Below are 72,089 nucleotides of genomic sequence, written 5' to 3' on the forward strand. Positions count from 1 at the left end.
CAATGCCTATCCTTTTTTTGGATCACCTAGCAGGGCTGCTACAGAATATATTTGATTAAAAGACTGCCAGTGCCTATGCCAAATTCCAATGTGTTGCTAGCATTAAAGAAGAGAGACAATTTTATATCTACCACCATGCTTGGATTTGAAGAGTTAACTACTAACCATTGCAGCAAGGAGTGATGATATTTTGAGTGACTGTGAGTGATGATTAATTATGTATGTGGTGTCAGACAGTGAGGGAGGCAGTTCAAAACATTTGTAAACTTGATTTCAATGATTTGCAATGTTTGGGGGCTGATGGGTCACCATTTTTTCCTGAACGTGATTGGCCTTTCAAACGTAGTGAAGTTTACCTGCCGGGTCCACTCCTTTTTCTGGTTCTTCAGAGACCAGGCCAGGCACTTTAGTCAACAACTACAAGTCTACACAAAATACTCTAAAACTTTTTCTCTATTTGGTCTTCAACAGCAGTGCACTACACAGGTCTACCTCGCTCGGTTTGGGACTAGGATGGAGTTACTCAGAGTCAGGAAGAGGAAGATGGAAGGACTCAAGGTGGGACCATGATGATGATGTTGACTCTGAGGCCTAGTACTCACTCAGCTCTGTGGACTGGAGAGAGGTGCGTTGATTTGGGAAATGCTGCTGAGTGTGTGTTTGCTGCATTGCTAGCTCAAATGTGAAACTCCTCATTATGTTCTTGCTCTGCCTCTGAGTCTTCTTGGTAGACTCCTGACTCCTCATGAAGCTTACCTTGCTTCCTTCTGTCCTTCTCCTTTACTCTATAATACAGCTACTGCATTTCAATACATAGGCCTGCTCCTAGTCCTCTCCTGCACAAACAAAACTTAGTGAAAGCTCAACACTCCAGCTTACCTACAGGGTCAGCCAGGCACCAGAGTGATAGACATTCCAAGAACAATGGAGATGCACTGACCAATTTGGCAATACAGTGTCATTTTCCTTTTAACAATCAGAATTTTTCGAACTGGGTTGGGTAACTTCAATCCTACATAATTTGAATTTTTTCAAACCTGGAAGACAGAACATTTTGAGAGGTATGCTATCTAGGGACTGACTGAGGCTGAAGGATGGTTTGTAATGCATTTATTTGAACTGTGTCATACTAATGCCTTCATTTCTTCCAACAAGAGATTGATGATGGTGTGCTGCTCAGCGCCCCAATGAATATTGTTGTTTCTTTTGTGTAGAGCTTGTCTTTGTCACACCTTTCCCCAAATGCCCTTTCCCATTCATTGATCAAGTTCCTAACCATCTTCCCCCAGGCAGTGTGATTTTCTATTGAGGCGTAACTTAATTTTACACCATAAATGGGTCAAACACTTGCTGGGGCAGATGTGATGAAAGCAACACCATCTCACTGCATGACCTTCTATCACATGAGCAATATTCCACTCCGGCCCCATCAACATCATCATTCAGGCCTTGTGTTGTGTGTTGCACAAAAGCTTAACCTTGTCCCCCTACTCATGCATCTAAGCCTACTTCTCCTGACTTGAGGATTTCATTTACTAAGTTAGGTTTTCATTAAAAACTAGCTTCCCATTGCTCTGAAGAAGTAGATATTGGTAGTTTTAATTATCATATCAGGCCTTCTTTGTTTTGTGCAACTCACAACACAAGGCCTGAAGGTAGTCTGGTCTCAGTCTTTCTTAAGTTAAGATATGACATAACCCACTAACTCTCTGTTTTCTTTTAATCTATTTGACAGTGATGGATAACCTTTGGTTAATCCAACAGTTGGAGTTCGCATAGGTGGGAATGGCACCTTGTGTATTCACTGCAGATTAGCCTGCAGAAACTTCTGGCAGGGTAGAGGTAACTTTCTAAATGTTACTTTTAGTTAATATGTAGTAAACTAAAAATAGTTGTTTAATTATTTTTCTAGTCCCATTCCTAAGATATGGTATTAGGGCCCGATTCACAAATGGGAAAGTTACACTAAAAGTCTAACTTTACGGCTTTCAGGACTCACAAAGGGACTTACGAGTTGTATCTTTACTACTGGGGAGGTTCCGCATGAGAGGTGGAATCTCTTCACTCAGGACAGAACCACTGCACTTGGGGTGGAACACAAAACATCTAGTTGAACAACAAACATAGCACAAAATACATCACTGAAAATATAAAATAGCTACATGTATGCACTGGGCAGTCAATATGTGCATGTGTAGGGTGTCTATTGCAGTGGTACATGTTCTGGTAAAACACACTACTACTAGAGTGTAGGAAAACATCACAAGGTGTAAAAAACATCTCTTCTACAGTTGCACATTTAACCCTTAGTCTTGGGTCATGTAATGTCATACACAAATAGAAAAATTGTGAAAGTAATTTACAACTCTAAATCTATGAACAAGCACCAGATTTCTAAGTTTCTCCTAAATACACCACACACATCTGTGTCAGTGCTTTCCACCCCCCACCCAACTACAGTTAAAAGTTGTTAGCCAATGCCAGCCTGGCAACATACATAAATTCAGGGCTGCCACACACAAACTCTTTGTTGGGTTGCCTGTTGTAATGAGACAGAATGATGTGAGAAGAAGGAGGAGGCGGAGAAGAGCAGGGAGGAGCTTCAGAATTTTTTTTTTAACTTCTTTGGGATGTTGAGCCACGATGCCAGCTCCAGATTTTGTTTTCCCCCTTATGGCATCTTGGAGGTGGTTTTTGAGTGGGACCAGGATCTTGACTCTGTGACCTGCTACTCCCACGCCATTTCAGGTTATGTCAAGATCCCAGCAGATCCATTGCTACTGGGACATCCAGATGGTGGCCAGTGACATGGTGGCCATTTCTTAAGCAAGCTAGTCTGCATGCTAGTGTCACGTTCTGAGCTGCATAAATATGAAAGTGCTTCTTTACATATGTAAGGCAAATACACTGAAAGAAAGGCAAAGTGTAGGAAGCTGGTCCTTTATGTGGTATGGAAATACCATGTAAAGGGTGCAGGGGTTCCCCAGTGAGGGGAAAGGGCTTGCTGGGCAATCCCAAAGTGCTGTATTTAGGGATAGTGTGATCGAGCAGCTTTAGGCTTAACTTAGAGGAGAGCAAGACATCTACAAATACAAACAATAGTTAATAAATGAGACACACAACTCAAGAAGGAGATCCACAATAATTTAACAATATAGCATGTATCTTTATATATGTTTAGGCATCCGAGAAAAATCATTCAGGTAAGTACATTTTTAAATCAAAATTCTTTTTACTTTAAAAAGTGGACACGGTGCAATTTCTAAGTTCTTCAACGTTATCCTATTGGAGGAAAAACAAGTTCTGCCAACAGGTAGAATACAGTGACTTTCAAGACCAATCTCCTGGGGTTAAGGTAAGTAGTGAGCAAGGTCCAAGGCAGCACTCACAGTACACCCTCAGTATCACAGGGCGGTCGTGTATAAAGGGTTCTTGAACTGTCGAGTGTCCATCATTGGTGGCAGTTAAGATGGAGGGGGGCCCACAGAACAGACTGCAGGTGTGGACTGGGGAATCAGTGTTGTTGTATGAACAAGTAGCCTCAAGTCTCAAAAGCCTGGGGGATGCAGATACACCAGTGGCCTTCTTCTCTTTCGTCCCAGGTGTCCAGGTGTAGAGGTGCAGTGGACCGTCAAGGTTGCTGTCACCGGAGGCGGTCGTGGTTAAAGGGGGTCTGCACAAAGAGACCACAGGCTTCAGAATGAAGGTCGTAGGGGGGAAACCCACAATGGACTTTGTCTCTGGAGAGGCTGGAGACCAGATTGGCACCATTGGCCCACTTTAACATGGGCTGGGAGGCTTGGTGCAGTGGTTCTATCCGATGGCGGTTTTGGTGGTCCGGAGTCCTCTTCAGCAGTTCTTAGGTGCCTACAAGGATGCAGGGGAGCAGCTGCACTACTCCACAGGAGTTTCTGGTGCTGGGATGGAGGCTGGCAGTCTTCCCAGACTTTTGGAAGTTTCCGCAGCTGAAGGATGAGGCATCTTTCTCGCAGTTACCAAAGTCCAAAGACCGGCTGGCAGGATTGGTGCTGAGTCCATCATGGTTCTTCAGTTCTAGACTTTTGCTTCTCTTGAGTGTCCTTCTTCTTCATGTCACCAGGGATCTGCTTCTCTGGTGCCAGGGGCTCCCCTAAATACTGAATTTAGGGGCATTAGGGGCGGGTTTAAGGTAGTAGCCAATGGGCTAGCATCCCTTCAGGTCATTAAGCCCCCTATATGACCACTTCCTGTGGGAAGTGGGCGTAAACCAGTCCCAGAATTCTTAGGTGTGCCACCACAAAGAAGGCTACTTCTGAACAATCATGTCTACCTTGCAGTAGCCCACCTTAGGGGTGGTACTAGCCTGGGGGTGGCATGTCTACCAGACTAGCTAATTTCCCCACCTATCTAGGTGCCAAATGGGCTCTGAACAGGAGGGGTGGCATCTTCTCCTGTGAGGGGAGCCATCTTTGCATTTAAAGGGCGCCATATCTTTGAGGCTTGCTGCCTTAGGAAGGCTATTCAAAAGGTCATCCTGTGAAGGGGGTGTTAAACCCACTTCCCGGACAGGCTTTTGTTCTGGACTTCTTGAGAGCAGAGGGCTCTCACCCTAGGGGTCCAGAAGGGGGTCTCTGGTGGCAGCCTGCCAGGAACCCATCAGCGAACACACCAGAGCCTGGTACGGTTTCAGGGGGCACCTCTAAGGTACCCTATGGGTGCATGTATTGGTAAATCCAACACTGGCATCATTGTGGGTTGATCAATGTGAAATATTTGATACCAACATCCCTATCTTCAGCGAAGCCATCATGCAGCTGGGAAACTCGTACTGATCAGTGTCCAGCGCATGTATTTAAAATGGCTTCCTGGCCATTTACTATGTCTGAGAATCGACAAAGACATAGTAAAGGCAAATCTGCTTGTGCAGATATATCCACATATGTAATATAATGCACCCTGCCTTAGGGCTGTAAGGCCTGCTAGAGGGGTGGTTTACATATATTGCATGCAGTGTTATGGGACATGGTATACAGGCTGTGTGCCATGTTGTGTTTTCATTTTGTCTGCATCAAGACACGCAACTTTCAATGGCAGCCTGTCATGCGCTTAGTGAGGTGTCTCTTGGGGTGGAACAATTTATGCTGCCACCCTTAGGGACCCTCTTTAGTACCCCATGGCCCCCCACCAGGGGTACATTTTACTAGGACTTACAGAGGGTGGTATAGTTTTTGCCAATTGGGGAAACAACTGTGCAGTTTGGGAAAGAGATCTGGCCCTGGGGACCTTGTTAGCAGGAACCCAGTCCACTTTCAGTCAAAACCACATCAGATACATCAGATACCAAGCAAAAAGCAGCTGGGGTTACCATGTAAAAGAGAGGCACTTTCCTACACAGAGAGTTTCCAGGGATTTCTACATCTTTTTCTGCTCCCCACATGTGGTTGGTGTAATTGATTGCATTTATGTGGCGCTTCAGCTACCTCACCACAATGCACACATCTGCCATTGTACCACACAGAGGGCAGGGTATGCAGGTGTGGGACCAGCTGTTTGACACTTTTTTCTCTGAAGCTACCAGTTATGTTACAGCCTTTATCTGTTGTCAATGATGATTGGTGGACATTTAACACTCTGTACAGAAAATTTATCCTGAGACTACTCTGTAAACCATATATAATGATTATTAACAAACAGAGGTTTTCAAAAGTCAGCATTTAGGCCATGATATAGATTTCTTGTCCATGTCAGTGATTAGTGTTGACAAAGTCTCAAAGGACTGCATAGTCTTAGGGGGGTACATGCCACTGCATTTGTGAAGTCTTCCTGGACAGTGCTCACAATTGATGCCTATGCATAGAGTCAGTGAGGCTTGACACTGTGTACAAGAATGAAGCCTACAAGTATAGGTGAAACAGAAAATGTTAAAATTAGGTGTCAACCTTAGATGTTTGGCATACCCATACTCCAAACAAGCACACCTTCTCCATTGATTATATGAGGCTTGCTTTGTAGCACACTGTACTTTGGACAATGGACCTTACATACATATATGGCATGAGGCTGACTGGAAGTGTTGGAAACTTAATGATCTATTCACTCAGGGCGAAGGTTATAAAAACTAGCCAGAAAATGAACTTTTGATACAGAAAATGACAAATAGGAAATAACCAGCAGTAAGTTCAAAACAGGACGTTGCTGGCATCCATATTATGGTCATTCATACCTATCCTCAGCTCCAAGCAAGATCCTTTGCCATCCTGCTGCTCTGTTTACCTAACCTTCCCCGTGAGGGACTTGAGGACAAGGCACCCCCTTTCAGTGAGACCAAATTGAACATTCTAACCGAGGGGGTGCTTGATAAGTACCCTCAGCTTTTTGGGTCCCAGAGAAACAACTGAGTACTGCAGCACACAACAGATCCTGGCAAGACATTGTAGTGCATTGCAGTTCAGTAGGTGTTTAACATCAGTGAGCCTGGATGTGGCACAAGCGCTAGGAGGACCTCAACACTGGGCCCAAATTAAGGCCCAGTCTTTCTCCTAGCTCCACTTACAGAGGCCCTGCCTTAGCCCACTGTACAGGAGGGTCCTGAAGACTCTCCATACTCAGCTGGAGGAGTTTGAGCAGCAGAGATCAGGTAAACACATGAACTGCATAATGTGTTTGGTAGTATGATATGGGTGATGAAGGAGATGTGACATAATGTTTCTTATGTCACCTTTCACCCTATCTGCCTAATAGCTAGAGTACTTATAACCAGTGGCAGCTGCTGCAAATCTCAAGGTGAGGGGTGGGTTGGGGGAGGTATGGGAGAATTAAAAAAATTAAAAATTAAAAATTACCTTTTGCCATTGCCACCGCCTCCTTCCGGGTTGCTCCTCTTCCTTCCCTCGATGTGCTATGCCAGCATTCACTGGGACACCAGCACAGGCTCCCCACCAAGCCTGACGCTGCTCTCATGCTAAACCTAGCATGAAAGCAGCATCAGTATTGGTCTGAGTAGCTTTGATTGCTGCTCAGACACAACCCTGGGGTCATTGCAGTTTCTCCAGCCAGGCTGTTCAACACAGCTGACCTGGAGAAACCTAAGTGCGCATGTGTGTTTGGGTGGCCTGAGATGGCCAGCCAAACACATATGTGCACATAGGTGCACTCTCTCCTCCTCCCTCCGCCCACCCCTCCCTTCACATGCTGCTGGCTTACCCAGCAGCTGAAAGATAAAACAATAATGAAATATCATTTTATCTTTCATCAGCTCCTGGATTAGCTGGGGGGAGACGCTGGCCATTGCGAAGGAGCCGCCCCTGCTTATAACTTCTATGCTCCCTTGGAGCAATTAGAATGCTGTTTTCTGAGGGCATTCTGGAACTTGTAGTGTTCTAAGCATACCTGGGATAAATTTCCATCACAGTGCATGTTAAGGATTAATTGCACTTACAACATTATGGCCCTCATTCTGACCTTGGCGGGCGGCGGAGGCCGCACGCCAAAGTCCCGCCGTCAGGTTACCGTTCCGCGGTCGAAAGACCGCGGCGGTAATTCTGACTTTCCCGCTGGGCTGGCGGGCGGTCGCCTTCAGACCGCCAGCCAGCCCAGCGGGAAAGAGGCTTCCACGATGAAGCCGGCTCGGAATCGAGCCGGCGGAGTGGAAGCTGTGCGACGGGTGCAGTTGCACCCGTCGCGTATTTCACTGTCTGCGCAGCAGACAGTGAAATACATGTAGGGGCCCTCTTACGGGGGCCCCTGCAATGCCCATGCCAGTGGCATGGGCACTGCAGGGGCCCCCAGGGGCCCCGCGACCCCCCCTACCGCCATCCGGATCTCGGCGGTCCGACCGCCGGGATCTGGATGGCGGTAGGGGGGGTCGGAATCCCCACGGCGGTGCAGCAAGCTGCGCCGCCGCGGAGGATTCAATGGGGCCGCGGTACACTGGCGGGACCCCGCCAGTGGTGCCGGTCCGACCGCGGCTTTACCGCCGCGGTCGGAATCCCCATTGGAGCACCGCCGGCCTGTCGGCGCTGCTCCCGCGGTCCTCCGCCCTGGCGGTCAAAGACCGCCAGGGTCAGAATGACCACCTATGTCAAGTCAACTAAGAGCCTTCTAACTGTTGTATCCAATGGTGAAGGAATGGCTTGCACAAGTGTTGGTACGTGAGGGGTTTGGGTGTTGGATGCTGTATCATGCATGCTTTTAGTGGAAAATCTTTCCTGGATGAAAATTATATATTTTTAACATAAAGCAAAGGCAGACTTTGTGATACTTGCTTCACTCACATTGATAAAGATATCCAAGGGGTTACAAAATACACATCTTCCCAACAATGACACAAATCTAATTTCTAATATCTATGTAGATGTCCTAAATCTGCATATGTGATAACCAGTGTACAGTGCAAACAAAGTGCTAAATGTGGCATTTGCCATGTAGAGTGTGTGATGTTGTCAAGGTTTAATCCAATATTTTAACTTACATCTTTGCAAAAGTCATATCCAGGGCCTTATTTCTATTTACATATGTGTTATGTTTCAGTATGCTACATAGGAGATTATATTTGATAGTATGTGTAAGACTCATGAGATTGCACATTACAGGATAACCCTAGAACCAATTTAAGGTGTGGATATCTCCATCCAGACGGTGTCTCATCTCTATTTGTAAACTTACATTGGAAGATAACTATGATTCAATGTCAGGAAACTCACATTGCACTAATGCTGAAGGTGAGGTTTAGGATATACTGAATAGTATACTGACCAAACTTGAGAATTTATTGTGTATTGTTACTCCAGTGGCTGCATCCCAGGAAGTGATGATGGCATCTGAGTTTGAGCAGAATGTATCCTCTTGGATATTGCAGAGTACAAAGTCAGATCTTGCCTCATGTTTTTTTGAGCTTTGTTATGAATTGTACACTAACTCCATAATTGTTTGCCTTTTTTTTCAGATGACCCGGCTGGCCAAGGAGCATCCAGACAGGACAACGGGCAGACCAGTGGAACCTCAGTTCCTCTGTAGGCATGTCTTCTGTTTAAAACCAACGAGGAGGAGAAGGAAGACCAAGAAGCAGGCCGGGGTCATGCATTCACTGAGACCAAGCCAACACCACCAACATCATCAGCGTGGGTAGAGGCTGAAGACACTGAAGGGAGGGCACTGAGAGGGACACCACCAGCTGATTGGGAGAAGAAAGTGTGTCTCCCCTGGCCCACAAGACCTTGCATTTGAGGTGGTGTCTCCAGGGCAGGCCACATCAGCATCTGTGCGTGTCATCAACCCCTCCCTAACTCCTAAGGCCCCCTTTCCATAGAGACCTCTAGCTCCACCCCTTGCCAGTACTACCTCTTGAAGTGCCTGTACAGAAGAGCTGAGGGAGACATCTGCCCCAACACCCTACAACCCTCATGTTCAACCCAAGCCCTCATGTATTGTTACTCCTGTGACTGCATATATATTTTGTGAAGCAACATCTCCGTCTTGTGTTATTCATTATATATGTGGATTAAAAGTATGAAAGTCTACATTATAAGCATTTAGCTACGCTTTCAACATGATAACTTGGCACACAGCTTGTCCTACAAATCTACATGTTTTACTCACACACATTTATCATCACATATATGGCCTACAACCAGAGTAACCACTTGACCATCATCAACTATTACTCAACTCAGTATTAAAATGTGAAAAATATATTTTTATTTGCAAATAATTGTGGGGAATCTATTTTACAGTGATCATGGTGGATCTCTCATGCAATGTCGCATAGTGGTGGTGAGGATCTCTGTAAGTGTATTTACTGTGTCAGTGCTGATGTTTGGTGACTGTGGGACATCTGCCTGTACAGGTGAGGGGGTTCCTGTACAGGGGGTGAGGGTGCCTGTACAGGTGGGGGAGGTACCTGTACATGGGGTGAGGGTACCTCTACAGGTGGGGGAGGTGCCTGTACACAGGTGAGGTTCCCTCTACAGGTGATGGAGGTGCTTGTACAGGAGGTGAGGATGTCTGTACAGGTGTGTGAGGTGCCTGTACAGGGGATGAGGATGCCTGTACAGGTGAGGGACCTGACTGGGCAGGGGGGATGTGACTGTGTGGGGGGGCATGGGCAGTGGGTGGTGTCTGTACCTAGGTGGGGTTATTGTGCATGTTATGATACAGGTGACCAGGTTGGGTGTGGTGCAGATAGGTGTGTTGTGTCTCCTCCATGTTTTGACCGTAAAGGAAGACTTTGAAACATACCCTCCATCATCTTTATGACTAAGGCACAATGGTGGTCATTACAACCCTGGCGGACGGTATTAAAGCGGCGGTAAGACCGCCAACAGGCCGGCGGTAAAAGATTTGGAATTACGACAGTGGCGGAAACCGCCAACAAAGACAGCCACTTTAACATTCTGACCCGCCACGGCGGTACAAACAAACAGCTCGGCGGTCACCGCCAACAGACAGGTGGAGGACAATATACCGCCCACACTATTATGACAGGCCAATCCGCCACCTTTTCCGGGGCGGATTCACCGCGGATAAAAACACGGCAGAAACAGGCATTTCGATGGGAAAACGCTCACCTCTACACACTCCACGAGGAACGACGACACCATGGAGCCGGAACTCCATATTCTTCCTGCGCTAGTCTTCCTGCTCCTGTACCAGGAGCACCAATGCCGGCGGCGAAGACCACAGTGAGTACTGCACCTACGACATAGGGGAGGGGGAGGCAAAAAACAGGGACACACACACGCAACACCCCAACCCCCACCCCCACCCTCACCCACTACAACACACACACCAATGCATATCCAAACATTACAGTAACACCCCCTAACCCCCCTGGAAGAATGCAAAGACAAAAGGAAATTAGAATAACCATTGTAATATATCAAAATTCAGTAAGCAAATATATACATATACACACTATTAACAAAATATACACCACGATTAGTAGTCCAGGTATTGCACCATTCATAGTCCGTGGATCACTGGGCCCAAAATGCATGGGCGAGGCCAACACAAGATACCCAAACATGACGGAGAGAACACTGCTGGGGCATCAGATAGAAATACAACAGGCACCTCAGGGGGAAGGGAAGAGGGGGACACCTCAGCCTGATGAGTGCACGATGACAGATCCACGAGGGGGCTCCATGCCCATTGATGTATCCTGGGGAGTGCAAAGCCACAGTCTCTCAAGTCTCTACAGTGGGTAGTTTGCCCACTGTTCAATCCTGGGGAGTGCAAAGCCACAGTCTCTCAAGTCCCTACAGTGGGTGGTTTGCCCACTGTACCATCCTGGGGAATGCAAAGACACAGGGGGTCATTCCGACCCTGGCGGTCCATGACCGCCAGGGCCGGGGACCACGGAAGCACCGCCAACAGGCTGGCAGTGCTTCCAGGGCCATTCTGACAAAAAGGGGAACCGGCGGTTTCCCCCCGGTTTTCCCGGCGGTTTTCCCCTGGCCCAGGGAATCCTCCATGGCGGCGCTGCTTGCAGCGCCGCCATGGGGATTCCGACCCCCTTCCTGCCACCCTGTTTCTGGCGGTTCTTACCGCCAGGAACAGGATGGCGGGAACGGGTGTCGTGGGGCCCCTGGGGGCCCCTGCACTGCCCATGCCACTGGCATGGGAAGTGCAGGGGCCCCCTAACAGGGCCCCATGAAGATTTTCACTGTCTGCTTTGCAGAAAGTGAAAATCGCGACAGGTGCAACTGCACCCGTCGCACCCCTGCAACTCCGCCGGCTCCATTCGGAACCGGCTTCCTCGTAGCAGGGCCTTTCCCGCTGGGCCGGCGGGCGCCCTTTTGGCGGTCGCCCGCCAGCCCAGCAGGAAAGCCAGAATGGCATCCGCGGTCTCATGACCGCGGAGCGGCCATTTGGCGGTGACCGCATGGCGGGCGGCGACTGCCGCCCGCCGCGGTCAGAATGACCGCCACAGTCTCTCAAGTCTCTCCAGTGGGTGGTTTGCCCACTGTTCAATCCTGGGGAGTGCAAAGCCACAGTCTCTCAAGTCTCTACAGTGGGTGGTTTGCCCACTGTACCATCCTGGGGAGTGCAAAGCCACAGTCTCTCAAGTGGATAACAGTGTCCACTGGTTCCGGAGTGTTAGGGTTTGTGCACAGCAAAGAGCATGTCCCCTCTCACTGCACTAGTGGGTTCTGTAATAGCTCCCTTTTAAACTTACTATTCAAACCCTTTCTTGTTATCTCACCTTCCCCCCCCCTTAGGCTTCTGTGTATGTTGTTTAATGTGCTGTTTTGTTTACACATTGGGCCTTGCTTTTACCAAGGCTTCTTTAAAACACTCCTCCTTAGGCCATGTGTTAATTCAACTCATTTGCATAATAACTGAAACTCTGCACACCTTTCAAGAACATGTGCAGCATGTGAGGACCACACCCAGCCCTTCAAACCACACCCAGCTCTTCGAACCACACCCAGCCCTGTCTATAAAAGGCAGCCCCCGAGCCTCACCCAGTGCTTGTGCTCGTCTACCTCCCGCTTACCTGAGAACAGATCCCTCGGCGCTGGCACTCCTGCTCTCTACAGACTTTCATTGGCTTCAATGCGCGCAGCTGCTGGCTCTTCCTTCTTCTGGTTTCCGGTTCCTCCTTGCCTCAGCCTCTCTCCTACAAACAACCTGCAAAAGAGAAAGAAGACAAGGTTAGACTGATCAGTATCTCTTGCCAGCAACAAGTAAGTGCAAAACTTTTTATTACCTGAAGGAACTTTGACAACAATTTCTGGATTCGTGTGTGGACGGTTTGAAGCAAGATACCTTCCACGAACATTGTGATTCAGGCTCTTTGTTGCAAGAATACCTTGCGGAGCTTTGTGAAACAAACATTGTTTTTTTTTTATGGAACTTTTAAGAATCGAACAGTGGAAACCATTAACAGCAAGGCAAACAGTAAATCAAGGACTTGCACAAATTACATGCTGTATTTTGATGTAAAAGTACAGTATTTGTTTTCCAAAAGATTCTGGAGATATGGGAAAAGTGAGTCTGCTATTGGGAATTTAGGCTTTAGTTATATTAAGATGAATGTTTGATATTGGTAATTCTGATAACGGTATTTGTTTAATGTTTTAGAAGCTTTACAGTAATAGAAAGCACATCCCAGAGCAGTAACACATTCCAAACCTGGAAACTCGAGACCAGGATCCAAGAGGTACTTTTAGAAGAGAATTTCTAATAAATAAAGGGATAGTCAGGAACCCATTTAGGAATAGGTTGCACTTATCTGTTCTTTGTTTATGTTTCATTAGGCACCAGTTTCTACGGAAGTCAGAAAGGGCCGCAGATTTGTGCAGCACTTCAACAGTGGAAACGCAAGAACAGTGTTGTCTCTCTTTTTTTATTTTAACCACTTCCCCCCTACCCTTGAGCTTCTGTTCTTAGTGCACTGTGTTAAAAACTAGTGTGCTGGAACAAGCAGTTTCAGGGTGGGGTCGGATTGTCTTCAACCTCCATCAGAACTGAACAAGAACTCAGGTGAGCTGGGCTTTGACAGAAGCACAAGCCTTAAAAAAATTCAGTTCTGGTGGACGATGAATACCGGGGAAGAAATAGAGGGCATTGACGTCACGGATATGGCGCAGGCCCTAAATGAGGACTTGGCTCATAATGAATCAGTGTCTGGCATCTTACAACATATGCAAGAGGAAATAGAGAGATTAAAGATGGAGAATACCTCTTTAAAACAGGATTTAAGCAGGTATAAATTTAGGGGATCTCAGTGGAACACAGCTTTTACGCCTTTGTTTAAAACCACCTCAGAGACAGGGGCGCCATCAAAACATACAACTTTGCCTCCCCCAGTTGAGGTTACTGTTAATGTTCCTAATGCTGTGCCCTTAGCAGCACCTGAACGTTTTCATGGAGATAGTAACAAATTCCATGTTTTTATCCATCAATGTCAATTACACTTCGTTTGTAAGCCACAACAGTTCCCTACTGATGCTACGAAAGTGGCATTCGTCTTGTCTTATTTGGGTGGCACAGCAGCCAATTGGTCAATTCCTTTCGTGGATAGAGATGATCCCATCCTCCATAATTGGAATCAATTTAAACGTACCATGACCAGCCTTTTTGCAAAACACACTTTCATGCAGGCAAGTGATAATGAGCTTTTAAATCTTAAACAAGGTAACAAGGATTTATTGACCTATCTCACTAGTTTTAATCGTTTACTCACCGAGACACAGTGGCCAGAAGGAAAGCGTGTCTCCCTTTTTTATAAAGGTTTGAGAGACGAGTTAAAAGACGCGCTGGCTCATATCGTTGATTTGCCAGAAGACTATTCGGACTTTGTAGATTTAGTTGTGAAATTAGAACATAGACTAGGAGAAAGAAAGGGAGATAAATACAAACTGGAATCACGGTTAACTTTTATTAAACACGAGAAGAAAGACACAGATAATAAACTCCCTGAACCTGAGCCTATGCAAATAGGGACACTCAGAGGTCCACTCACATCAGAGGAAAAAGAAAGAAGGAGAAAACTTCAATTATGTTTATATTGTGGCAGGGCAGGTCACTTTGCCAGAGAATGTCCAGTAAAGCCTAAAACTCCACAAAAGGGTGCTGTTTCCTCCACCTCCTCAACTGAATCGGGAAACGATTAAGCTCGACAAGGGGAGAGGTTACTTGTTCGAGAAAACATCTTAATCAAACCTCTAATGCTGCAGCCTTCATGGTACCGCACATTCCTAGACATTTCATAATTCAGGTCGTTTTAATTGTTACTACCCAAGTGAGGCATTCTCTCCCTGTCCTACTGGACTCAGGCGCGACAGGAAATTTTGTGGATAATAAGTTAGCTGAAAACTTAGGACTTCCTATGTGCCTAAAGCCTTGTCCAGAAGCAGTATGTGCAGTGGATGGGTCAGAATTGACCTCTGGATTAATCACAAAACAAACAAGTCCACTTGTTATGGTCTGTCAGAACGGGCACACAGAGGTGATTAGCTTTGATCTGATAGATACTCCTAATTTTGGTTTGATTCTCGGGGTACCCTGGTTAACAACTCATAACCCAAAAATTGACTGGGTGAATAGAACTGTTACTTTGGATTCCTCTTTCTGTAGAACCAATTGCTATCAAGAAGCAGGTACAGAACAGAGCACAGTATTACACTGTGCTAGTGTTACACAAGATGAACCAAGTCTCCCTCCTGAATATTCTGACTTTAAAGACGTCTTTGATCCAGTAAAGGCTAGTGTGCTGCCCCCACATCGGTCTTATGACTGCCGTATAGATCTTATCCCAGGGGCCCCTTTACCTAATAACAGAGTATATGCTTTGACTGACGAAGAAACCAAATACTTAAGAACCTACCTAGATGACCTACTACAGTCTGGGTTCATCCGTCATTCCACATCTCCGGTATCATCTCCACTCTTTTTTATCCCGAAGCCGGATAAATCCCTGCGCGCGTGTATCGATTATAGAGGACTAAATAAGGCTACAATAAAGAATAAATATCCTCTTCCTCTAATACCTGTGTTGTTGGATCAATTAAGACATTCTACTGTATACACTAAACTAGATCTGCGGGGAGCTTACCACCTGGTCCGAGTAAAAGAGGGGGATGAGTGGAAGACAGCTTTCAAGACAAAGTTTGGTTTATTTGAGTACACAGTAATGCCCTTTGGGTTATGTAATGCCCCTGCGGCCTTTCAGTTCTTTATAAATGAGGTCCTACACGAATTCCTGGACGTTTGTGTCATAGTATACATAGACGACATCCTCATTTACTCTAAGAACTCAGAAGAACATACCCAACATGTTCGTGCAGTATTATCAAAGTTAAAAGAAAATCATCTTTTTGCTAAGTTAGAAAAGTGTACTTTTAATGTCAGCAAGGTGGACTTTTTAGGATACTGCCTGTCACCTCAAGGAATAACTATGGATGTAAAGAAAATCAGTGCTATTGCTGATTGGCCAGAACCATCCTCTGTAAAAGATATTCAGAAATTTCTGGGTTTCGCCAATTTTTATAGGAGGTTTATTGCACATTTTGCAGACATTGCGGCCCCAATAACTACCTTGTTGCGGAAAGGGCAACGATTTCTTTGGACTGATGAGGCGGCACACGCCTTTCAACTCCTAAAACAAAAGTTCACTTCAGCCCCAATTCTGAAACATCCTGATCCTGACTTGCCCTTTTTTGTTGAAGCGGATGCTTCACAAGTAGCTTTAGGAGGAGTTCTCTCTCAACGAGATATAGTAGATGGCCAGTTACATCCTATAGCCTTCTATTCCAAAAAGTTATTACCAGCTGAACAAAATTACACTGTGGCTGAAAGGGAACTACTAGCTATCAAAGTAGCCTTTTCAGAATGGAGGCATCATTTAATGGGAGCCAAGTACCCAGTTACAATCTTTTCTGACCATAAGAACCTACAGTTTTTTGGATCACTTAAAGCACTAACACCACGTCAGATGCGCTGGTTAAATTTTTTTAGCACATTTGACTTTGTTATAACCTATAGACCAGGTGCACAACAAATTCAATCTGATGTGTTATCTAGATACGGACATACCTCAGACATGAAACAAGATAAAATAGGAGAACCCATTATTCCTCCCCAAAAGTTTTTGGCACCAGTACAACAGAAGGATTTCATCACAGATCTATATAATGCACACATGCAAATAGCACCTCAGGATTGGTTAAAGGATTCCCATAACACAATACAACGAGGTTTATTGTATCACGACAACATGCTGTTAGTGCCCACCTCTGAATTACAAACACAGGTGATAATTTGGCATCACGCCTCACCATTGGCAGGTCATCCTGGTTGGGTAAAAACCCTGGAAAATGTGCAAAAACACTTTTGGTGGGACACTATAAGAAAGGACATTAAGCAATTTGTCACTACCTGTCCAATTTGTGCAAGACATAAATCTTCTCATAAGGCCCCTGACGGCTTGTTAATACCAATGCCAACACCCAAGCAACCTTGGCACACTGTGAGCGTAGACTTTATTGTAGGCTTACCACCTGTAAAATCCTTCACAACAGTGTTGGTTATAGTGGATTTTTTATCTAAAATGGCACATTTTGTACCATTACGGAAATTACCCACGGCGGCAGAATTTGCCGATATTTTTATAAGGGAAATTGTGCGTTTACATGGTTTGCCAAGCAAAGTGGTGTCAGATCGAGGGAGCCAGTTCAACTCTAGATTTTGGAAAAAATTATGTGAAAAACTGAAAATAGATGTGGCATTATCCACTGCTTTCCACCCAGAGACAGATGGACAGACTGAACGACTGAACCAAACCTTACTTCAAACGCTACGTTGTTTATTGGCTGATTATTCTAGTGAATGGTTGGAAGCTCTCCCTGTAGCGGAGTTTGTTTATAATAATACTGAGCATTCAGCTCTACTTTGCTCACCATTCTATTTCTTGCAGGGGTATCATCCAAGAGCTATACCCATTTTGTTAGAAGAGTCCCTGTTGCCTACAGTAACGGATAGACTAACGAGGTTAGGTGACATACAAGACAAAGCCAGGAAACATTTATTAAAGTACAAGGAAAGCATGAAAAGACAAGCAGACAAACACAGATCTGAGGCCCCAATGTATAAAATTGGTGACAAGGTATGGCTCTCCACAAAGAACCTAAACATAGAGGGATCCCGAAAGCTGCAACCACGTTTCATTGGACCCTTTAGTATAACTGCCATAGTAAACCCGGTAACAGTAAAATTAGATTTACCAAAAGAATATCCAGTACATACTACATTCCATGTGTCCTTGCTTAAGCCGTACAACCCAAAAACCCGACCTGAACCACCACCTCCACCCATACCAATTAAGGGAAATCTAGAATATGAAGTGAAAAGCATAAAAGACTCAAAAAGAATTAGTGGACGTCTGTTTTATTTAGTAGAATGGAAAGGATATGATGAATCTGAGAATTCATGGGAACCAGCATCATATGTACATGCCCCACAGCTGATTAGACGGTTTTATTTAAAAAACCCAGGAAAACCCCGTCCTGTAGGAGGGCCTTTGAGGGGGGCAACTGTTAGGGTTTGTGCACAGCAAAGAGCATGTCCCCTCTCACTGCACTAGTGGGTTCTGTAATAGCTCCCTTTTAAACTTACTATTCAAACCCTTTCTTGTTATCTCACCTTCCCCCCCCCTTAGGCTTCTGTGTATGTTGTTTAATGTGCTGTTTTGTTTACACATTGGGCCTTGCTTTTACCAAGGCTTCTTTAAAACACTCCTCCTTAGGCCATGTGTTAATTCAACTCATTTGCATAATAACTGAAACTCTGCACACCTTTCAAGAACATGTGCAGCATGTGAGGACCACACCCAGCCCTTCAAACCACACCCAGCTCTTCGAACCACACCCAGCCCTGTCTATAAAAGGCAGCCCCCGAGCCTCACCCAGTGCTTGTGCTCGTCTACCTCCCGCTTACCTGAGAACAGATCCCTCGGCGCTGGCACTCCTGCTCTCTACAGACTTTCATTGGCTTCAATGCGCGCAGCTGCTGGCTCTTCCTTCTTCTGGTTTCCGGTTCCTCCTTGCCTCAGCCTCTCTCCTACAAACAACCTGCAAAAGAGAAAGAAGACAAGGTTAGACTGATCAGTATCTCTTGCCAGCAACAAGTAAGTGCAAAACTTTTTATTACCTGAAGGAACTTTGACAACAATTTCTGGATTCGTGTGTGGACGGTTTGAAGCAAGATACCTTCCACGAACATTGTGATTCAGGCTCTTTGTTGCAAGAATACCTTGCGGAGCTTTGTGAAACAAACATTGTTTTTTTTTTATGGAACTTTTAAGAATCGAACAGTGGAAACCATTAACAGCAAGGCAAACAGTAAATCAAGGACTTGCACAAATTACATGCTGTATTTTGATGTAAAAGTACAGTATTTGTTTTCCAAAAGATTCTGGAGATATGGGAAAAGTGAGTCTGCTATTGGGAATTTAGGCTTTAGTTATATTAAGATGAATGTTTGATATTGGTAATTCTGATAACGGTATTTGTTTAATGTTTTAGAAGCTTTACAGTAATAGAAAGCACATCCCAGAGCAGTAACACATTCCAAACCTGGAAACTCGAGACCAGGATCCAAGAGGTACTTTTAGAAGAGAATTTCTAATAAATAAAGGGATAGTCAGGAACCCATTTAGGAATAGGTTGCACTTATCTGTTCTTTGTTTATGTTTCATTAGGCACCAGTTTCTACGGAAGTCAGAAAGGGCCGCAGATTTGTGCAGCACTTCAACAGTGGAAACGCAAGAACAGTGTTGTCTCTCTTTTTTTATTTTAACCACTTCCCCCCTACCCTTGAGTTTCTGTTCTTAGTGCACTGTGTTAAAAACTAGTGTGCTGGAACAAGCAGTTTCAGGGTGGGGTCGGATTGTCTTCAACCTCCATCAGAACTGAACAAGAACTCAGGTGAGCTGGGCTTTGACACGGAGGGGGACTGGTGCCCAGAGTGCTTCATCCTGTGCAGGACAGACGGAGTGGATGCATGTCTCCAGAAGGACAGACGGAGTGGATGCATGTCTCCACTGGTTCTGGAGGGGGACTGGTGCCCAGAGTCCTTCATCCTGTGCAGGACAGACGGAGTGGATGCATGTCTCCACTGGTTCTGGAGGGGGACTGGTGCCCAGAGTGCTTCATCCTGTGCAGGACAGATGGAGTGGATGCATGTCTCCACTGGTTCTGAGGGGGACTGGTGCCCAGAGTGCTTCATCCTGTGCAGGACAGACGGAGTGGATGCATGTCTCCACTGGTTTTGGAGGGGGACTGGTGCCCAGAGTGCATCACTCACCCGTGATGGTCCCAGTTGCGTCACTGCCCCTGCCACTCATGGACTAGCGGTGCTTGAGTTGGCGGTCCTTGCCCTGTTCGGCGGTGCTTGCACTGTTCAGCGGTGCTTGACTTGGCGGTCCTTGCCCTGTTCAGCGGTGCTTGCCCTGTTCAGCGGTTCTTGACTTGGCGGTCCTTGCCCTGTTCAGCGGTGCTTGCCCTGTTCAGCGGTGCTTGACTTGGCGGTCCTTGCCCTGTTCAGCGGTGCTTGCCCTGTTCAGCGGTGCTTGACTTGGCGGTCCTTGACCTGTTCAGCGGTGCTTGCCCTGTTCAGCGGTGCTTGACTTAGCGGTCCTTGCCCTGTTCAGCGGTGCTTGCCCTGTTCAGCGGTGTTTGACTTGGCGGTCCTTGCCCTGTTCAGCGGTCCTTGCCCTGTTCAGCGGTGCTTGACTTGGCGGTCCTTCATTGCCCAGCTGGGCTGGGGCTGGCGCTCCTTCATTGGTCAGATGGGCTGTGGCTGGCTGGGTCCTCCTGGGCAGCTGGGCTGTGGCTGGCGGGGCCCTCCTGGGCAGCTGGGCTGTGGCTGGCGGGGTCCTCCTGGGCAGCTGGGCTGTGGCTGGCGGGGCCCTCCTGGGTAGCTGGGCTGTGGCTGGCAGGGTCCTCCTGGACAGCGACGATGGGTCTGTTGGTGGCGTCCTGGGCAGCGACGATGGGGCTGGCGGGGCCCTCATGGGCAGCAACGATGGGGCTGGTGGTGGCCTCCTGGCCAGCGGGGATGATGGCGGTCTTCTCCGCCGTGCTGCTCCTCCCAGACTTTGCGGGTTTCTTCTGCCCCTTCCCCACCTTGGGAGGAGTCACAGCTGAGTCCACACTCCCCCCGGGACCCCTGTGAGTGGCTTGGGTGGCTGGAGTCTTCTCCCTCTCCCGCCGGGCACTGGCCAACGTCTGCTGCTTCACAGGGGGGGGGACTGGCTGTGCTCTGGCTCCGTGATACACTGGCTGGCCTGGTGGCCGGTGCACTCCACATACCTGTGACAACAGGCACCACTGGTCCCGGAGATTTTGTGGCTGAGGTGCTAGTACGGGACCTATGAGTTGGACAGGGGGTGGTGGGAAATAGGTTAAGGGTTGACAGGAAAAGTTGTTTGGAGACACTTGGATGGGTAGCTGGAGGGGGTTTGGGAGTGGAGGAAGAGGTGATGGTTGTAGGAGGTGTAACTTTTGTTGCTTTGGGTGCAGGTGCATGGGCTGGAGGCTTTTGTGAAGTGGATGTATGTTGGGTGGGTGTGTGCCTGCGTTTGTGTATCTTGGGAGGGGGCGTCACAGACACACTGGGAGAGGACACAGGGGATGTGTGAATAGTAGTGGGGGTGGTGACTGCACGTGAGCGGGGTGTGGTGGTGGGTGTACAGGTGCGGGACGTAGTGGCTGTAGTGGTAGTGCATGCAGGTGTGAGTGTAGATGAGACTGGGAGGGAGGAGGGAGACGATGTGGAGGGGGACACAGTGGAGGCAGTGGATGTTGGTGTGTCTGTATGTGTGTGATGCTTGCGTGAGTGCCTGTGGGATGTGTGGTGCTTGTGTTTGCCTGAGCTTCCCTTGTGTGGTGAGGTGTGTGCAGGCTGGTCTGATGGTGTGCTTGGGATAGGCAGAGGTACAGGGGATTGGGTCTGGGTGGAGGAAGTTGAAGGGGGGAGGCTAGGCACAGGGACAATGGCTGCCATCAGTACTGAGGCCAGAGTTTGAAAGGTTCGATGAAGGGCAGCCTGACCAGAATGAATGCCCTCCAGGAATGCATTGGTTCGTTGCAACTCCCTTTCTAAACCCTGGACGGCATTCAAAATGGTAGACTGCCCAACAGTGAGGGACCTGAGGGGCTGGGGCTGGGGTGCCTGGGGCGAAGGTGATGCCCACCCTCCTGGGTGAGCGGGCACGGGGCACACGCTGAGGGGCTGCTGGGAGGGCGGTGCTGGTAGGGGGGGTGGCGGCTGTACCTGTAGTAGTGGGGGGCACAGATGTTGCAGCCACCACAAGGGAGTTCCCATCGGAGGACGAGTCCATGTCGCTGGTTTCAGCTCCTGTCACCGCCGTGGTGCTCCCCTCGCCCTCCGTCCCACTGGTGTATTCAGAGTCCGTAGTGTGGCCCTCCATGGCCATGTGGGACGCAGCTCCCTCATGCTCCAGTGCCACTGCTCCTCCGCCTGGTGATGCTAATGCACACAAGAACAGGGAGACCACAAAAGGGGGGGGAACAGAAGAAAGACATGTTGAGTGCATGGCTTACCGCTACCGTTGGCGGACAAGACAGACACAGCAGCCCCCTGCACTACGTCGCGCTGTTGGGCTCTACAGTGCAATTCCTGGGAAATGGCCTACAAGGCTATGGACGGCATCTGCACACAGAGATAACACAGGTGCATGAATACCTGTACTTGGCACTCTACAGAGGTGGGGCGGAGGGCCACAGGGCCTGCCTTACAGAGGGACTTTGCCTACTAAAATCGCCCTGGGCTAGGGAAACCCACCTCCCCCACCCAGACACCTCCACTGCGTGCTAAGTCAGCAGAATGAGAGTGTACTCACCCCCTTGTGTCTGCTGTGATGCCCTCAAGCGCCCATCCAACTCCGGGTACGCCACCGCCAGGATCCGGAACATCAGGGGGGTCATGGTTCGACGGGCACCCCTCCCACGTTGGGAGGCCATCCCCAGCTGAGCCTCCGCTGTCTTCGTGCTCCAGCTAAATGTCCTCCCATCTCTTCCGGCAGTGGGTGTTCCGTCTGTGGTAGACCCCCAGGGTCCGGACATCCTTGGCGATGGCACGCCAAATATCCTTTTTCTGGTGGGCGCTGACCTACATGAAATGTACAGGGTACGAAGAGAAGTCATTACCAACTGCGCCGTCAAAGTGAGTGGCCCCCATCCCTGCCCTTGCCATGTGGCACATGCACCCACTGTCTTTCATGCACTCAGAACTCTGCCCCCTTCCTTCTTACAACAAGCCATCTCCACACAGGCATAGCCCATACAACATGCCCCCTGTGTACTTACCTGTTGGTCTGGAGGACCGTAGAGTAGCGTGTACTGGGGGAGGATCCCGTCGACGAGCATCTCCAACTCCTGCGCAGTGAAGGCAGGGGCCCTTTTCCCAGACGCACGAGCCATTGTCTCTTCCAGACCGAGGTCACAGCAGCACTTGCAGTGTAGGTCCTCTCCTGTCGAAGATCAGGTATCGAGTGATTCAACAGCTAGAAAATGGCGGTCATGTCCGCGGCGGTGCGTACCATCACCGCCGGCGTACATCGTCATTGGCTCCTGGGACCCATAGAGTCCAATGTTAACCAATGCAGCATTGCGCCGCGGTCTTCGACCGCCTACCGCGACGGTGTACAACGCCAGCGCAGTTACCTCACATCCCATTGTCCCACTTTGGAGGTCAGGCAGCCGCCATTTCAGGGGCCCACACGGCCTAATTACCAACTGCGTCACACATACCTAGGCCTACTCTCAACACACATACAGGCCTGATTTTGTGTATGAATCGTGTTCTGTGTAGACTGTGGGTACATACTTCGGACTTGTTTGACTCTCTGGTCGCTGTTGTCCTTCATAGGCATCGTCTGCTGGGACATGTGAGGAGATGGCGGAATCCTCCGGTGTACCGACCGCAGGTGGACCTGTCGACAATGGAGGAAAGAAATTTGATAATCACTTACAGGTTTGACCGTGCCACAATCCAGGAACTGTGTACCCAGTTGGAGCCAGACCTGATGTCAGCAATCCACCATTACACAGGAATCCCCCCTCAAGTGCAGGTGCTATCAGTGCTCCATTTCCTTGCAAGTGGGTCTTTTCAAACAACTGTGGCCATGGCATCAGGGATGTCCCAGCCTATGTTTTCCAACGTATTGTCCAGAGTGTTGTCTGCCCTGCTGAAACACATGCGGAGCTACATCGTTTTTCCTCAGGTGGAGGACTTGCCTACAGTGAAAGGTGACTTCTATGCCCTTGGACATATCCCCAACATCATAGGTGCCATTGATGGGACCCATGTGGCTTTGGTCCCCCCCACAGGAGTGAACAGGTGTACTGGAACCGGAAGAGTTATCTTTCCATGAATGTACAGATGGTATGTTTGGCCGACCAGTACATCTCCCATGTGAATGCCATGTTCCCTTGCTCAGTGCATGACGCCTACATCATGCGGAATAGCAGCATCCCTTATGTGATGGGTCAACTCCAGAGGCACTGTGTGTGGCTTTTAGGTGACTCTGGTTACCCCAACCTGTCATGGCTACTGACCCCAGTGAGGAATCCCAGGACCAGGGCAGAGGAACGCTACAATGAGGCCCATGGGCGTACTAGGAGGGTGATCGAGCGGACCTTCGGCCTCCTGAAGGCCAGGTTCCGGTGCCTCCATATGATAGGTGGATCCCTATTCTACTCACCAAAGAAGGTGTGCCAGATCATCGTGGCCTGCTGTGTGCTTCACAACTTGGCTTTGCGACGACAGGTGCCTTTTCTGCAGGAGGATGGTCCAGATGGCGGTGTTGTGGCAGCTGTGGAGCCTGTGGACAGTGATGAGGAGGAAGCAGAGGAAGAAGACATTGACCACAGGGACTCAGTCATACAGCAATATTTCCAGTGAAACACAGGTGAGAATACATTCCTGCCTACTACAAGTACTTTTACACTTCTACCTCTATCCTGTCTGTCGATTTCACCCAGTGTATGGTCACTGAGTTGTCACTTTCCCTTACGGTTTCACAGGTGTGGGTTCCAACGTGTGTCATCTGCTTAGATTCCTCAGGGACTAGAGCTGTGTGACATAGGTATGTTGACATTACTATTTCCTGAAAATTTTGTCACTGTAATTGCAAATACACTATTTCAAAATCACAGACAGACTCCAGATATTTTGGTGCTTTAGGTGTGTTTATTTACATACAAAATATTGGAGGGGGAAGTTAAATGGTGAGGGGTGATGGCAGAGGAGTGTCCATGTCAGAGTCCAGTCTATTTGTATCATAGGTGCATTGCCCATATGGGCATAGGAAGTGGAGCTGGGGCAGTTTCAATATGGACAGGGTGACAAAGTGGGACAGTGGGTTGACAATCAGGGTGGTCTCATTTCTTGGCGGGGGTCTTGGCATCGTGCTCTGTCTTGTTCCTGGATCTCAGGGACCGTTTGCGGGGTGGTTCTCCATCTGCAGGGGGTGGGGTGCTTGTGTGGTGGTCCTGTGGTGGTGCCTCCTGTCCACTAGCGCTGGCGGAGGTGGTGGGAAGTTCATCGTCCATGCTAATGTCAGGGGCCCCTTGTAGTGCCACAGTGTCCCTCCTGGCGTTGAGTAGTTCCTTCAGCACCCCTACGATGGTGCCCAGGGCGGAGCTGATGGTTCTGAGTTCCTCCCTGAATCCCAAATACTGTTCCTCCTGTATGCGCTGGGTCTCCTGAAACTTGGCCAGGACCGTTGCCATCGTCTCCTGGGAGTGGTGGTATGCTCCCATGATGGAGGAGAGGGCCTCGTGGTGAGTAGGTTCCCTTGGCCTGTCCGCCCCCTGTCGCACAGCAGCCCACCCAGTTCCCCTGTGTTCCTGGGCCTCCGTCCCCTGGACCGTGTGCCCACTGCCACTGCCCCCAGGTCCCTGTTGTTGTTGGGGTGGTGGGTTATCCTGGGTTCCCTGTAGTGGTGGACACACAGCTGATTGACGTGTCCTGGGGACGAAGGTATGGGCCCGCTGGGTGGGTGCTGTGCTGGTTTTACCAGAGGGGGGAAGGTCTGTGGTGGCCTGTGCCTGTGTGAGGGGAACCGACTGTCCCGAGGCCCACGATGGTCCGGGCTGGTCATCTAGATCCAGTTGGACAGAGCTGTTGTCATCACTGTGGGCCTCTTCTGTGGGTGGGGTGGAGATGTCTGGACCCTCCTGTCTGGTGACATTGGGTAGTGGTCCTGCAGGGGTGGAAAAGCATGATTATTGCATCTATGTGTGTCATTGTGTGCAATGGGTGGGTGACCGTGTACCCCAGTGCTGGCATTCCTGTGTGGGGGCTTGTGTGATAATGGTTTAGGGGGGTGTATGGGTATGTGCAGTGGGCATGCATTAGTGATGGGTGTCCATGCGTTGGTGTTGCATGCAGGGCTTGGTGTTGGGATGGGTGGTTTGTGATAATGGTACATTTGTGAGGAGTTGGAGTGATAGGAGTGGGGGCGAGGGTGGGGGTATGTGATAGCATGCAGGTAGGGTGGGGGATATGGTAGTTAAAGGTTTGACTTACCAGAGTCCATTCCTCCACCGACTCCTGTGAGGCCCTCAGGATGCAGAATCACCAAGACCTGCTCCTCCCATGTGTTTAGTTGTGGGTGAGGAGGTGGGGGTCCGCCGCCAGTCCGCTGAACCGCCTGGTGGTGTCTTGAGACCACGGAACGCACCTTCCCCCGTAGGTCGTTCCACCTCTTCCTGATGTCGTCTTGATTTCTTGGGTGTTGTCCCACTGCGTTGACCCTGTCGACTATTCTTCGGCATAGCTCCATCTTCCTTGCAATTGAGGTGTGCTGCACCTGTGCTCCAAATAGCTGTGGCTCTACCCAGACGATTTCCTCCACCATGACCCTGAGCTCCTCCTCCGAGAACCTGGGGTGTCTTTGCCGTGCCATGGGGTGGTGTAGGTGATGTGTGGGGTGGTGTGTTTGGTGATAAGTGTGGTGATATGTAGTGGTGTGTGGTGTTTTGTGCGTGGAAGTTGTGTGGGTGATGGTGTTGTGTGCCTGTGGCTGCTAGTTTGTGGATGGTGGTGTCTCTCTCTGACCTTCTCTCTGTAATAGTGGTCGTAGGGGTTTGTGATTGATGTGGGTGTGTGTTTTATATTGTATTGGGTGTGTAGGAGTGGTGTGGCTATGTGTATCAGGTGTGTGTATTTCGAATTATCCAATGTGGCGGTGTTTTGTAGAAGTGTGTGTATTTTGAGCGCGGCGGTGTGTACCGCCAATGGAATACCGCGGTTGAAAGACCGCCACGTGGATTCGTGTGTCGTGATAGTGTGGGCGTATTTCTGTTGGCGTGACGGTGGAGGTTTTGTTTTTGCCAGTTTATCACTGACCTTTGGTGTGGCGGACTTGTGTGGGTGTCTGAATTTTGTCGGATTTCGAGATGTGGGTCATAATAGCTGTGGCAGAATTCCGCGGCCGCTGCGGTGTGTTGGCGGTCTTCTGCACGGCGGTAAGCGGCTTTTACCACCAATGTTGTAATGGCCCCCAATGTCTTGCACATTCCTTCCTACAGATTGGTATGATGTCATTTTGTCTCCTTGATATGTCTTGACAAGATTTATCAATCCTGTCAAAGACACAGGTCTATCTGTCAATAATCGGAAGGAGTAGCCCCTATCCAATTGATTTACTGTAGCAAATCTGACATCTTAGACAGAGTAGCCCCTATGGCACAAATGTCCTCTCTCACATCAGCCAGTTTTGGGGAAAATGAATCCCCCACTGGCCACCCCTGCTCCTCACCAGGGATGCTTGAGAGAAGGCCAGGGATGCATTGGCATGGGAAAAGTGTGTAGGAGAAGCAGCACATCTAGCTTGGATGTGAGAGCTGTGAGGAGGTGATGGTTGTGTTAGGGTAGGTGAATGGTGTGTAGTTTTCTGACTAATAGAAATGGTCAACTCTCAGAGGTGAAGTAGGAGGCACAATTCTGGCTGGACATGATGTTGCTGTCAGTGTTTTGCCCAGTGGGCCAACAATGTCCTCCTGATAATACAGGTCATCCTCCACGACCAGCATATCATCATCTTCTTCCTCCTCATCCTCTTCTTTTTGGGCACTGCTGGTCCCTGACACTGCTGTGTGGAAAAGGATTGGATTCTCTCCTAGGATTGCCTGCTACCCTCCACTGTGGATGGTTCAACTTCATCAACCAATTCATTATCCCCAGCACCTGCACGCCCAAGGTTGCAACATATAAACTATTTGCCATAATATGTCATATGCTGCAACACAACTGTTTGAATAATTTTTATTTGCATCTATCTGAAGTTCCACGTGTAATCTGGTTTGTGTAAACCTATATGCGACAGATCATACTGTATTGAGTTATTCAGTGAAGATGGGCATTGCAAAATCACACTCACCAGCTCCAGCCACTGATCTATGTGGTATTGAGATCCCTTGTGATGTCAGCTGCTTAACCTGGCTCCTTCAGTGTGTGGTGAAAGAGGTGGTCCTCAATCCAGCAGCTTCAGAAGGGAGTGAGACTGTAATTAATGTTCTGCATGAACTATGTAAAAGTAACACAGACATCACTGATTATGTTAGGAACATACCACACACCAATATCAGATGCCTCAAAGAAGTGGCAATACCTGCTAATATCTTTTCACAAGGAATTGGTTATCCTGCATTATTTGAGAATCATTAGTTTACAAACATTATGTGGCAGATGTACCTGATGGATAGATGATAGTGGGTCTGACTGCAGCAGTCTGAGTGTATCCCAAATCCCTGGATGAGGTACTTTGGGTGACAACAGCTGTAAGGTACCATACATATCCATATTTCAATATAAAGGATGGTGTGAATCATTTTACATGTATATGTCACATGTATACACTTTCAACCCACTTGTTGCTAAATATAAGCAATTTGGTACATACTGTAAATGTTACAAATAAAAGTAGAGTCATCCTTTCATTAGCCAATATGTTATAAAATTGTATATTATGATGAGCCATTTCTGAGCATATGAACATAAGTGACAACAGAAATGTTAGACATACACCACTTACTACTGACACATCATTCAATATTTAACACTATGAGATTTTAATAAAATAATTTTTAAGTGTACTTACAAGGGTCTATCACCTGCTCAGTGTATGGTGCCTGACCATATGTCATACCTATAAGTCGAGCAGTGATCACTGTAGTAGATGTTTTTATGTCTAACATCACAGGGCCTCAAATGATATGAATTATTTAGTTTACGTTCTAGTGGACACATGTAATGAACAACATATCCAACTTCAGTTCACATGTTTGTGGCTATTGATGGATTCTATGTAAAGAATCTATGGGTTGCCTTATTACACTGTAGTAAATGGGACCCTCTTCTGGCAATATTGATATACCCATTTGCGCAGGTGGTTTGGGTTGATGTGCCCTATGACGTTGCCTCCGTGCAGGGACTTCTGCTCCAGTGGCTCAATCTCTTCTTGCTGTATGTGGCAGTAAAAAGAAGTCAACAAACAATACCAACACATGATGATTATGCACAACTTTTCTCATATTTACTCAGTTGCATTGCTAAGACAATTGTAAGGGTTACTAAATCAGGCACATTTTCGAGGGCCACATACCAGTGTAAAATCAACTCACCAGCAGTGAATGGCCACTGTTTGTGAATGAAAAACTGGAAGTTAAGATTTCTAACACAAATAGTGCAATAGACAAAATAAGACACAATGAGACAAATTGAGATATGGAAGTTAACAGTTCCATCACAAAGGATTCTGGAACTTGTAATGTAATAGACAAAATGAGACACAATGTGAGTTTACATTACAATTAATATTTGCACAAACTTGAAGTGGCTTACATAGTCACATTTGCCGTGTATTGTGCGCATTTATAACTGTAATTCATTGGTTAAACCATCACATATTATCGGGTACTACATTAGGGTCATCATTAACAGGCAGCCCAAGCAGCAGCTGGGGGTACATGGTGGAGAGGACATTCTTCTCAAGTGGGGTGAGTGGGTCCCACAGGGAGAGCTCTGGTCCCCTCTGTCCTCTTGAACTTCTATTTCATTCGCCTCTTCTCATCCAGCCACTTCTTTTTGTTTTCTGTGACAGACCAGACATCCTCCCCCAATTTACTGACTACAGTGCCAACTGCTGCCCTAGGGCTGCCTTCTGTGTTGTACTGCTGAGGTATGGGGGAAAACCTTGCAGTTTTTTGCAGTTCCTTACTACAAAGGTCACAAGCATATTGGTCTCCTCCTCCATGTAGTTTTTCTTCTTCCTCACATGTAGCATGGTGATGGCAAAGCACATGTACAGGCAGGTGACGTTTGGGTGCTCAAAAGCCAGAGCTTTGGATATATGCTGCTTTTATGTGCTTTATAGTACATGGGTAGCAAGTGACATTAATTGTCTGCAGGTGCATAAAATTACATTTACTCAACCAAGAGTGCAGAGTTTCTATCCCGAGTGCAGAGGCTCCACCCCGAGTGTGGAGGTACCGCACCAAGTGGCGAACACTTTCAGTCATTTATTACGACTTTGTGAATACTGAAAGTGGTAAAGTTCGACTTTTGTGAATAGGGCCCTTGGTATTTAATATTGCATCCCAGCCAGCCTTGCTAGAGTGAAAATAGCTTTTATGCCCTTTTTACTGTAAGGACGTGTAACATTAAACTTTTACATGTCCTACTTTTTCAAAACATGCACCCTGTCTTATGGGCAAAAAGCCCCCCTTACGAGTAACTTCAACTTTTACATGCCCTAATTTCAAATAACATGCACTGTGCCATATCGGCAATAGAACCCTCCTAGGGGTGATTTAAATATCTAAAAGGAAAGATTTGACCTGTGAAAAAGGGTTATATGACTAACTGAATTTGCAGTTAAAAACTACAAATAGTAGGCCTGCAGTCTTGTTTGCACAGGGACTGTAGTGGAGGGCACAATGGGTGCTGCGATCCATTAGTGACATTTAACTTACAGGCCCTGGGTACACTGTTTTACCATATATCAGGGACTTATAGATAAGTTAAATATGGCAATTAGGAGTATCCCACTTTCCCATGTTGAAAGGAAGAGCACAAGCACTTCATCACTGGTTAGCAGGAATAAAGTACACAGAGTTATACAGCCAGCAACAATTGAAGGTCCAGCAAAAGATTAAAATTCCAGAGAGACCACAAAGAAAGGGCAGTTTTCTCACACTATGATCACCTAACATTATTACTTATATCAATTCACAATTTTGCCTACTGTAAAAAATACTTTTGTCATCAATAATGACAGGCATTGTTAAATTACACAATATATGAATAAATAAAAACTACTCAGCATTGGAGTTATTATTGCTAAAACATACAATGTCACAGGTATTTTACATTTTTGTCCTGACACTGAAAAGGAGTTCTGTAATTCATTGCTAGGACTGTATACTTCCCTAGCTTACATTCATCTCTCCAAAGTACGTTAAGCAGATTACATGTTTAACACTGTTATACATTATGTTCGAAAAAAGAAAAATAAGTTCACTCCATTTCTAAGTATTCTAATCACACAGTCTATAAGGTGATTTAAAACAAAGATCATTGTAGCCCAAATAAAGATGGGAGAGGCTTGATATTTGCATAAACATTTCCATAAATGAGACAATAAATACAATTCATAGCTTTATAACAGGCAAGAAGATCAGCAAGTCTCATCTGACAATCTATATAACTCTTGATTTAAGGTGTACTGGTGAAACGAGCAAGGCACCAAACTTCCATTGCCAAGAGGAAAGGGAAAAGAGTCAAGCACAGTTCAAGTTGTGTTAGATCATCCACAATGAAGATGGTCCAAAATGCTGAAGTAAAGAAGGCAACAATATCAATAGATGTTACGCTAAGCAAGTCAAGAGAGGAAAGAGAATAATTCCAAAGGAAGAATCTAATTTGCTAAGACAAATCAGTTACTGAAATCTATAGTAAGGAGGCGAAGAGCACAACAAAACAAATCAGAGAACGAATGAATCGCAAAACCTCTTGCCTTTTCAAATACTGACTTTTCTATATGTCTAAACAGAGACAATATAGGAAAACATAGGAAGGGACTCTGTGACATCCTGAATTACATAGTTCCAATAATTCCCAATGCAGTGTCCACCTTTTTGGAGCGAGTATTTTAGATGATTAAACTCCACACAAAAAATTATAGAAATCCAATAATTTGACCATTAAATAGAACAGTTTGCACTTCTTCTTTGTTTGTATACTCAGTCTGTAGTTTATTTATCTTCACTAGAAGTCTTAATCTTCCATGTGTAAATTCTTGTATTCCAAGTATATCACAGCCATGTTACAAGTATAAGTCCTATCCTTCTTGGTGTGAAACGTTGCATTACAAAACCACCAACAGCCAACACATGTTTTGTCTAGGGTAATAACCCAACAACTTCTTCAGAGCTAGAATTATATTGAAATAGTCTCTGAATAGATAAAGAAAATGTATTTCTTTACCACCACTAAACACATAAGCCCTCCACCATACTGAATTCAGAATGGGGACCAATATGTTTACAGTCTTACAAATAGTACACCAATGAAAATCCCTTAAATCAAAATTTAAAACTCAGTAAAATATCCAGGTGCATACAGATTAATACTGGAACATAATAGTTTGTGCATCCACAACATGTGGAACCCAAAGTTACTCAAGTATATTTGTGTAATGGCCCATGCACGCACAAGTGTAACAGAACTCAATGTTAGCACAAATAGATTGGCATAAAAATTGTTCATAAGAGAGGTTCTGACTCTATACAGTGGCAAATATATATACTGATGACTGTCTTATGATTTGGACGGTAAGTGCTGCACAATTAATATGCTTTTGCGATTTTCTCAATTCTAATGAAGTAAATATAAGATTTACCTACCAATATAGTTCTAAGATTATTGAATTTTTTGATGTGGAACTATTTACTGAAGGAAACAAAATACATAGTATACTCTTTCGGAAATTAACTGCCTGTAACTCAATTTTACATGCATCTAGTTCTCACTCCAGATATCAAATTGCATCAATACCATATGGAGAGATGGGGTATGTTATCTCAGGATAATACTCTAAAAGATTTTAAATCAAACAGACCAGAAATTACATACTGTCAGGGCAGATCTCTCAGAAACATTCTTAGCTCTAGTTTTCCGATACTCAGATCAAGGGGGGATTGGCTGTCCAACCATAGGAACGGTTTTTACAAATGTGGTCAATGTGGAATGTGTAGATGGGCCTGTCATGGTAATAAGGAATTCGCCAGTATTATCAATCAAACCTATAAGATAGAATCAGCCATGAATTGTAATACGACATTTGTTATATACATCATAATATGTAACTGTGAAAGTATTTATGTCAGAAGCACTATCCGTCCCCTTGGGAGTAGGATTAGTGAACATATGAGAGCACTTATACACGATGATGAATGATATCCAATAGTAGCACATATCAGAGTATGCCAGACGTAAAGGACAAACAAGTCATTTCAATTTTTCGGCATCGAACATATACCGAGAGACCTTAGGGGTGGTAACAGGGAACTTTCCCTAAGAAGGAAGGAAGCACTGTGGATAATGCGCCTTAGAGCAGTGGAGAACTGTCTCAACATGGATCATGAACTTTAATACTTTTTGGGCGACTAATATTACTATATATTCTGTTTATAAAGTAAGATGTAAGAGTTTTACCTCATGAATCCCGCTTGATTATTTTGTAAGCAAAAGCACGTTAATCCATTAACCTGTTAGCTGCTGGTGTTTCTCCCCTCCAAGTGCTGGGCCATTTTTTGGCTACTTGGGGTAGTTCACACTTAGGCTTGCATAACTTTTTGTCCACATAAGCTATCCACAGCAAATTTGTGTCCTTTTTTCCCAACATCTAGGGATTGTAAAGGTACTCAGAGTCTGTGGTTTATCCTGGAGTAGACCAAGAAAGTAGCCAAAATACAGCAAAAATGTAGCTTTTTAAAAAAAAAATGGGAAATAAGGGCTGCTGAAGAAGGCTTGTGTTTTTTTTTCCCTGACAATGGTATCAACAAAGGGTTTGTGGTGCTAAAATCACCAGCTTCCCAGTTTTCAGTAACAGGCAGAATCAGAATCAGAAAACCACATTTTTCAACACAATTTTGGCATTTTACTGAGAAATACCCCATTTTTTCAATTTTTTGTGCTTTCAGCCTCCTTCTAGTTAGTGACAGAAATGGGTGTGAAACTAATGCTGGATCCCAGAAAGCTAAATATTTTTGAAAAATAAACAAAATTCTGAATTCAACAAGAGGTCATTTGAGGAGGTCCTACAAGGTTTTCCTATAGAAAATAACAGCTGAAATAAAAAAAATATTGACATTGAGGTGAAAAAACCTGACATTTTTCTCCATATTTTACTCTGTAACTTTTTCCCACGATGTCATATTTTTGAAAGCTATATACTGTTACATCTGCTGGACTCTTCTGGTCGCGGGGATATATATCGGGCTTGTAGGTTCATCAAGAACCCTAGGTACCCAGAGCCAATAAAGGAGCTGCACCTTGCAATAGGTTTTCATTTTATACCGGGTATACAGCAATTAATTTGCTGGAATATAAAGAGTGAAAAATAGGTATCAAGAAAACCTTTGTATTTCCAAAATGGGCACAAGATAAGGTGTTGAGAAGCAGTGGTTATTTGCACATCTGTGAATTCCGGGGTGCCCATACTAGCATGTGAATTACAGGGCATTTCTCAAATAGACATCTTTTTTTACACACTGTTTTACATTTGGAAGGAAAAAATGTAGAGAAAAACAAGGGGCAATAACACTTGTTTTGCTATTCTGTGTTTCCCAAAGACTCCTGATAAAAATGGTACCTCACTAGTGTGGCTAGGCCTAGTGCCCGCGACAGGAAATGCCCCAAAACACAACGTGGACACATCACATTTTCCCAAAGAAATCAGAGCTGTTTTTTACAAAGTGGCTAGTTGTGGATTTTGGCCTCTTGCTCAGCCGCCACAGAGGGAAACCTACCAAACCTGTGCATTTTCTTAAACTAGACACCTAGGGGAATCCAACATGGGGTGACTTGTGGGGCTCGCACCAGGTTCTGTTACCCAGAATCCTTTGCAAACCTCAAAATTTGGCAAAAAAAACACTTTTTCCTCACATTTCGGTGGCAGAAAGTTCTAGAATCGGAGAGCAGCCACAAATTTCCTCCTACCCAGCGTTCCCCCAAGTCTCCCGATAACAATGGTACCTCACTTGTGTGGGTAGGCCTAGTGCCCATGACAAGAAATGCCCCAAAACACAACGTGGACACATCATATTTTCTCAAAGAAATCAGAGCTGTTTTTTACAAAGTGTCTAGCTGTGGATTTTGGCCTGTAGCTCAGCCACCACCTAGGGAAACCTACCAAACCGTTGCATTTTTTAAAACTAGACACGTAGGGGAATCCAACATGGGGTGACTTGTGGGGCTCTCATCAGGTTCTGTTACCCAGAGTCCTTTGCAAACCTCAAAATTTGGCAAAAAAAAACACTTTTTCCTCATATTTCGGTGACAGAAAGTTCTGGATTCTGAGAGGAACCACAAATTTCCTCCTATCCAACGTTCCCCTAAGTCTCCTGATACAATTGGTACCTCACTTGTGTGGGTAAGACTAGTGCCCCTAACAGGAAATGCCCCAAAACAGAATGTGGACACATCACATTTTCCCAAAGAAATCAGAGCTGTTTTTTACAAAATGTCTAGCTGTGGATTTTGGCCTCTAGCTCAGTTGCCACCTAGGGGAACCTACCAAACCTGTGCATTTTTGAAAAATAGACACCTAGGGGAATCCACCATGGGGTGACTTGTGGGGCTCTCACCAGGTTCTGTTCCCTAGAGTCCTTTACAAACCTCAAAAGTTGGCAAAAAAACACATTTTGGTGACAGAAAGTTCTGGAAGCTGAGAGGAGCCACCAATTTCCTCCTACCCAGCATTCCCCCAAGTCTCTCGATAAAAATGGTACCTCACTTGTGTGGGTAGGCCTCGTTCCCGCGACAGAAAATGCCCCAAAACACAACGTTGACACATCACATTTTCCCAAAGAAATCAGAGCTGTTTTTTACAAAGTGTCTAGCTGTGGATTGTTTCCTCTAGCTCAGCCACCACCTAGGGAAACCTACCAAACCTGTGCATTTTTTAAAACTAGACACCTAGGGGAATCCAACATGGGGTGACTTGTGGGGCTCTCTCCAGGTTCTATTACCCAGAATCCTTTGCAAACCTCAAAATTTGGCAAAAAATAACACCTTTTCCTAATATTTCGGTGGCAGAAAGTTCTGGAATCTGAGAGGAGCCACAAATTTCCTCCTACCCAGCGTTCCCCAAAGTCGCCTGATAGAAAAAGGTACCTCACTTGTGTGGGTAGGACTAGTGCCCGTGACAGGAAATGTCCCAAAACAGAATATGGACACATCACATTTTCCCAAAGAAATCACTGCTGTTTTTTACAAAGTGTCTAGCTGTGGATTTTGGCCTCTAGCTCAGCCGCCACCTAGGGAAACCTACCAAACCGCTGCACTTTTTAAAACTAGACACCTAAGGGAATCCAACATGGGCTGACTTGTGGGGCTCTCACCAGGTTCTGTTACCCAGAATCCTTTGCAAAACTCAAAATTTGTAAAATAAAAACACTTTTTCCTCACATTTTGGTGACAGAAAGTTCTGGAATCTGAGAGGAGCCACAACTTTCCTCCTACGCAGTGCTCCCCAAGTCTCCCAATAAAAATGGAACCTCACTTGTGTGGTTAGGCCTAGTGCCTGCGACATGAAATGTCCCAAAACACAACGTGAACACATCACATTTTCCCAAAGAAATCAGAGCTGTTTTTTACAAAGTGCCTAGCTGTGGATTTTGGCCTGTAGCTCAGCCACCACCTAGGGAAACCTACCAAACCTGTGAATTTTTTAAAACTAGACACCTAGGGGAATCGAAGGTGGGGTGACTTGTAGGGCTCTCACCAGGTTGTGTTACCCAGAATCCTTTGCAAACCTCAAAATGTGGCCAAAAAAACACGTTTTCCTCATATTTCGGTGACAGAATGTTCTGGAATCTGAGAGAAGCCACAAATTCCCTCCTACCCAGCGTTCCCCCAAGTCTCCTGATAAAAATGGTACCTCACTTGTGTGGGTAGGCCTAGTGCCCAAAACAGAAATGGATCACACAAGGGTCCATGGTAGTACTTGCATGAGGGCTACTGTTAACCCTGGAGTGATCCATTCCTGATGCAGGCACCAGGCGCAGGCACACAAGTGGAGTTGTGTTTTTATCAGGACAAGTGGAGAAACACTGGGTGGTAGGAATTTTGGGGATCCCTGTACATTCCTATTGTTTCTGTGATAAAAAAAGAAAAGAGAAACAGTGGTTTTAATCAAGGTTTCCCTTTTGTAGGGTATTCTGGGTAAAAACAACTTTGTAAAATCCAAACATGCCACACTTACATGGACTGCCTGGGTGTCTAGTTTTCAGAAATGTCTGGGTTTGGTAGGTTTCCCTATGTGGCTGCCGAGCCCAGGACCAAATACTTAGGTGACTGTCTTAAGAAACAAGGCTGTTTTGTGGTAGGTAATTTTGATGTCTCCACAATCCGTTTTGGGTACTTTCCTGTTGTGGTCACTTGCCCACTCACTAAAGTGAGGCAGTTTTTCACTGGGGACTTAGTGGAACACTGAGTGGTAAAAGATTTGTGGCTGCCTGCAGATCCCTGGATTTCTGCTTATTGAACTGCAATGCAAATGTGTTTTTAAGCACATTTTGTAATTTCAAGGGGATTCTGGGTGAAGGAAAACTGGTGAGAGCCACGCAAGTCCTGCACCCTTGGACTGCCCTGGTACTAGTTTGTTAAAGTTATCCCGCCCCTCACACTGGTTGGTTTTAGCACCTCCAGAAACTATGGTTTCAAAGCATGAATACTTATCAAAGTATCTGAATATTGAAACCAAGCTTTCTGGAGGTGGGCCATAAAGCTGCATCCAGGCACCAACCTGTTTATGGTCCATTGACATGCCATTCACGAACAATGAATAACCCTTTCATACCGCCGGCCACGGGCCCAATCCAACCAATCCCTGGACTCACATTAACTTACCGCTGCCAGACAAGGACCCATCACATTCACACGCCACAGAACGGAATAGGTTTGACTACATTTTACCACCTGTCAAGTAACTGCCTCCTTCTTACTTAACATTTCCAAATGCATGCCTAATGAACCTTTACTAATGACTCCTGTGACAGCCACCTGAGGCTCAGGAAGACATTTTTTTCATGCGCCTTGAATGCACTCACTGTGCTAAATCTAACTCCTTCCAGTTTGTGGATGCAAGTTCAGGTGTCCGAGTATGCCGTTCAAAGCGATTCCTCGAACTGAGTGAGCATATCTACCTTTGAAACTAAGGGAGACATGCTGGGGATTTCTCATGATATTGCCTAAAGAGAAGGTCATAGGCTATGAAAAAGGGTAGTGTTTGGCACACAGGGGAGTCCATGAGAACGTAGCATATGTCCCAGCCAACATTATGTGCAGTGCTGTGACTGTAATGCACTTATGCAGCAAACTGAACATCTACTAAGTTCTGATGGAGGATGAATATGAAAAGAAGGTCAAACACTGACCTATACATGTCATTCTCCTTCAGTGCTGGGATGGCACCAATGGGTTCGAATATAGATGATGTACATCTGTACTACCTTTACTATCTGCCTTCTACCTGTCCAATATCCCTGTGAAGGCACACCTACCATAAGCTTTCCTTACCCATCCATGTCTCTGTTCTCATCAGAGTCCTGACTAATCCTGTATAATTGCCAAGTGAACCTATACTAGTTTGTGGATGCAAGTTGGGGGTGTCCAAGTATGCCGTACAAAGCGATTCCTCGAACTGAGTGAGCATATCTACAGTTGAAACTAAGGCAGAAATGCTGGTGAAGAAAGGGTACTCCTTGACAATATGGCATATGTTCTGTCCACTAGTATATGCAGTAGGGGGAATATATTGCACGTTAATTGAACAGAACACCTACCACGTTCTGATGGTGGATTTGGGCCTCAAGCAGTCCATGAGGAAGTCCATGATGCAGTAGATGAAGTAAAATTCTGTGGCTCCTTGCCTAATGAAGCCCCACTGAAAGGATTACCCAACCGCAGCTCAACATCAGTCGAGTTCCCAGAACTTTGCTTTAGTATGATATAACGTAAAGCAAGTAGGGATACAGAGGCCTGGTTATGATGGACACTGGGGACAGTAATACCGACTCTCCTTCCGCTTTCCATGCTTCGAGCACACTTTACAGCGACGACATGGATGATCCTTTTTGGGTTGTTTAGGAATGCGATCAGCAAAGTGTCGCCCCTGCAGCCTTGCCACATCCTCCAGAACATATGAGGTGGAGGCTGCTGCTGCTTCTGTAACAGCAGTGAGGCTTTCAATTACAGACAACTGGAAGTCAAGGAAAGTCATGAGTCTTCCTGTGGTTATCTGACGGTAAACAACATACGCATTGTATGTTGCCATCTGAATCAGGTGGGTAAACAGTTTCTTGTACCAAGTGCAAGTTTTACGACACGCTTTGTATGATTGAAGAACCTGGTCATGTACTTATTGTAATCAAATATACAGATGGGCTTGTGGACTTTGGCCATCTGACCCCAAACCGTGATGGGGGAAGTGCTCTCATCATGAATTGTAGTGAGCACGTATACATCACACCTATCCAAGAACTTGACTGCGAGCACTTCGCTAGAACGCAATGCAGTACTCTGGGATTTCTGGAGCTTCTTGCAAACAAGCTCCTGCGGGAATCCTTTGCGGTTACAACGAACTGTACTGCAGGCCACAGTGCCAGCTTTGTAGAGCTCACTGAACAGCTCTACTCCTGTATAGAAATTGTCCACATAAAGGTTATAACCTTTGTGAAGAAGTGGCTAGACAAGTTCCCATACAATCTTACCTGTGACACCTAATGCAGGAGGGCAACCTACAGGGTTTTGGGGTGGAATCCTTCCCTGTATACACTCTCAAGCTGTACACATAGCCAGAAGAGCTCTCACACAGCATGTACAGCTTTATGCCATAGCGAGCTCTTTTGTACTGTCTGAAAAGCAGCCGTCCTTTGTACAGGATCAAGGCCTCATCAACTGCTATGTTCTTTCCAGGAGTATAGATATCTGGAAACCTGGCAGACAAATGTTCCATGACAGGCCGAATTTTGAACAACCTGTCATGGTCTGGATGGTCCCGGGGCAATGCAGCAGAATTGTAATTGAAATGCAGCATGCGCTGCAGTAGCAAAAAACGATCTCTGCTCATGTATGGTGCAAAGATGGGGGTTACCCAAGCCGTGCGAGTCATCCAGTAGGACTGCAAGGTGGGTTTCTGCACTAATCCCATTTTGAGCATATGGCCCAAAAATATCTTCAACTCCGCCAGCGAAGTGGGAGTACACTGGCGTGCCCTAGAACAGGGCCCTAGAGTGCCTCCACGCTCCCTCAGAAATTGGTCTGCACACAAATTAGTTTGCTGCACAATTTCCTGAAGGAAGTCAACATCCAAAATAGATGGATGTAGATGACTGGCAAAAAGCTAGCTGTTTCGACTTTACATCCAGCATCACCAGTAAAAGGTGGAATTTGGGGCTGAACTAATCAGGGGGCTGCCAAGAGAGCACTCTCTCTGTGCTTGTGGTTGCATGCACTTGCTCTCTGGGTTCAGCTAACCCAATGTTGTCCCGCGGCACAGATTGTGCTTGTGAAGGGACAGCACGGCTGTAGTCATCTTCTCCTTCAGAATCACTGGAAGCGGTGTCATTGGATGGGACTCCACCGACTGAAAAATCACTCCCAGATTTTGCCCCATTGTCCTCTCCCTCAGATACTGTCTCAGTATCTGCTGTCTCAGTCTCTGATCCTACATCAGAACTGTCCTCCATAAATCGAGTTAGGGTTTGAGCAGCAGTCATCCAACGAGATGCCATCTCTGCTACTGGCTAAACTGTCCCTCTAAATTACTAGTCTAAGTAAAAGGCAGATAGTCACAAAATTGCTCGTGGGTATGTTTGATGTGTCCAATAGAAAATTTCCTTACCTTACCTTCGCTTCTTCTCCGATTCGGCAGATTCTCTGAAGACACTGAAAAAAACAAAAAAGGCAGTATTACTTCACCTTACCACATACCCATCATCACAGCCTTTAGCGCTAGTGGCACCCAGTGTGACAGTCATTTTTGGTGCTCTGCCTCCCATTACCTTCTCTTCTAATTCCCTCAGTACCACCTAGCAAAAGTGCCTCTCATATCTCCATAGTCCCCCTCACACATAATTTCTTTTAAAGCGCAGGTCATGCTTGCCTTTACTAATCCACTCAGCTAATGACACATAAATGTATATCCTTTGCAGCAGGACAATAAATCATCTGCACTACTTTATGGCATCAAACTGCCACTAGACAATAAATATATATATATATATATATATATATATATATATATATATATATATATATCACTTTTATATATGTGTGGTTTCCCTGGGTGACCAATTGTGGCTCCCGGAAAACAACACATGAAAGATATGTATATCTATATATATATACACACATATCTATAAAGATTTGTCATATATATATATACATATATATATATATATATATATATATATATAGAGAGAGAGAGAGAGAGAGAGACTAAGGGCTTGATTACAACTTTGGAGGAAGGTGTTAATCCGTTCCAAATGTGACGGATATACCATCAGCCGTATTACGAGTCCATTATATCCCATGGAACTTGTAATACCGCTGGTGGTATATCCGTCACATTTGGGACAGATTAACACCTCCTCCAAAGGATGAATGGGTAACAACCTAAAGGCAGATTGTATGTCACATTTTGCCATTTCCGCCTTATGCCCGCACCTCAAAACTAACCTCACGGCATCATCCACCGAGGCATAGACCACTTTGGTGTCCTCGTGCGCAATAAAATCATTGACAGACGCTCCCCCAGGCCATGACAAATGGTGAATCAACCGGAACTCGCCCGGTGCTTTTTTGGGCACGACTCTCAAGGGGGATATCATCAAATGATCTCTTGGCCAGTCATAAAATGGCCCTGATATTCTCCCCAGCAGCACCTCCCTTGCCAATTTGTCACGTACTACCTGAGGCTGTTCCTTTGCAGACCGCAAATTGTCTGCCCACCTCCTATTTCGGGGACCCTGGTAGCCCACCCGGAAACCTTCACGAAACCCCCACTCCAACTGACAAGCCTTATCCGAATCTGGATAGATGCATAACCAAGGCAGCAGAGTCTCCAGCCTGACTGGCGTAGGACCCCTTTGGCGCAGTAGCGCCCTGCGTTCCCCGTCCTCTGGACGCCCTCCATTGCTCCGCTGGGCTGGAGAGGGAAAAACATTGAGTGACTGGATGACGGCCCCCGCACTTGGAGCAGTCATGTTTGAACCTACACTGCTGTCGTGAACAGAAACCTTTGTTGAAATTCCAACAAGCCCCTGTGGTGGGCACCGGGTTCTTGTTAGACGCGCCCGCCCCACCCTGGGCGGGACGGGACTGAAAAGGCTTGTAAACTACTGGCAGCCCACTCGCCGTATGCGTGGACGCCGAGGATTGAGCTGATGCCATCCATTGCATCAATAATTCTGGGTCTACATCCCACCATGGCTTCTCCGGATTTACGCTCACCCGAGCCCTAAACTCTTCCTCATAGCTCAGCCATGCAAAGCCCCCAAAATGCATCTGTGCCTTCCTTATGATGTCCATGTATTTGAAAAGCGCTATAGCCCTGTCCGGATATTTCTCACAATATATACTGGCGAATATCAGGAAAGCAGAGTCCAATTTTGCATTGTGGTAGGAACCCTGGGCCTGCGCGCTAATTCCCATTCCTCCTCCTTGGATCCCTCCTTGGCCTTTATATCCCTATGTAAAAGCTTAAAAATGGCTACATACTCATGCCTCCAGATTCTCGCTTTTGTTTTGTCAGCCACATGTGACCCCAGAGGCATGGCCAGTCCCATGTACATGAGCCGCTTCCTATGACTTCCCTCCTCCTTGTCCTCTGTACCCATGTCTTCCCCTGTCTTCTGACTGCCTGGTTCTGCAACTGATGCGGAAGTGGCCTCCTTGTCCTTGTTCACGTCTCCCTTCTGTCCTGAACCAATCCCGGTTGTCTCCAACACTGACCCGTCCCCCACACCAATGGACTTGCGTGTGTATGAAACCTTGGTGCCCCCCCCATCGCCCCAAACTGACCACCATCTCCCCTTACCTCTGTCCATTGCCCCCAAATTGCGTGGCATTTTCTTCAATAATCGACCACGTGACGTCATTTGCCGTACTCCTGATGGCCCTTCAGCCAACCCAGCGTCCTATAAAACAAAAGCAGAGGAAGAGGTTGTGCCGCACTTGCGCCCTCGCCCCCCCTTCGTGACACCTCTCACCTCCTTATCCGAATCTCTCCATCTTCCCAATCATCCCTGTCTTCCTCATAAACCTCCTCATCGCCTTCCCACTCACACCTGTTTTTGACATACCCCGTGGCTTCACTGGCATTGCATCTGTTGTTTCCTGTCCCACATGGCGCAAACCATCAGTGTGGTACCCACGATCCTGTGGTGTAGAGAAGGCCGCCGCAGACCCCTCTAGTGTTTCAGACCAACGTGTTAGGGCCGTGTTGCGCCCCGTTGGCATCACCTTTCTTCTACCAACCTCAGCTGCTGACATTGACCTGCTTCTCCCCATGTGGCCGTGTGCGCCACTAGGGCTTCCAGCACCGACCAGCCCTTCGGCCGCACTAGCCTCCTGCCCCCCCCCCTCGGCCTGTGGCACCCAGACTCAACTCCCTGCCCCCGAACTAGATGGCTGTGGCCCCCTGGCATCTGGGACCTCTCTTACCCTCTTGCTTGCCTCACCCCGGGCTCCTAACTCCTACCGGTCCTTAAACAACTGTGCCCATCTGGCCTCGGTTTCCGCAATGACCCTGCGTTGCTCCCAGATCCTGGCTTCCAGGTCCCATGCCTCCGCCTGGTCCCAGCCTCCCTGCATAAATGGGCCTGAGGACCCCGGATCCCCCACCTCCCCACCTGCCCTGGACTTTGCTAGTCCGGCCTGTCTCGGTGCTGTCTTGGGTTTAGCTTGGCTTTCCCAGTATATTTCCCTTGTTTTTTTGCTGGGGCCCACATGTTAGAAGGCCCCCCTGGGGAGGACAAATCTAAAGGGGCCCACCCTCCACTGGGCCCGGGCATGGGCTGTCCCCCCTTCTCCACCTGCACTTCAGGGGACCTGCCCCTCACCATGTCCCCCTTTGCCCCTGGGGGCCCCTCCAGTGCTGGGCCTGTGTCAATCTCCCCGTTGCCCCCTCTCCTGCCACTTGTGTGCAAGGGTCCTCACCAATCATGTTTTGGGGGCTAGGAGCGCTCCGCGCCCTCTCCCCCACATTTTTCTCCTGTTCTTGTGCCCCCCGTCACCATCTGAATCTAATGAGTCACAAGCGGCAATAGCAGCCGCTACCCGGCTCGACCCGGCCCGCGTCGGCCGTGTCATTCCGACCTAGGCCTGGTCCAAAACCCCAGGCCTGAGCAAGTCGGAATGGCCGGCTTCGCCCAAAACGCGAAGCGCGGCCTTTACCGCTTCATCGTCATGGCTGGTTGTCATGGTGCTGAGCGGTCGGAGCGGCAAAGCCGCGTGTATAAATAAAGCAGTGGGCCCACCGGGCCTCGCGCTCAATCAAATCCTCCGGGCTCACCCACCGACTAGCGCGCAAAAGGCCGCCGAGCCTCGCGCTTATACCAGTTTTGAAAAAAGGCCCCTCTCTAACTATCGCAAGAGCCGCAAAGCCTCGTGGCCTAAATTTAACTATTAAAACCCCCTCACTCGCCTGCTAGCTCAGATGGACCTCAAATTTCCGCTCCTTCCTAAAATGGTCAGTGCAGAAAGGGGCCGACCCTACCTCCTACCCCCCTTATAAACCCTCAACTAAAAACCTACCCCCACTTACCTGCAGCCAATCCAGCTCCCCTGCGCCACTTCCTGTCCTCCCGAGCGTGCCCGTGGGGAGACTAGAGCGAGTCTCTCTCTCCGCGGGCCCCTCCAATCCGACTCCCATGAGTCAGAATTTTTCGGGTGCAATAAATGCTACCCAATTAGTGTTTTTGCAGAATAACATGCAGAGTTTGATGCTTACAGCACCAAAATCCATCTGTACCTGAAAATACCAGCAGGTTTGACTTTCCTATATTTAACACTACCATCATAATTGTAACAAATGAGTTATGCAACATTTACCTCTTTGAAGAACGCAACATCACAACCCGGCTTCCTCTCCTATTACTCTCTCATTTACCAGTGTTTCACTACAACTTGGCTAGGTTTGCACTATAGAAACAAATAATATATGTGTGTGTGTCTATATATACATATATGTATATACATACATATATGACCTACTGGCGGTTGCCACTAGACAGTTATAGTTAGGACAATTTTTTCCATAGAACAAGCGTTTTGTTTTTTTGCCAATAACTTTGGCACCACTGGACGAATGTTCACGAAATTTTCACAACTTATACTTTGGTCAGTTCAGCTGTTGTCTTAAAAGTTTCGGGGTGATCTGTGATGCAGGAGCAGAAACAAAGGGGGGTCCCAAAACACTTTTTCTCCATTCTGTGTCTATGGGGATTTTCAATTCTTTAGACACACCTCCAACCCGAACCGCTGAACAGAATTACATCCAATTTGGCACAAAGCTAGATTCTGTTTTGCAGATCGCAGATTTTTTTGCTTGGTGTAAATCCATTTTGGTAGTTTTGGAGTAATTTAAGGCCAAAAGAATAGATATTTAGTGCAGTCGATTCTCCATGGATTTTCATGGATTGATCAGCAGATTCATGCGCCACAGGGAGGATTTGATTGGTTGGCTGCAACCTCAAAGGAATGTTGCAGCCGCCATTTTATTTCATCGTGAAATGGTCCCAAGGGCTGAAATCTTGGCTGAATGCAGATGATGGGGTTAGGGTTGAGGTTCCCTGACCCCAGGGGTGTTATATACTTGTGGTAAATAAGTAAAAATGGTCTTTAAGTGCCTTAAAACATATTTTTTGACAGTTTCTGAAATCTGCAGATCCATCCGAGGGGCTCAGTTCGGCCCATATATAAATCAGCAGATGGATCTGCTGATTTCACAAACCGTAAAAAAAAGAAATAGATATAAATTCATACTCCTATTCAAACACCCAGAGAAACACCCTAAAAAACACTCTCCCCCACACAGACACTGTCACATCCACTCTCTCACACCCAGACAGAGACTCTCACACTCAGTGTCACACCCAGTGAGACATTGTGACACGTAGACTCACACTCAGCGACACACTCTGACACTCAGTCTGACACCCACTCTCACACTTACAGAGGCAGTCTTACACTGCACACCAAGACAGATACTCACACCCACTCTCACACCCATGCAGATACCGTCACACTCTTATGCTCAGAGAGAGATACTCTTACACCTACTCTCTCATTGAGATGGATACTGCCACACTCCCTCTCACACCAAGACCAAGACTCTCACACCCACTCTCACACCCATGCAGATACTCCCATACTCACTCTTACACTCAGAGATACACTGTCACACCCATTCTCAAATCCAAACTCAGACTGTTACACTAACTCTCACATCCAGGCTCTCTCCCACTGACTCTCAAACTCCTAGAGATGTTCCTTATGCTTTGTCTCACATACACAGACACACTCTGACATTCAGTCTGACATTCATACAGAGATTGTCAGATGCACTCTCACAGCAAGACATCACTGTCGGATTCACTCTCACACCCAGACAGACACTCTCACACTCCTGCAGACACTCTTACGCTCACTGTCACACTCAGAGATAGATACTCTTACACCCACTCTCAGATTGAGACAGAGACTGTCACACTCTCTCTCACACCAAGACCGAGATTGTCACACTTACCCTCACACCTAGACAAACACTCTTGCACGTAGTCTCACACCGAGGAACACACTCTAACACTCACTGTCACACCCACACACACACTCTCATGCTCACTCTCACACTTTGAGAGACACTCTTGCACCTACTCACACATCCAGGGAGACACTGTCACACTCCCTCGCACACCCAGAGAGTCTCATATTCAGTCTCACAGTAATATAGAGATTGTGACACATAGGGGGTCATTCCGACCTTGGCGGGCGGCTACCGCCAGTGGCATGGGCAGTGCAGGGGCCCCCAGGGGCCCCAGGACACCCCTTACCGCCAGCCTCTTCCTGGCGGTGCAAACCGCCAGAAACAGGCTGGCGGTAAGGGGGTCATAATCCCCAGGGCAGCGCTGCTTGCAGTGCTGCCCTGGGGGATTATCACCACCGGGGCATAAACGTCGGGAAACCGCCGGCCCCGGCGGTACCGCGGCGGTCGGAATAGGGAAGAAAGCACCATCAGCCTGTTGGCGGTGCTTTAGTCATTTTTGCCCTGGCGGTCTCGGACCGCCAGGGTCAGAATGACCCCCATAGTCTCACACCCAGAGACACACTCTGACACTCACCCTAACATGGAGACATACACTATCACATCCGCTCTCACAGCAGGAGAGACACTAGCTAGAGAGATGCTGTAAAATCCAGTGTCCAGACAGAATGGTAGTAGAAGAGGGCCCTGGGGCCAACATGTGGGCACTGATGTGTATAAATGAGTTAGGGTAAGAGTACTATTAGTAAATACATTTAAATTAATATGGCACATTGAAACAAATGCACAGGATGTTAGAAAGTGTTTTTTTGGGGGGGGATTTGTGGTGAATCTGCGGATACGTATGACATAAAAAAAATACTTCTTTAAAAAAATATTAATGTATGGTTAATGTATTTGAGTTTATGATGTGTAGGTGTCTGCTATGGATGACAGAAGATGCAGTCTCTCACGTTATGCAGGAACACCTTGTTGCCTTTGTCTGTTAGGTAACTCCATAATTTCTGTATATACCCTCCATGTCAAATCATAAGTTGTTGTGATATAAATAGATCCCATGTTATGGTCCCTGAGGAATGCAGATACAGTTTTATTAGCATGTTTCATGGATTTGTCTGTTTGTGGGCAAAACTGAGTTGACCAGTTCCACTTCTGTCTTTGGCAAATGTTTGAAAATATAAAGACAGTGTGTGGGAAAAGTGTCATTAATGTTCCAGAGGTATCCTTTACTAGGATTTGCCATCCAACCTCTTCAACTGTGACCAGGCCATTGCTACCACAGTGCACAATCATAAGGTCCGGATGTTGGCAATCCTTAATGGTTTCAACCAAAGAGAGTAATTGATGCCACTTTAACCCTCTCTGGCCAACCCAAGATAAATCCACATTAGACAAACCCAGGTCCCTATCAATACCACTTCTTGTTGCACTCTCTCTGGCCCACAACACAAAGCTGTGTCCCACCATCCACACTCTGAGCATCTTGGAGGTAATCTAGAGAAGCACACAGGAGATGGCTGCAGGTGAATGAGGCTGGTATGAAATGAAATTCTGTTAAAATAGAGAGTAGAAGGTAGGATCTGGATAAACAAATTGAATTGGCTCTTGAAGATATGTTTGTTGGTGGATTTGGTAGAGAGGTTATGTATATTATAAGTAAATGTTGGATTGGGTTTACAAAAATTGGAAAACAGTATTACTGCCTGTGAAATGTTTACTGTGAAAGCTTCAACCACACCTGCTAAAAATTGTTTAAAAGTAAGTGTGCTCCAGTCAGAAACTGTTATGAACTTGTGATCTGCTGCAGTAGAATGTTGCAATCTGGGTAACCATGGTAACACAGCTACAGGAGCATGAGGAGTAAGGATTTACAAAAAAAGACTAGTCTGTGACTTCATCATTGCAAATGTAGAAACAATAATGATTTGCAGTATTTATTTTGTGTTCAGATCTGCTTTTTTTTTTATAGAAGACAGTCATGAGTGGTAAAACATAAGTTTCAGATGAAAGGGAGATTGTGACAATTTTCAGTGAGAAGAAATTCTAACTGATACTACAAGGCAATACACACTGCAACAAGCACACTTATCAGGTATGTGTGGTAAAATGGACTTTATGTTAGAAAGTATTAGTAAAGGAATGAATTGTTGGTGAATGCATCTCAGTAGTTTGGTACCAAAATGTCATAAAAAATATAGATAGTAGGTTTGTAATTGATATAGAGAAATTATACAAACCAGCAAATACATGGCTAAAAGGATTTGGTGGAAATTAAAAGAAGTGTTTAATCGGCATTTTTAAGTTGTTTCTGTATACTTAGCTGACCCCTGAGCTATTTTGAAGCTAGTATACAGAACGCAGTGATTACTTCTTAAAACATTACAAATGTTGTACTTAGTATTAAAAAGAGAAATGCCTATGCCTTACTAATATAGATATTTATAAAAGCAATGGAGAACTCATAGAGCGTTACATATATATTGAGAAATGACAGAGGTTGCTTCACTAGCAGAGAGACATAAGTCAGCCATCCTACTTATAAGTGTAACTGTGAATGTTTACTGTATTTTCAGTTAGCATTTAAAAAAGCTGCTTACAAAGCCTTAAAATGTTTTTTATGTAATGATGACCATAGATACATAGTTTTATGTTTAAGTAGACTTGGTACTACTGTACACAATGTTTTTAAGAAGCTTTGTACAGCACATTTAATACAGATGACTGAACCTTTAAGTGAGATATAAATAGCTGACAAAAGTGAATGTTTTCTTATTAAATCATGAAATAATTTTCTGAGTTTAAGTAAGATATTAGCTTTTACACTACTATACCAAGTTATATACACACTATAGGAAAGACACAATACTTATGTAACAAAATAGAGAATGGAGCTAGTAACACGAGCAGCCAATTGATGGATACACTGATATGACTATGCCAACACTGATATATACATTAACAGACCCAGGCAACTATTGATGAGTACAGTAACAGATCTCAATAGAAAGTAATTCATACACTGACACCTAGGCACACACTGACACATCCAGCCTCGTACTGATTCATAGTCTGACACACCCAGGTGCACACTAATGTATAAAATATAACATGATGGCTTAGATAGATACATATAGTAACACATGTAGGGACATACTGATGCATACACTACCACAGCCAGACACGCACTACACTGATACACTCAAGCACACACTAAAGCATAGATATATACACATAGGCAGATGCTGAGGCATACACTGACACACCCAGGCAAACACTGTTGCATAGATTGAGATTGTTAGATTGACACTGATGCACACACTGACACACCTATTCACACACTCATGCATATACTGACTGACACACCTAGGGACACGATGATGCATTAAGTGACATAACCAGGGAGATTCTGATGGATACACTAACACATCCAGCCAACACTGATGGATATAGTTATATACTTAGGTACACACTCATACATTCACTGACACACCCAGGCACATACTAGCATAAAAATTGTTACATCTAGGGACACATTGCTGCATACACTAAGACAGGTAGGCACTCACTGATGCATACACTGATACTCCCATGGACAAACTGATACACATACTGACACATCCAGGCACACACTGATGCACACACTGACTTACCCAATTACAGACAAATGCATAGTGTAATATACCCAGATGCATAGTAATGAGTGAGATACACAGGTATATACAGCTGCATGCAGTGGCATTCAGAGGGGACAGTGATACATACATTATCACGCGCAGGAACATGCTGATGCATATAGTGTCACATAGCGGTACACACTCGTGCATACACTGACATATGCAGAGAGACAGTCATATATACACTCATAAACCCAGGACAAAGTGACAGATAGTCTGATGCACTGAGGCACCCATTGACCCTGCTTCTGCAGGTAGGTCGCTCCCCGCTCCGCATCCCGCGCCACCTCCATTCCGCATTTTGTTGTCTCCTGTTCTCCCCGCCGCTGCGTCCCCTCCCACCTCCCCCCTCCTTCTCACCGCTCCTTTCTGACTCCGTTTTTCCCACCGCTGCGTCCCCTGCGGCCCCTCCCCCAGCCCTCTCATTTGCCAGGCCCTCCCGCCTCCCAGCTGCCACTCCCACCCTCCCCTCCTCTTATGACAGCCGCGGCACGCCAAGGGTGCGCCAAAGGCAAGCCTGTTTGTGCCCGTCCGTGCCTGGACCGCGCCCAGACCCAGAACCCCTGGCCCCAGCAACAGCCACCCCGCCAGCATTCGCTACAACGCTGACACCCTCCGCGCACTCAACACCAGCCGAGACACCACCTGCTTCCAGGCCTCTCCAAAGAGCACGCACGGACCCTTCTCCTGCCACAACTGCAGCTTCACCTGCAACAGAGCCCACATACCTCCAAGGATCAAGACCAACCACCTCCATTGCATACTGCTCAACACCCGCTCAGCACGCAAGCACGCCATCGAAGTCTGGGACCTGCTCGACTTCACCTCCCCAGACTTAGCCCTTCTAACTAAAACTTGGTGGAACGACTCCTCAGCATCCGACATCGCCATAGCCATCCCGAACGGATACAAAGTTGCACGCCGAGACCGCACGAACAGAACTGGAGGAGGCATAGCCATCGTCCACAAAGCCACCCTCGAAGTCAAAACCACCCTGGACGACTCCTTCAGCGCCGCCAAACTCCTTCACTTCCAAGTCCGCACCGACCCCAACACCACACTCAGAGGAACACTCATCTACAGACCCCCAGGACCCAGGGCACCTTTCAGCAACGCCATCGCTGACCTGACCAGCACCCACGCACTCGCCTCCACGGACTACATCCTCCTCGGGGGCCTGAACTTTCACCTCGAAAACAACAATGAGACCAACTCCACCACCCTGACCAAAAACCTCGCCAACCTCGGCTTCACACAGCTTGTCAACACACCCACCCACACAGCCGGTCACACCCTTGACCCCATCTTCTCCACAAGCAACCACGTCACCTTTAACCATACCACGAACTCTACTGGACCGACCACCACTGCATCCATTTCACCTTCAAGAAACAGACAGAACACCACCTCACTGAACAACCACCACGCCGTCGATGGGGCAAAGTCACCGAAGTTCAGCTAACCAACGCCCTAGCCCAGAAACCACCTGTCAACCCCACCGACCCCGACATCGCAGCTCACAACCTCAAGCTATGGATCAACGACTGCGCCGACCGCCTTGCTCCACTCAGAAAACCCTCCAACAACCACATCAACAAAAAAGCCACCTGGTTCACCGACGACCTCCAAGCCTCCAAACGCCACTGCCGAAAACTCAAGCAAATATGGCTACTCGAACGCACTCTAGATAACCACACGGCACTCAAGGATGCCACACGCAAACACCACCAACTCATCAGGCTAGCTAAAAGATCCTTTTCAAAACCCACCTAGAAAACAACGCCCACGACTGCAAAGAACTCTTCAGCATCGTAAAAGAACTCTCCAACCCAAACGCCACCGTCAACGACATCACCCCCTCCCAAGAACTATGCGATGCCCTAGCAACCGCCTTCAACCAAAAACACACGGACATCCACAACAGCTTCAACTCCCCTCACACTCCGGACGCTCCTACCCCACCCACCACGAACTCCACCCACTCCAGCCGACTGACCTCCTGGACCAACATTAGCGACGACGATACCCGCAAGACCATGAACTCCATCCACTCCGGATCACCATCAGAGCCCTGCCCTCACCACATCTTCAACAAAGCTGACACAGCCATCGCACCACACCTACGGAAAGCCATCAACATCTCCTTTGAAACTGCAAGATTCCCGGAAAGCTGGAAACACGCCGAAATCAACGCCCTTCTCAAGAAACCAAAGGCAGACCCCAAGGACCTGAAAAACTTCCGGCCCATCTCTCTTCTCCCTTTCCCGGCGAAGGTCATCGAAAAAATCGTCAACACTCAGCTCACTTGGTACCTCGAAGACAACAACATCCTCGATCCCTCCCAGTCCGGCTTCAGACGCAACCACAGCACCAAAACCGCCCTCCTCGCCGCCACAGACGACATCAGAAGCCACCTCGACAATGGAGAGACATCAGGCCTCATCCTCCTAGACCTATCAGCCGCCTTTGACATCGTCTGTCACCACACCCTAAAATCCCGCCTCCACGCAGCAGGAATCCAGGACCAAGCCCTCGAATGGACCGCATCCTTCCTCGCCGGCAGAACCCAAAGAGTCCGCCTCCCCCGTACCAATCCAAAGCCTTCAGCATCATCTGCAGCGTACCCCAGGGCTCAGCCCGACGCTGTTCAACATCTACATGGCCCCCCTCGCACAAGTGGCCCGCCAGCACAACCTTAACATCATCTCCTACGCTGACGACACCAAACTCATCCTCTCCCTCACCAAGGACCCGCACACTGCCAAAACCAACCTCCACGAGGGACTAAAAGCCATTGCCGACTGGATGAGAGACAGCCTGCTAAAACTGAACTCGGACAAAACAGAGGTCCTCATCCTTGGGCGCACCCCCTCTGCCTGGGACAGCTCATGGTGGCCGTCCACACTGGGTCCCCCACCGACACCCACCAACAGCACACGAAACCTCGGCTTCACCCTCAACTCCTCACTCTCCATGTCAAGCAGGTCAGCTCCATCTCCTCCTCCTGCTACAACACCCTCCGCATGCTTCGCAGAGTCTACAAATGGATCCCAACAGAAACTAGAAAAACAGTAACCCAAGCCCTCGTCAGCAGCTGACTCGACTACAGCAATGCCCTCTACACCGGTATCTCATCCAAACTCCTCCAATGCCTCCAACGCATCCAAAACGCCTCCGCCGACTCATCCTCAACATCCCTCGCCACTGCCACATCACCCCCGACTCAAGAGACCTTCACTGGCTCCCCGCCAACAAGAGGATCACCTTCAAGCTCCTCACCCACGCACACAAGGCATTCCACAACACCGGACCATCATACCTGAACAACAGACTCAGCTTCTACACCCCCACCTGTCATCTCCGCTCCGCTAACCTCCGGTGGCAGATCTTTCTCGTACCTCGCCGCCAAGACCTGGAACACCCTCCCGCTGGATCTACGACAGACCCAGGACCTTCTTTCCTTCAGAAAACTCCTCAAGACTTGGCTCTTCGAGCAGTAGCAGCACCCTCATCCCCCCAGCGCCTCGAAACCCTCACGGGTATGTAGCGTGCTTTACAAATTGATTGATTGATTGATTGATTGATGCACAGGATGACACACTCAGGTAGATACTGATACAGTGCATAAGTGTATATTTAATATGAATTGAATTTTTTATTGGAAAATATTCTATTTAAATTTTAAGTTTTTTCTGTAAAGCTGAATGTATTGTTTCTTTGTTTTTCAGATATATATTTCCACATAAATAGGAAGATTCAAAACAGAAAGAAGAATAAAAGAGAAACAACAATACTCCCTGGGTAAAACGGACAGTAAAAAATAAGATAAGGTGGAAAATGGCAAGAGAAAGAAAACATTCATTGGTAAAAAGACTACGGATTTTTTGAAAAAATATGCTGTAAAATGCAAAATGAGACAAAGACATCAATTAAGAGGAGAAGTTTGAAACATAATGAGAAAGAGGAACAAATTGATATTGTGGAAATTAGAAAATCTAAGAAAATAACTGAAACTTTCTGACAAAAACAGTTTAAGGAATTAAGGGCTAGATGTATCAAGCGTTTTTGCATTCGCAAATGGTGCAAATGTCTGTTTGCGAATGCAAAAATGCGTTTTACGATGTATTTAACACATTTGCAGTGGGAAAATAAGAAATGGCAAAAATAGCAAATTTTTGCGAATGAGAGACGAATTAGCGTGTCGCAAGCAGCGTATCACAAATAGCTATATGATTTACCAAATTGCTTTTTGCGAAATGCTAATTGCGATACAGATAACAATTTGCAGATAGCAATTTCCTAAATCATGCCACTATTTGCGAGATGCAGATTGTGACACTCAAAAACGGATTCGCGATGCAATGTAGAAAAAAATTGCAATTTGCGATTATTCACAGAATGGCTGTTTGCACATGCAATTTACCACAAACTGAAACCAGGTGGTAACCAGCTGCAACCTATATAAAGAGGCCCAGAATGCCTCAGCTCCTCTTCCACAATGGCTGCACTCTACGTCATGGCGAGGAGAATGAGGATCTTGGCAGGTTTGAGAAGAGAGAGGAGAAGACAGTGCGCATTTTCAGAGTGGGCATAACCCTTTTTGACTAGACAGAGGAGGAAATTTATGATAAGTACAGGTTAAACTCAGCCATGATACTTGACCTGATAGCTGAGCTACAACCCAGGCTGCAGTGCACAACACACAGGACCAATAGCATACCCACACATGTGCAGGTATTATGCTCCCTGCACCTACTAGCCTCAGGTAGCTATCAAGGGGTCATAGCAGCAGCTGGAGGGGTATCACAGAGTGCCCTTTCTAGATTTTTCAACGCATTTCTCAAAGCCATGCTGAGCAGAATACAACTGTACATCAGATTCCCCAACACTCCACAGGCATTACAACAAACCAAAGTTATTTTTTACCAGATGTGCTAGGAGCCATTGATGGGACACATGTAGCAATCTGTCCACCATCGGCCACGAGTATGACTATCGCAACCATAAAAATCATAATTCCATGAACATACAGGTGATATGCAATGCCTCCTACATCATTACCGATCTCGTGGCTAGATACCCAGGGAGCACACATGACTCCTACAACTTTTCTGCCACAGCAAGATGCACACAAGACTGCTAGCTGGGGAGTTTGGGGAAGGATATTTCCTAGGTAATTTAATAGTTCACAATAATGCATTGATGTAAGCATTACATCAGACAGCAAATGGACTCATTTTACTCTCTGTGCATTCAGGAGACAGTGCCTACGCAGTGAGCACCTATATGCTTACTCCCTACCTGAGCCCTGCCACCCCAGCAGAGAGGAGGTACAATGCTGCACATAGGGCTACGCGCAATGTGGTGGAGCGCACTTTTGGGCTGCTGAAGAGCCGTTTCAGGTGCATCCATAGGAGTGGAGGTGTACTACAGTACAGCCCTGAGACAACATGCAAAATTGTGGCAACATGTGCTATCCTGCACAACATCACAACCACCAGGGGCATACCAGTGGAACGCACAGAGCCAGTCTCAGATGAGGATGATGATCCCTTACCACCCCTTCTACCAGCAGACAGGACCAGTGCAGCAGAAGGCAGGCAATGACGTGCTGACATTACACACAACCATTTTTGATGTAAGTAATGACAAATCCACTTCAATAATATGTATTTCAGTAGTTAGCATCTTTATTACCTTGACTTCAGGTAAACAATTTGTCAGTAGGACATAGCTATTCACAATGGGCAGACATGATCTATTAACAGTGTCACACTATTAGCATCATAGCATGACTTTATTACGCATGTTGAGGTGGTCCCCTGTAGCCCTCTACATCACTTCTTACGTCCACGCACTCCACTTGAGTGCTCAATGCCCTCGCTGGCACCTCTAGTAGCAGGTTCACCTGCAGTACTGTGTCTAGCACTGCGACGCATCGGATCAATCACAGGAACTGTCAGACTGCTGAGGCTAGAGTACTCCTCACTGTCACCAACACCTAGTTCGCTGGTTGTGGCACTGAGTGCTGTTTGCATGGCATCCAGTACGTTGGTAATTTGCACCAGTCCCTGTGCAATGTCCCGACTGCAACGTGCCATCTCCACCTGTGTGGCAATGGCACGCTGTGATGTCTGGGCTGTTGAACTTGCAAGCCGATTGACTGATCTACAGAAGCTGTCAAACTTAGCCAAATATTAGTGATGGCGCCTGCGCTGGCTGACACGCTCCTGCCGTATCTCAGTACATAGTTCCCCAATGGCCTGTGTCAATATCTTGGTTTTTTCAGCAACTCTTTGCTGTCCCTCAATCAGGGCCTCCAAGTGCTTGTTTTGTAACCCCACAATGCTATTGTGAGACACAAACTGTCTGTACAGTGACTTCAAATGTTTGCATTGCAGGCGCTGCACCTTCAGCCTGGAAGCTTCCAGGCCGCCAAAGATTGATGGGCCCACTCCTTCTTCTGTGCCCTGTCTGCCTACATCGTGGCGCCTCCTGAGGGGAGTTGACTGACGCTGGCACTGGTGCAGGGCCTGCTGTCTTCCTGTGGGACTCGGCTCTGGTGGGGGTGTTGGTTCATGTTGTGGCATCTCATCTGAGTCCAGGTTGTACTCTGGCAGTGGTAACACCCTTGCCCTGCGTCTAGTCGGAACAATACTGTAGGACTCACTTGTATTTGAGTCTGACTGTGGCTGTGTTTCTGCTTCCCCCACTTTTTCAGATCCTGCAGCAGCAGGGACTGAGTCATCTGCAAGGATAATGTGCAGCATGTCAGTTCTAGCATTTGTCACAGATTTCCATAGTGTTGCTTTAAATGTACAACTAAATTGTGTCACCCTGAGTCATTTGTGGTGTTTCTCTATGTGACTGACCACTATCTTGCTATTTATGTTGTGTATTCACCTTAGGGTTGTGTACTACCACTCCCACAAGGCACTGTTGTGTTGTATGTAAGATATGACATGGACTACTTTTCATTGTGCATCAAGCTATGTTCTATTTCCTAAGGGGCATGTGTACATGCACATGTGGGGATACACGTGATCACTGGCCTTACCTTTGCTGGTGCAGGGTGTCCCTGAGGTGTCAATGTCAGTTACACCACTGACAGCTTCTGGCAGCAATGTGGACTCCCCAGGTCTTCCATGGGGGTGGGCGGTGTCTGGGTGGATGGTCCACCTCCAGTGCTCCTTGCCCCCCTAAGCCTGCTGGCCACCCTCTCCTTGGCACGGGACCGCAAGTCGTACCATTGCTTGCGTATCTCCTCCACAGAGCGCTGCGCAACACCCACTGCGCATATTTTTGTCTGTATGTCAGACCAGAGTTTCCTCTTCTCACTCTCAGGTAGTTGGAGTGAGATCTTGCCAAAGAGTCTATCATGGTTCCCAACAACCTCCTCAATGAGCACCTCCAATTCTTTCTCACTGAATTTCAGCTTCCTCTTCCTGTCTCCCTTCTCCTTCCCATTGCCAGCATTGGCCATGTTGCAGTTTGATCCCGGCTTCCTCACAATGCTGACTCCCTGGTGCTGGGCTGTGTCTCTCTCACTGCTCCTATGGGTGTGGCATCTGGAAACAGCATGGGCTGACTCACTTCCTGGTTGTGATGTCATCAGGCTGTTCCGGTTTGCCGTTTTCACTATTTGCGATTTTCAGTGACCAAATCGCAAATTCTTTTGCGATTCGGTATTTGCATCTCGCAAATAGCGTTTGTGAATTTTAAGAAATCGCTATTTGCGATTTTCAAATTTGATACATCACGTTTTGCATTGCTAAAATTGCGATTTCTTAAAAATTGCAATTTGGAAATCGCTACCTTGAATCTTGATGCATCTGGCCCTAAGAGTAAAAATGTTTTGAAACAGAATAGTTCAAAATTTATTGAAGAAACTGAAGACATTTAAGAGAAGAACTGCTGTTTTAAAACAAAAGCTTCATATTGAGAATGTAATTGAGAAAGCATTTGTAATGAAGAGTGAACTTTTTATCTCAATATTAAACAGAATGAAGGCACTAGATAAATCAGTCATGTGCATGAGAAAAAGAACACTTAGCAAAAGTCTTATTTACCAAACTAAGGGGGATATTCTAACTTTGGAGGAGTGTTAATCCGTCCCAAAAATGACGGTAAAGTGACGGATATACCACCAGCCGTATTACGAGTTCCATAGGATATAATGGACTCGTAATACGGCTGGTGGTAAATCCGTCACTTTTCCGTCACTTTTGGTACGGATTAACACCTCCTCCAAAGTTAGAATAACCCCCTAATTTTTGTGAATGTTTTAAAGGTGAATGGATGCACACATCAAGAGTTATTTGCAAGAGAGTACATTAGTGCATGCAGTTGACACAACTGGTAGTTGTTATGAAGTAAAAGAAGGTACTCCCATAGAAAAAGAAGAAACAGTTCCTAGGAATATAGAAGAATTGATAGCTGAAGAAGTAGAAGGAAGGTGGAAACAGGCTCCTGTGTACAAGTGAAGTGTGCTATCATTTGTAGTATCCAACAGAAATCTATTGATAAATTGAATTTTTTAAAGTGCATTTTCATGAATAAGTCTAAAACTGAAAATTAGAATGCTTCAAGAATTAGATCCATGCAAAAACAGAAAACACACAAATTTACATGGCCATTCTTTGGCATGTCTTTTATAAAAGTGAGTAGAAGCACTTTTCATCACTTTAGAAGGTTAGCTGTGCATCATTCAATAATGCAAAATTCAGCATGGAGACTTTGGCCCAAATTTAATAAAAGTGGTGCTGCACCTAATGGATATATATACATACTCTTGTATGCACTACGTTGATTTGTCAGCATCTGCATGAGTGTGTCCCTCCTTGTGTCAGTGTGTTCATTAGAAGGTGTTTGAATATGGTCATGTATGCATAAGTGTGTCCATGAATGAGTTAGTGTCTGCATCATTGTGTGCATGGCTGTGAGTGTATGCGTCAGTATGTTCCTGGTTGTGACGTTTAATGCATTAGTGTGTCCCTGGGTGGGTCACTGTATAAATCAGTGAATACGTGGATATGTTGGAGTATGCATTAGTTATGTCCCTGGGTATGTCTGTTTATGCATCATTGTGTGTTTGGGTGTGGCAGTGTATCCATCAGTGTGTCACTGAATATATCAGTGTATGTCTGGCTGTATCAGTGTGTGCCTGGATCAGTGTGTCTATGTAATAGTGTGTGCTTGGATCTGCCGGCATGTGAATTAGTGTGTTCCTGGATGTGTGAGTGTATTCATCAGTGTCTCTGGATATAGTAGTGTATTGATAACTTTGTCCATAAATGGATTGCTGTATGCATCATCGTGTTTATGTCTATGTCACTGTCTGCATGAATAGGTTCATGGGTATGTTAGTGTATAAATCAGTGCATACCTGTATATGTTGCAGTATGAACTACTGTGTCCCTTGGTATGTGTCTGTATCTATAATCCATAACTGTGTGCTTGAGTGTAGTAGTGTAAGCATCAGTGTGTGACTGGGTATCTTAGTGAATGGAACAGCGTATGCCTGGCTGTGTTAATGTATGCATCACTATGTGCCTGGATCTGTAAGTGTATTTATCAGTGTATACCTGAATCTCTCAGTGTGTGCATTAGTGACTGACTGGATTTGTGACTATTCATCAGTGTGTTGTTGCATATGTTAGTCTGTGCATCAATGTATGCACTAATGGGCTTCTGTACGTGTTAATGTGTGCTTGAGTGTCAGTGTATGCATCAGTGTGTGCCTTGGTATCTTAGTGAATGGAACAGCATATTCCTGGCTATGCTAGTGTATGCATCACTGTGTGCCTGGATCTGTAAATATATGTATCAGTATATACCTGAATCTCTCAGTGTATGCATTAATAACTGACTGGATTTGTGACTATTCATCCATGTGTTGTTGCATATGTTAGTCTGCCCATCAATCTATGCACTAATGGGTTTCTGTACACATTGGTGTGTGCTTGAGCATCAGTGTATGCATCAGTGTGTGCCTGGGTGTGGTACAATATGCATAAGTGTGTGACTGGGTATAGTAGTGTATGCATCAATGTATACTTGGCTGTGTCAGTATATGCATGAGTGTCTGCTAGAATACCTTTGTATATCCATCAGTATGTTACTGGATGTATTACTGTATGCATAAGTGTGTGTGAGATATCATTGGTTACTTACATAAGCACAGTAAATAGCTCGTTTAATCTGTACAAAAAGGGAAAATATAACTAAAAGTTAAAGTTTCATATTGATAACTTATGTATTTAAATGTGTTGACCTGTAATATAAATGATATAATAAATTGCAAGATAGAAGAATTGTATATTTCTGTATAAAAATTACAAACATCCCACATTCACTTCTCCACTGTTCTCAGCTTCTATACTTTTGCACTATAAATTACATAGCATGTTATTTAAAATCAACATTACCATGTACTGTTGTGTAGCCATTTTAGTTATAGCTCCATGCATGTTATTTTAACACACTAGGCCGCTGTGCACTTTATCCTAGATGTATTTTATTCAGCTTTGCTTTATTATTATTACAATAACCATTTTTACGGTCTTGTTTATTTTTATCTATCTAACTGTTCTTGCCTAGGCCAGAACTCTGTTCTTAAACAAGACATTCTTGATCACTCTGTGCTTCATTCAAGGCTGCGGCTTGGTACATTGCCGGTGAACGTGGTAAAAGTTTAGTCTCCAACATTCGTAGAAAATACACATCCTTACATAGGGACATTTTCTCAGAACATCAGCTGTGTTATTTTTTTTATACACTTCCTTGTCCCTTACACGTTAGAGGGAGATTCCAGCCGGGGAACCACTACTGTACGCTGATTGATGTATGCTTCGCTACAGATGCTGACGCAGACCACAGGCCTTTGCTCAGGTATGAGGGTTGATGTCTTCCCAGGGGAACCTGAAAGGCAGAATTAGAGCTTAACATTCTGTGCTCAAATTACAACCTAGATAGGAAATAGTCCATCGATTATAGTGACAATATGATAGCGTTGTTTCTATGCTTCACTCTTCTCGTCACAATTTTAATACTGTCATGTTGTGTCGTCCTAGGTTTTGCAGCTCACGCTTTGCTATCTAAGATGCAGTCATTTTTATTAAACTCATTATTGAAACATATACTGCCTCTGTTTGTCACTTATTTATGAGACTGAATTGTAAATGAGAAAACAGGAGCCAGCCCACACTTGGTAAAGGACCTGTTATCTATGGAAGCCCGGAACACCATGTGGAATGGATCGAACATTTACCTTAGTAGCAGTTGGCCTGCAAACAGCTCCCTGGTGAAGAAATTACCATCTATTTCAAATTTTAGGTCATCAAATGAGGGATCTGGGTTTTTAGCTCCCGGTGAAGAAACGTCTTGTGTGCCCCTAGTAAAGGATCTTGATCCTCCAATTGGGAGGTCTAACCCACATGAGCTAGAACACTCGGCTGCCACATCCGACATTGATTGACTGCATTCGCCTAAAATGCACTGGGGTGTTAAAATACCCTCTCCCGATGCCACACTCCATCTACTTGACATTTTTTATCTGGAATCTCCTGATTCAGGGAACATTATTGCAATCCTGAATTTTGTGGAGAGTCCTGCAAAGATATGCATTCTTGCCAATTCTCAGGAGGGCCTCCGTTACCCTGAATCTTCATCGATGGAGTTACTGTCATGGAATGTGGCTGGAATCCACAATAAACTAGATGATGATGATTGGGGGGAGTACATAGACAAATTTAAACTCTGTTTGTTTCAGGAAACCTGGGCCACCACAAACGTGCATAGACAGGGGTTCTGTTCATTTTGCAAAGAGGCTAAATCATTACCTGCTGGTAGAGCAGCGGGTGGTCTTATCACATGGATAAGAACCTCTGAGGTGGGCAGCGCTAAGGAAATTCATGTGGATTCGCCTGACATTCTGGCGATATCGATACAATCCAACCAAGGCTTACCAGTGCTGTGCATTAACATCTACAATAGACCGGATCACCCCAGTCAAACATCTAGCACTATTCAGATGTTGAACTCTCTAATCCTGGACTTTCATCCATCGCACTATATTATTATAGCGGGTGATTTTAATGTGTCGCTTGAGCCTAACTTAGGCGGTCATTCTGACCCTGGCGGTTGAAAACCGCCAGGGCAGAGTGCGCGGAAGCACCGCCAACAGGCTGGCGGTGCTTCATGGGCAATTCTGACCGCGGCGGTAAAGCCGCGGTCAGAAAAGGGCAACCGGCGGTTTCCTGCCGGTTTACCCCTGCCCCAAAGAATCCTCCATGGCGGTGCTGCTCGCAGCACCGCCATGGGGATTCCGACCCCCTTCCCGCCATCCTGGTCCTGGCGGTAAAAACCGCCAGGAACAGGATGGTGGGAACGGGTGTTGTGGGGCCCCTGGGGGCCCCTGCACTGCCCATGCCACAGGCACAGGCATGGGCACATGCATGGGCAGTCCAGGGGCCCCCTAACAGGGCCCCATACTGATTTTCAGAGTCTGCCTAGCAGACACTGAAAATCGCGACGGGTGCCACTGCACCCGTCGCACCCCTTCAACTCCGCTGGCTCCATTCGGAGCCGGCTTCATTGTTGAAGGGGCTTTCCCGCTGGGCCGGAGCGCGGCCTTCTGGTAGTCGCCCGCCGGCCCAGCGGGAAAGTCAGAATGACCGCCGCGGTCATTTGACCGCGGTACGGTCTTCTGGCAGTTCCCGCCAGGCGGGCGGCTTCCGCCGCCCGCCGGGGTCGGAATGACCCCCTTAGTGTTTTCTGAGGTTACGCAGTTAGAAGACTCAATATGGAACATCCCCTCTTATTCGACCCAGAAGAAACATCCGAAAACTAGTAACAGGGCTCTCCAGATCATTGACCTTATGATAACTTATGGTTTCCGCCCAGGAAATGGGCGTTTTCCTTCGGGTACCCCTGCGAAGCCTACATTTTTTAGAGGGGCATATAGCAGCATTTTAGATCTTGTACTTATTGACATGAGGATTTGGCACTCCATCAGAGATGTAAGGGTGGGAAACCAATATAATAGTCCCTCTCCAAGTAACATATGACAGGCAGCTTTTTACAAGGACAGATGTGCAATTAAATTATGAAGCTCCTGCTGTTCTGGAGGTGTCCACCAATAAGCGTGCTGTGAAATGGGAGTCCTTTAGAAACTCTCATAAATTATGGGGAAAGCTGTGTGCCCTAGTATCGTCCCACTTGTTATTTGATGGATCCTCCTCACATACCCCGAGCGAGGTTATGACTTTGCATTTAGATCTTTTCTCTGCCCTCAAAGGGCTTTTCTTTAAAACTAACCAGGAGAATATTCACTTAGAAGCCCATTCTCGCCATAGGTGATTTGATAAGGCATGTAGAGAGGCCAAGAATATTCTCATAAAAGCAATAAGATCAAAGGACAGATGTAAGATAATACATGCAAGGCGTGATTATATGTCCACACTCAAGTCCAGCAAAAATCACTGGGAAGAATCGTCATGGCAAGAATTAGTTCCGGCTGCTAGGGACTCAAACTCGAAACGTTTCTGGTCCTTGGTGGCCAGAAATGGACGCAACGAGAACTCCAAACCTGATTGTCGTATTTCCCCGGAAACATGGTCTAGTTATTTTATCGAGTTGTACAGAGATAAGGCTGATTGCACCTTTGCCAATGATGTCGAACCTACGCATGACTCCTCCTCGACAGCCAGTCTGATTCCCTTTACTTTGAAGGAAACCGAGATTGTCATCAGGGCCCAAAAATTAGGAAAGGCACCTGGGTTAGATGGCATACCCTCAGACATTTTTAAATTGGACTCGAACCACTGGGGTCCATATGTCAATAGGGTATCAAATGCTGTCTTGGCAAGTGGAATCTATCCTCAGTCTTGGAGGGGAGCAATTATTGTTCCCATATATAAAAAATGGGAGAGGGGTGTTCCTGGAAATTACAGACCAATTAGCCTCCTGGACAACTTACAAAAGATTTTTTGCTTCCAGGTATTAGGCAGGCTTAAAGAGTGGATAGAAGAAAATCAAGTTCTCAGTCATTTACAGGCGGGTTTTAGGCAAAAAGTAAGTATAGTGGATCAGGTCTTTCGCATCCTCACTATCAAATGGAAGATGGTGGACGTGGCACAGGGAAGCTCTTTGTGGCGTTCGTAGATCTCAAGTCCGCCTTTGATCTTGTTCCACGTTGTAAGCTGTGGGAGGTTATGAGTAGGGCTGGAGTGCCAGGACCCATTTTAAATTTAATCAAAGATCTGTATTCGGAGAATTATGCCAGAATTCGATGGGGGACAAAAGGGCAGCTTGCAACTGAGATTCCTATATGCAGAGAGGTGAGACAGGGGTGTGTGCTGCCCCCTACTCTCTTCCTCCTATTCATTAATGCGTGCATTCCCTATTTTCTGGACTGTGTTAATGATGCTTCCAGATTAGGCGGGGCTAAGACCCCATGTATTTTATTTGCAGATGACACTTTGTTACTATCTCAAACTTCTCTTGGGCTTTCTAACTTGCTCGAGAAGTTTATGGGTTTCTGCAAAGTCTATGGCTTGGAAATTAATACAGCCAAAACCATGTACATGGTATTTGGGGATATAAAACATAAAATGAAGAAACGCATACATTTGGAGGGCGAGGCACTAGAAAGAGTCAGTGATTTCGATTATCTGGGAATTAAGTTGGAGGATTCACATAAATGGCAGGCCCATCTATCAAAGTCGCTTATGAGTTTAAAACAGAAGTCGGGGGCATCTTGAGATACGTGGCCAGGTCCTCCAGATTTGCCATTACTCCTGCCATGGAAATATATAAAGCCCGAACAAGAGGGGGAGCGCTATATGGTGCAGAGTTATGGGGTCACTGCAATTTGGAGGATCTGGAAAGAGCGGAAAATTATTTTATAAAAATGTTACTAAAAGTACCTACTAGTTCCCCTACATTGCCGATCCGGATGGATATAAATCTCCACTCCATTGCGCATATTGCCGCTCTAAGGCCATTATTATATTGGATTCGGATTTGGTCAGCGGATACTTATAGTCTGTACCGAGCCTGGCTGAACGATCTGATGAGTACCCACACTATTAAAAAAGTTAGGTGGTGCAATCATGTTGAGAATACTCTCACCAAACTTGGGCTGAGAAATTACTGGACAGACCCCTTTCTTCTCCCAAAAAATGCTATTCAGGTTGTGAAGGACGTGCAATGGCTAAATGTACAAGCAGACAAATTATCAGAAGCGCCCACGTCTAGTATGACAAACAAATGTCATTATGAGTTTGAGCATTATATGGATGCAATTTTATCTCCATTTGCACGGACACTTTATATCAGATTCAGATTAGGGTCACTCCCCCTAAGCACTTTAACTCATAGATGTCTGAAGTCTGATAGCCACTCCAATTTATGCCCAATGGGCTGTGGGATTGCTGAATGTCCCGCCCATGTTCTTTTTCATTGTCCAGCATACTCTAAGCAGAGGGCCCGCTGGATTGTACCTCTTTGTAAATCTATGGGTTTTAGGAACAAGCTAATAACTCTCAGGATCTGTAAATCAGACCCTAATGTGATAGTGGCATGTTCCCTAGCAAAATTTCTGGAAGCCATTGGTATCTCAGACTCAAATTTTAGAAATTGTCATTTATAATGTTGTGTATCATTTGCAAGGGGTTTTGTACTTTGATAAATTATATATGTAAGCATATTTTATGAAAATTAGCTCCAAAGGTTCTGCAATGCCTTTTAGCAGTTATTGCATATACTTGAGTCCTTCAAATCATATTGTATTTTATTGCTTTAGCTAAAGGATTTCGAGCTGCTTTTATATTTTATATTTTACTCTGTTTTAACTGTTTTTGTCCATGTGCTTTTATGGTATGTTTTTACTGAAATAAAGCAGAATTGAATTGAATTGAATTGACTGAATTGTAAATGAGAAAACCGGATGTGACCTGAGTGACCACGACTTCCCTGAGAAGCCTAGTATGTCATGGGCTCAGCTGCCCAATCATCACTATCCTTTGGTAGGGATGAGGCACTGCTAGTTGGCCGGAGCAAAACCCGGATTGGAGTGACAGGTGTCACCCGCAGTGGGATAGACTCAGGGCCTGATTACAACTTTGTAGGAGGTGTTAATCCGTCCCAAAAGTGACGGTAAAGTGACGGATATACCACCAGCCGTATTATGAGTCCATTATATCCTATGGAACTCATAATATGGCTGGTGGTATATCCGTCACTTTTGGGACGGATTAACACCTCCTCCAAAGTTGTAATCAGGCCCTCAGTCTCCCACACCGCAGGCGATTCTGCTGCTCAAAATCCAGTAGTCTCATTAGAATAATGAGAGCCTACGCGACAGTACAATATACATACATTTATTATCCCTGCTTGTCAAAACAAAGCCTATGCCAGATATGTGGAGTGCTCTCTGTGTTAAAAACACCTTTCTGGAGGCACAGAGAAAAAGTACAGTTATGGCACTTACACTGTGTGGAAACATTTCAAAAATGTACCATGAGTGAACATATGTCTGTTACATGACAAAGAAAGTTGTTGATCCTTCTGTGCTAGGTCTATCTTTTTTTTTGTGGGTGTTCCAGCTCTGCAAAATACATTCAGCAGTTTGCAATGAGCTCAAGCAGATGGTGATCCATTGTAGCAAGCGCCAACAACTTGTTCTTAAAAAAAGTAGATATAATCAATATGCTTGAAAAAGTAAACAGCCACCACTGTTAATTCATTTTACTTATGTTTTAGTTACCAAAACAACTTTTTCCAATATTAACATTACTATGTATGACACAAATATTAACAAAATTCTACTTGGTCTACTTGTCAAATTTTAGAAGGTATATTGTACATTTATAATATAATTAGTGTGTATGAATCACACTAGTATTAAAAAAGGTGCCTAAAGACATCTCCCTTAGTAGGCCATATGACGTCTAAGGTACAGTAATCCATTCAACCGCAGAACAGTATATCTCTAGTGTTCTTTTAATTATTTTGCAGCTGTTCTTGAATCAGAAGTTTAGCAGCCTTGCTTTCTATCTTTAATAGATTTTTGTTCCAGTTGAGAGTTTCTAATCTCCATGTCCAGTTTACTATAATAAATGGGTTTCCATCCAGGAGTAAGATCATTTGAACATTTACAATTCTTTAGAAATACATCACCCTTGTTAGGCTGTATGATGCCTTATTTTGTGATATAACGAGTGCCACACATGTACTATTGCATTTCTCTAGTAGTAATCCTGCTTAGAACTTTGGTTGAAGAATCAGAAGGTAAGAATTTAGTAGTTCATAGGGTAATCTCTATTTAAATGCAAGTTTAGTATCATTGTACTCTGTCCATCCAGTTGTGTTTTTTATATAGATGGTGTATTGTCCAGATGTAACACTTATACCGTCATGGAAAATAATGACTGTACAGCTATATGTTTTACAAGAAATTGAAATATGTCCTGCTTTCAAATCTGTAATTAGAGTTTTCATCTTAGTTCCATCTGCATTGCATCACTGTATCATTAAGATGATATACTTGCCAAGTCTTGTTATCTTCAGGGTTGATAGCAGATATGACTCGCATTTTCTGCAGGTATTATTCTGTGATGCATTGTTACACAATTTGTCAAAATTTACAGTTTTACAGGCTGGAAGACCTAAGTCAATAAATCATTCTGATTCTATTTCTGTTTTTGAAGAAAAGGAACAATTTTCACAGTCATGCTGCCATGAGTAACTTAGTCCAAATAAGTTATTAATAGGTACTATCTCTTCCTCTAAGATACTAAGTATGACCATTACAAATTCTTGTATATGTTCCTGAGTATTTTGTTTGAAATGTACAGATCCAGTGTACACATCAACTAGGTCTCTAATATGAGATGCAGAATATGTTCAAGTTCTATCACTAGACACATGTTCTAACATTATGAAGAGTGCAGAGCATGATCATTTATCCTTATTCTGTTTAATTGAATGAACCAGCGCAGGAAAAGAGGGCAGAGTATTGAGGACTACGTGGGCATAGCAGTTGACTCCAGATATGTTTGAAAACTGATAACCTACAACTTCACCAACTTTGTTACTTTTGTTTTTCTGCAATACTTTTTTGTTTTATTTTGTGTTTCTTTTTCTCAAGAACATCACCATGATCCTTCAAAATCTTTCATTTTGGTAACAATCTAGGTTTTTCATAGAGTGGGTACTGTCCTAGATGAGGGGCATGCAGCTTTCTTAAATGATTATGCTCTATTACACAACTTGAATCAGCATTTACTTTATTGTCATCAAAGTCTATTAGATACAAACCGGACAAAGTTCTAACCCGTGATAAAGCTACATATGACATCCCTTCCTTTAATACAGTATTACCAATGTTAATAAATGCTGAGTCTACACTTAGGCCTCGAGACTTATGAATTGTTACAGCAAAAGCTAAAAAAATTGAAAACTGCTTTCTTGGAACATACAGGTCTTTTACAGGCAAGAAATGTGCAACAGACCATCCTATCTGTTTTTCACCTTCTGCATCATCAAATTTAATTGATAAAAATTGAACCTCGTTTCTATTTGGATACAAGCTGAAATCAGTTATTTTGCCTATGGCTCCAATAACTAGTCCTTCTTCAAAATAAAAATTGTGATGCACAATCGCTCTGCAGTTCTTACAAACACGTAGACATGTTTCTAATCCGCCAGTTTTTGAAACAGACTTTTCTAAAGAATCCAATTTGTGCTGCAGTTTTTCATTCAAGACTATTGGTACTCCTGGATGTTCCATTTTAACAACTGCTTTAAGATTAAGGGGGTCATTACAACATTGGCGGTAAAAGCCGCTTACCGCCGTGCAGAAGACCGCCAACAAACCGCAGCAGAATTCCGCCACGGTCCTTATGACCCACAGCTCAGAATCTGCCAAAATCCAGACACCCACACAAGTCCGCCACACCAAAGGTCAGTGATAAACTGGCGATAACAAAACCTCCACCGTCACGCCAACAGAAATACGCCCACACTATCACGACCCATAAATCCACGCGGCAGTCTTTCAACCACGGTATTCCATTGGCGGTACACACCGCCGCGCTCAAAATACACACACATTTACAAAACACAGCCACATTGGACAATTCCAAATACACACACCTGATCCACATACACACACCACTCCCACACACCTAATACAATATAAAACACACACCCACATCACCCACAAACCACTACAAACAAAATCCCAAAAGAAGGCCAGAGAGAGACACTACAATCTACAAACAAGCATCCACAGTCAGACAACACCATCACCCACATAACATCCACGCACCCCACACAACACACCACTAAATATCACCCCACATATCACAACACACTTTCCCCACACATCACCCACACTACCCCATGGCACGGCAAAGACACCCCAGGTTCTCTGAGGAGGAGCTCAGGGTCATGGTGGAGCAAATCATCCTGGTAGAGCCACAGCTATTCGGATCACAGGTGCAGCACACCTCAATTGCAAGGAAGATGGAGCTATGGAGAAGAATAGTCGACAGGGTCAACGCAGTGGGACAACACCCAAGAAATCGAGCCGACATCAGGAAGAGGTGGAACGACCTACGGGGGAAGGTGCATTCTGTGGTATCCAGACACCACATCGCGGTTCAGAGGACTGGCTGCGGACCCCCTCCTCCTCCCCCACAACTAACAACATGGGAGGAGCAGGTCTTGGCGATTCTGCATCCTAAGGGCCTCGAAGGAGTAGCTGGAGGAATGGACTCTGGTAAGTCAAACCTTAACTACCTTATCCCCCACCCTACCTCCATGCTATCACATACCCCCCACCCTCGTCCTCACCCTCATCACTCCAACTCTACACACATGTCCCACTATCACAAACCACACATCCCAACACCAAGCCCTGCATGCAACACCAAAGCATGGACACCCATCACCAATGCATGGCCACGGCACATACCCATACACCCTAAACCATCATCACACAAGGTCCCACACAGGAATGGAAGCACTGGGGTACACGGTCACTCACCCATTGCTCACCATGGTACACACAGATGCAATAATCATTCTTTTACACCCCTGCAGGGCCCCTACCCAACGTCACCGCACAGGAGGGTCCACACATGTCCACACCACCAACAGAGGAGGCCCACAGTGATGACAGCAGTTCTGTCCAACTAGATCTTGATGACCAGCCCGGCCCATCAGGGACGTCAGGACAGTCGGTTCCCCTCACACAGTCACAGGCCACCACAGAGCTTCCCCCCTCTGGAAACATCAGCACAGCACCCACCCAGTGGGCCCATACTTCTGTCCGCAGGACACGTCAATCAGCAGTGTGTCCACCACTACAGGGAACCCAGGCTAACCCACCACCCCAACAACAACAGGGACCTGGGGACAGTGGTAGTGGGCACACCGTTCAGGGGACAGAGGCCCAGGAACACAGGGGAACTGGGAGGGCTGCTGTGCGACAGGGAGAGGACAGGGCCAGGCAACCCACTCTCCACAAGGCCCTCTCCAACATCATGGGAGCATACCATCATTCCCAGGAGACGATGGCAATGGTACTGGCCAAGTTTCAGGACACCCAGCGGCTGCAGGAGGAACAGTATTTGGGCTTCAGGGAGGAACTCAGATGCATCAATTCCACCCTGGGCACCATCGTAGGGGTGCTGAAAGAAGTCCTCAACACCAGGAGGGACACTGTGGCACAACAAGGGGCCCCTGACACTAGCCTGGACGATGAACTGCCCACCACCTCCGCCGGCGCTAGTGGACAGGAGGCACCGCCATAGGACCACGACACCAGCACCCCACCCCCTGCAGATGGAGAACCACCCTGCAAGCGGTCCCTGAGATCCAGGACAAAGACAGAGAACAATGCCAAGACCCCCGCCAAGAGATGAGACCGCCCTGAATGTCATCCTTTTGTCCCACCATGTCACCCTGTCCATCCTCAAACTGCCCCAGCTCCACTTCCTATGCCCCTTTGGACAATGCACCTATGAAACAAATAGACTGGACTCTGCCATGGACATTCCTCCACCATCACCCCTCACCATTTTACAGCAATCTCCAATATTGAGCACCAAAATAAACACTCTTAAAGCAAAAAACAATCTGGAGTCTGTCTATTTCGAAATAGTGTATTAGCAATTACAGTGACAAAATGCTCTTTCAATTGTAATGTCAACATACCTATTTCACACAGCTCTAGTCCATGAGGAAACAAAGCAGATATCACACAGTGGGACCCACATCTGTGAAATCGTGAGGGAAAGTGAAACCTCCGTGACCATACACTGGGTGAAAAGGACAGACAGTAGAGAGGTAGTAGTGTTAAATGACATGTAGTAGGCAGGTTTGTCTTCTTACCTGTGTCTCACTGGAAGTATTGCAGGATAGCCGAGTTCCTATTGTCGATATCCTCTTCTTCTGCTTCCTCGTCTTCACTGTCCACAGGCTCCACAGCTGCCACAACACCTCCATCTGGACCATCCTCCTGCAGAAAAGGCACCTGTCGTAGCAAAGCCAAGTTCTGAAGCATACAGCATGCCACGATGATCTGGCATACCTTCTTTGGTGAGTAGAATAGGGAACCACCTGTCATATGGAGGCACCTGAACCTGGCCTTCAGGAGACCGAAGGTCCTCTCTATAATCCTCCTAGTTTGCCCATGGGCCTCATCGTAGCGTTCCTCTGCCCTTGTCCTGGGATTCCTCACTGGGGACAGTAGCCATGACAGGCTGTGGTACCCAGAGTCACCTGCAAATGTCGAGGGACAACTGTTAGACACACACTAACCTATAGGGATATCCCCAGAC

This window comes from Pleurodeles waltl, chromosome 1_1, assembly GCF_031143425.1.
Source record: "Pleurodeles waltl isolate 20211129_DDA chromosome 1_1, aPleWal1.hap1.20221129, whole genome shotgun sequence".
Taxonomy (NCBI): Eukaryota; Metazoa; Chordata; class Amphibia; order Caudata; family Salamandridae; genus Pleurodeles; species Pleurodeles waltl.